Below are 72,089 nucleotides of genomic sequence, written 5' to 3'. Positions count from 1 at the left end.
TTTGCGATCACGCGAAAGTCTACGTAACTACTTACCTATTAACTCGAATGTTTACTTAAACCTCAACTATATATATATATATATATATATATATATATATATATATATATATATATATATATATATATATATATATATATATATGACACAATAGATGTATAAATAAATAACTGAATTAAAAATAATAATTAATGCATAAAAATGTAAAAGAAAAATAATAATAACAAATCCAGTCTCCATCACTCTTCAATACTCAACATCCCCTCCCCCACCTTAGCCCCTGCCCACCCTTACATCTTCAGCCCCTTTTCCTCCCCTACCCAACCTACCAGTCATAATAAAATCCAACAAATTCACCCCAAGAATAATTTTTAAATTCATTTTAAAATGAGGTACATGTTCTGCCGCTGTAATGTTCAACCATGACGCAAATCAAAAACAATATTATCACTTTGCCTAGTTCCATAATTATGCAGGTCACTCTTAATTTGGTATAAATCTTAAAACATCAGGGGTTAAACCATTCTCACACTGAGACACAAATACTGCAGCTTGGTAATTTCTTATCTGACTGACATTAAGGAGCTTCAGGGACCTAAAACAAACACAGGTGTCATCTACATCCTGGACATACAGGATTTTCTGGGATTTATTGGATTTTATTATAAGGTGCCTAATTGTCAGTTGAAGGAAACTTTTGTTTCGGTTAACAAACACAGCACCTATCTTGTACAAACCTAGCAAAATCCCAAAACATAGAGCAGGTTCACCTGGTGAAATATAACTTCAATAAAATAGGTGCGATAAATATAACTATATAATAAATATAATAATAATTAAATATGTATATATATATATATATATATATATATATATATATATATATATATATATATATATATATATATATATATAATAGTATATACATATATACATGTTTGGAGAGGGGGAACTCCCCCCCCTATGCTTTGGTCACTCAGTAAAAAATACAAGTAGGTAAAATCGAGAAGTGAACCGCCATGATTTTTCTGATGCCACTAAAATTCTTTGTTTGGCTAAATAAAGATCACGAAAATACTGACATGTGATCTACAGAAGTTCAAACTTGGTCAGTACACATAGCAGTTTTACCAACTCCTGCTGTGAGTTCACATATGGGGCCACAATTTTCCATTTGGTTAAAAAAAGAGCATTAAAATAGCGACATGATATGTATCAAAATCTGAATCTTGGTCAGTAAATGCAGGGGTTTTACATATTGTATTCGAAACGGACAATATAATAATTATTGAAAAAAAAAAACAGTAGGTAAAAATGACCAACGAGTTAGTAAAATCCCTTACCCCTCCCCCGAATATCTTGGCTAGTAACAATCCTGTGCATAACGGCCTGGATTCAAAGGACCTGCTATAACCTCTTCACCTATCTTGTTAGCTTATTTATGTCATCAGTTTTTTTTTGTGTTCATTTGCTGGACCCAGAGGTCCTCCCTTTTCCCAGTCGACATGCCTTTTAAACTTATGTGTTTTTGTTTATTAACCCAGCTTCCATTAACAACAATGAAACTGCAACAATGATATTAAAAGAAACTGCAGCTATCATAGCAGAACCACTTAGGAGAATTTTCCAGATATCACTTACCTCTAGAGAGCTTCCAGTAGACTGGAAGATAGCAAACATTACACCGGTTTTCAAGAAAGGTAATCGTTCCAAGCCTGAAAACTATTGGCCAATTAGCCTGACCTCAGTCGTCGTCAAAATACTTGAGAGCATTGTCAATGATTCAATCCTTAAGCATTTGACAACCAACAAGATCTTGTCCCCCAAGCAGCATGGCTTCCAGTCAGGGAAATCAATTGAAACAAACCTCTTGGAATCATACAAGGAAATCACAGACTTAATTGAACACAGACATCCAGTTGACCTGCTCCTGCTGGACTTTGCTAAGGCCTTTGACAAGGTTCCTCACAGTCGACTGCACTCCAAAATATCTGCTATTGGCATCAATCAGGCTGTTGTAGACTGGCTGATGAATTTTCTTACAAAGCGCAAGCAGAAAGTTCGCCTATTTGCTACAGATGGCAAACCAATATACTCTGACGAGGCTGAAGTAATGAGCAGAGTACCACAGGGAACTGTACTGAGTCCAACTCTATTTCTGATTTACATCAATGACATATTTAACCATATTGACAATGACATGCACCTGTTCGCTGATGATGCCAAACTCTTTGGTACTGCATGCCCTAAGAGTATCCAGCGCGACATAGATGAGCTACAAGTTTGGACCCATGACTGGCTTCTCCAATTTAATGCAGGAAAATGCTGTGTATTACACCTTGGACCCAATAACCCAATGGCAAACTACACGATCTACAACCCCACCACCAAAGTAAGAGAGCAACTAAAGAACAGAGCAGAAGAAAGGGATCTAGGTGTCATTATTGATGATAAACTTAAATTTCATAGCCATGTCTAGCATGTTGTTTCCCGTGCAAGCTCCAGTCTTGGACTACTAAGATGAACCATCAACAGCAGACTGGCATCTATATTTATAAAATTATACAAGGCTCTCGTCAGACCTTATCTCAATTTTGGCATGTGTCTTGCCGGTCCTTATTATCAACAAGATGTGAGGCTCATCGAAAATGTACAGAGACGAGCAACAAAATGCATAAAAAGTCGAGCATCAACCTCATATGAGGACCACCTCAAGTACCTCGAACTACCCACTCTGGTTTACCGACTCTTGCGCAGCAATATGATGCTTACTTACAAGCTACAGAACGAAAAGTCAGCAATATTTGGCAGCAATCTCAGTACCAGCCAGCACAACACAAGAGGACACTCCAAGAAGCTACCAAAATAATAATAATAATTTATTTATCACCCACTTTACAAAAACAGAGGTTAAGTGGAGTAAAATACAAAAGATAAACAGGAAAAGTAATACAAGAAACAAATTTAATCACATACAGAAAAAAGACGGATAAGGCAATGAAAAAATCCTAGCCTATAAGTCGCTTCAATAGCTAGATTGGCAGATAATTTTTCGAAAGCACCAGTAATATCTGTCGCACAATACTTTTTAACCAGTTTTGTATTCCGGTAAGAACAAGGTAGATATAAAAGAAATTTGCAGTACCGGTAATAATTTATACGAATACGTTTTAGATCACCAGTCAACAGAAGTGGCCTAATACCAGAACAGAAGAGTACAGAATGATCGCAAAAATTTGAGTAAAGCCGAGTTAGCGCTCTTCTCTTATAGTGTCCATGATTTGCTACAATCTTAGAGTAACTGAGCCTCAGCTTATCACTAATATCTTTGACAGCACGAGACCAGAGAGCATTCATAGAATTGCAAACTGTTTTACCAAGCCAATGAAACGATTTAACACGAAGAATACTAAAACCACCGCAGTGTAGTGAATTTGAACAATTATTACCATTGAAAACAAGAAACTCGCACTTGTCAATATTTAGGTACAGGCCGATATCGCGGAAAGCAGAAGTAACTGACTTCACTGAACGGACAAGACCAGACTCAGTTTGACTAATCAGAAGAAGGTCATCCACATAAGCCAGATATGAGATATCAGATGGTCCTAGTAGGCATGTAGTCGATATTTTTGATAGTACATTTTCAATACAAACATTAAAAATATACGGCGAAAGAACTCCCCCTTGTCTTACACCACAACAAACAGGGATATGACCAAAATAAGAATTATCTAATAACTTAAGGCGAAGGTAAGAATGGGAGTACCAAAAACGAAGCACGTGAATTACCAACGGATTTACTCCTCTCTGGCATAATGCTGTCCATGCTTGAGTATGACAAACACTATCAAATGCTTTAGACAGTGGATATCAAGTTAGACTAAGTCAAGCTCCAATCTAAAACTCGCCAAACATTCTTTTCGAGAAGAGTGTTAAATCATTGGAATAAACTGAAAGATTCAACTGTCAGTGCTCCCTCCATCCAGTCCTTCAAAAACCAACTTGACAAAGAGTAGGAGAAAAAGCAGTGGAGGTTCGACTGGCAGTCATCAACTCAAGAGCACTACAGGTCTGGAAGACCTTAAAGCTCTCAGATGGATTAAGGTAATTAAGGTAAGGTAATGATTGTCCCTTATAAAATAAATACCATTAGGACATGCAATAAGATAGAAGGAATGAAAACAAATAATCACAAGTAAATAAACATAACCGCATTTGGAAAAACTACCAGCTGAAAAAGATATTTTGTTAGGATGATTTCATATTGAAGCTGCTGCATTGCAGGATAATAGCTAAAATTTGGGGAAGTATCTGACTGAACATCATTGGTCCCCCTAATCTACAAGTGTTAATTAATAATGTACACCACATGTAAAGTTGAAGGGCTAGGTATTTGGAGAACGAAGTACTTTTTGGATTATGGAAGATTGGAAAGATAGAGAATCATCCTAGTGGTCTGCTTTTTTTTATTTTATGTCAGTCCAAATTGGAGTTATATAATCTAAATGAGGTAAAGAAAGAAGGCATTTATAAAGTGCAAGACAATTATGAATATTAAGTTTCCTAGAACATCTTTTTAGAAACAGAAAGAAAAATTGGTATATTTTACAACATAAAAAAAATGTTTGCCAAACTTCAAACGAGTATCAAAACAGATACCCAAATCTTGGACACTGTCTCCTTTGAATATTCCTTTATACCAGAAAAAAAAACAAAAAAAAACAAGACAAATCAGACAATGGAACCTGTTCATTGTGAAGTACAATCCATTTGGACAAATTCACAAGCAGAGAGTTTTGGTTCCACCCATTGGATGAAGACATTTAGGTTATTTTGCAAAGGAACTGAATCACAAACATTTGGCATAGGCTAGTAAACTTGTGCATTATCAGCAATGGATTTCATATTATATTTTTAATTGAAGAAGACAGGTCACTAATAAAAAGGCAAAACAGTATGGGCCCTAAGCTGAGAGACCTCATTCAAAATGTCAACTGGAAGACAGAAATTTTGACCAACTGCAGCTTCTGGGGTTTTACCAGATCAGCTGATTACTGCACAATGTAATAAGCAATAATTAAAACAGCTCAGGGCCTGTATTATAAAAAAAAACATTGTTCCAGTAATTAAAAAATGGGCAACTAAATCAAATGTCATCAATACAGTCATCAGAAATAAGCTGACAAGAGAGCTGAAGAGTCTATTGCAGCTCTTTTAAATCCAAGTTGCCATGCACAAGCTTTTAGAGCATTTTTTAAATAAAAATGCTCTCATTTCTTAAATTTAAATGAGAAAATAATTGCTGCTTCTATGCTTATTTTTCAGGAATTATTAAAAAAATTGTACAATAATGAAAGAAGTGAAGATAAAGGTAGCCCCCTAAGTTTGGTAACTCATAAAAAAAAGGGAACACAGACAGGGTATAGGAAATGAAATAAAAACAGAAGAGAAGAAAAAGCAAGACTACCCAACTAACTCATATACACACACATATAAAAAAAGAAACAATATAAAAACAAACTACATAGGCAAAGATTGCCATTCATGTTCTAGCATAATCAGCTATATTTTATAATTTGTAATGGCTGATTCAATAGACACAGATGGGCAAATTGTCCTATATTGCAGAAACAATACCAGCATAACTTGTTTGGATCTTCTTGTTTATATGTTTTTCTAGCAGTGAATGAGTAGATTTCAAGTCATTACCTATGGGTAAACCAAGGTAAGTAATAGATTGTGAAGGCATAACATCATGATTTCCCAGTCTTATTGATGGGGTATGCTTATAATTTTTCCAATAGAATAGCAACACTTCACTTTTACTTAAATTAAAATCTAGACTGATATTATTATATGATTTTTGTAACAGGGCAAAATTTTTCTCCAAGCATGACAACATTGTGGTAATGTTTATGATGTCATCTGCAAAACCAATTAATGATACATCTTTACCTTTATAAATACAAAATTGTTTAACTACTACTTGGGCCCTGATTACATTATTATTAAACAAACCAGGAGAAGTGAGAGACCCTTGTTTCACCCCTTTATGTACATATATTGGTTTTGCAGTGACCCTATTCTTAAGCTTTAGTCTAACATTTAGGTGGTCACACAAATTACTTAGCACTTGGATAACACATGTAATAACACTACTACTATACAGTTCTAAAAGGATTTGTAGCAAACTGTGGTGAATGGGTGTTTAACTTCTGTGGCTAGTGCAATAGCTTGGAGAGTACCCCAGGGTTCAATACTGGTCCTCTTCATGCCTAATTTTTATACACCAGATTAAGTATTATTTGTCAAAGGCTGGTATAATCCTATTTACAGACAATACTCTTTTAACTTGTAGCTGCCCCATCAGTTGATCAACTTTTGGACAAAACAATAAAGGCAATGACCAAGTTTATTGAATCAGCAGATTTCAATCTTTTTACACTAAATTATACTGAAATTAATTGCATTTTATTTTTATGGATAGGCTATCTAGTCCTGAAGCTAATTTACAATTGATAACAAACAGAAATCAAAATAAAAAGAGTAAAGGTAACAAAATATTTGGGTTTTATGATTGATGAAAATCTATCATGGAAAACACATTCAAATATTATAGCTTGAAAGTTGTCTGGATCTCTAGGTGTGCTTTACTGAGAAGCCATATCCAAGAAAATTCTTCAATTGTTTTATTTTTGTATTTTCTACCCATGCATTTCTTATGGTTGCCTGTATGGGCTACTAATTTTGTGTCCTGTTATAGAAAAATCCTAAATAAAGCTGTTAAGCTCTTGTCACATAAAACTTTGTTTACTCATAATATTAATGAACTTTACACCAAGAATCAAATTTGATATTTCAAAAACAAGAGATTACCAAGTTAGTATTTTCACATATATATTTATCAATAATATTCTTCCCTCTTCTTTTAAAATTTTTTCTCCATTAATAATGATCTCCATGGCCATGATACATGTAGGAAATCAAATTTTGCATACCCATTTAGAAATATCCAAGTTATCTGACATCCTTCAAGGCTGCAGTTAGGAGATTTTTCATTGCAAAAATATATTTGTATGTAGAATCCTACTATGTAGAGTAGAAAAGACTGCCACCTCCTACCAACAAACCCTTTGAGGTTTTCTTACCATGAGTTACACTGATTTGTGTATACATTTTTAAAATAAAATTTATCTTATCTTAGACTAACCAAAATGTTCAAATCAAATGTCCTTTTGACACTGTACTTACCTAAGGTCAAACTTTCCTTACTATCATGTGCATCAAGCAGAATATTTGCTAGGCTAGTACATTTAGGGCATGTATGCAGCTTAGTATAGGCCTAGGCTGAAAACCTAGGTTTCAGATTTTCTTAACATGTTTGCTTGTGTGGTTACACTCTTCTTTGGTAAAATTCTAGTCAATTGACTTCTTGCTATCTTGGAAAGGGTTTAGGTTAGGAAAATGAAACTTTCAGGGATGGGTCTACAGGCTAAATTATGTCCCGGGAAGGTATTTTGAAGTACCCACCTCCACTACTTCTCCCTCTAGAGGGTCCTGAAATTTGCCTACATGACAGGTCTATACCTATTGAAATTTTGACAAAACAACATTTTACCTTAATTTTCAGGTACTAGTTGCTTTTTCTCTGCCTTTAGTTCTGAAAATGCAATTCCTGTTATTTGAGTAGAATCTTGAGCCATATCAATGTTTTTTTTTCAAAATTTAGGAAATGTATTTACATATCTTTAAAACCTTATAAAATGGAATTGAGCAAAGTTATGAAGCTGAAAACAATTTTGTTGTACATCAATTAAGCAGAAGATCTATTTTGCAAGGTTTCACTTTTATAACGCACATATTTTTAAAGGTCATCAAAGGTCAGGGCCTCTAGGGGGAGATGGAGTGGAGGTAGTTGCTTCAAAATACCTTCCCGGGACATACTTTAGTCTGTAGATTAATCCCTGAAAGTTTCATTTTCCTAACCTAAACCCTTTCTGAGATAGCAAGAAGTCAATTAACTAGAATTTTACCTCTTCTTTTTTAAAGCCTGTTGAAATCACAACGCCATACATCAGTTAAACTAGCCTAGTTAAACAATGCTAGGAAAATAGCCTAGATGAGATGACAAAAACCTCACAGAGTTAAACTGTTTCAACAAGTTCAAAAATACACGAAAAAATAATCTCTTATAGTATATCAACTGGTCCTAGTCCCTCAACTAATAGTGTAGCCTGCGAAATTCACCTCTCTATTATTTACTGCAGATGTTCAATTCCTCGTGTGAATTTATTTAAAATCGGGAACCAATCACCCAACAGCGTTGCCATAAAAAAACCCTACCCTTGGAAAAATAACTAAGTTTGGAAATTTTGAAAATGCCTTATTGCATCGAAATGCAGAGAGTAGAACAAAATCCTTGCTTCCTCACTGTATTTTCCCGTTTTGATACCCTTACCTTTCACCCCGATCACTGAAAACTGGTTACCGATGATCAAATTGAAATATTTGCTTTTTCTTTTTATTTTATTTTTGTCCGTGTCAATTGAAAACCTCAGTTTTGTCCCATCCTTCACAAATTTTGATGAGCATCGGTCTTATGGCTTCTTCAATAAAAAAATAGGTACTTTCTAATGATGCGAAACGAACCCATGAAGTAAAATTATGTTAATCCTAATGAAATGTGCAACAATATGAAGAAAATATAATACTTTAGTTTATATTATAACGTAATTTTGGCTACATATTTACACATTAGAGGGGTGTAGAGATTAATTAACCTAAATTGTCCTAGCATTATCGCCACCTCCTTAATGTGCAATCATATAGCTGAAGTTATACTAGTTCAATTGCATTCTGTCATTTGTTGTTTGTCTTTAAGGCTATGAAACTGGTTTATCGTACATTATCCTTAGTAAATTATCCTTGGCATACTTTTGTCCCCAGACGTCTAATAAGGGCTACGGGGGTTATGTTAAATCTAAGGGTATTCTATTGTTTTGGAACCTTTCATCTATGCTACACAAAAAGGCTATCAAAAACTTTTCATCGAACAGTTTTTGAGACTAACAGGAACGTGGAAGGAAAGCATGTAGCCATCTGATCTTTTGGGTCAAATAAATGGGACACCAGAAATTTTAATTTTCGTTCAAATGAGCTCTCTTCCGATGCTCTAAGACAGTTGGCTGGATACGATCAACCACGCAAGAAATTAACACGCACCCATGGTTTTTTCTTCTGGGTAAATAACACAAAATTCAATACTTTTGCGAATAGGTGTTTGAAACCTCTACAACTCGTTTTTCCAATACGCCAAATCTCATGGTTGGACTTCAATCAAAATTTTTCTACTTTTAGTGGTTGTTTTCTCCTTCTTCGGAAAATCAGGCACATTTTCGCTGTTTTTTTTTAGCCTTTTATTGGTAAAACGACGCTTAATGGATCCTATATATTTGGAGTCAACATACTAAGCCGATTATATATATAGATTGATATTTACATTCTATTTCTAGAGTTTCGGTTACTATTTAGCCGTTTTGATTTACTCTTACAATTGGTTATCACAAACTGTTTGATATATTGGCAAAAAAACTGAAAGAATAGGACGTTATCTGGGCTTACTAAATGTTTCAATGAGCAATAAGAGAATTTGAAAAATTATTGGAGTTTCGATTAGATATTAGAACTAATGATTAAAACCATTAAGCAATTCCCAGATTAGATACCCCCAATTACTCCCAACCGACTTCAATCATCAAACTACATCCAATTCAATCCATCCAGTTATATTTCAAATACTATTATAAAAAGCACTAAAGCCTATTTTCTTTTCCAATGATTTATTGTATCATTTAGAAATACCTACCTTCATATTTTTCAATGACTCCATTTCTCTTTTAGTTGCAGATGTAGAGGGTGTATTCATATCCACCATTCAATCTACTTTTAAAGGTTTTAACAGAAGAAAATCTAATTTAGAACTGATAGATTATAGAGGAAGTACACCATAAATATGAAGACAAAAATTCGACCCGAGCAATCTGATATAAACAGATGGTGGGAAATCGGTAATTCCAAAGGCTGTATATTCCCTTAAATGCTAATCTGAAACATATTAGAAACTATATTGAATCAGTATTTTGCATTTTTTTATTAGTTAGCTTCTTATATGATTTATTCGATTGAATCATAAACCTACAAGCCATATCGTGAAAAATCACTAGTTTAAAAAAAAAATCACTATAAATCACTAGCTAGAAGAAAATCAATAGGCAACATAAAAATCACTAAAATAGTGATAAGCCACTAGAACTGGCAACCCTGCCCTGTGGGTGTCACCGTTGCCCCTCAAGCAAAATTAATGGTCCTACATAGGGTCTTTAAAAAGTACTACCTTCCAAATAATTTGTCGCGTGTTGCTGAACACGTCTTATTTCAGGACCATAGGCTTCTCTTTGACTTATCATACAAGCCAAAATTAGTATTTTATTTCTCTGTTGCTAGTTCTTCTCAATGTAATTCTGATATGACAGAAGAGGCCAATTTATATCAGATGCAACTACAAGCAAAATTGTCTTATCTTTGGATGTTTCGACGCCCCATGATTGTTTAGTGTGGTAGCACCTCGTTCGGACTATCTATTTTCTAGAAAAATTGTTTGAAAAACTCAAAGCAGTAAAAACATTTGAGATGTGAAGTTCTTTCGAAATACATATGCACAATTTTATCGGTAATCCTTACCAAAGCTACTTTTGCTCTCTAAACCAAAACCTAGAAAAAAATTTAACCATGCATCATTTTGATAGTTTTCTCTTTTTCTGTTGAAACTACACTAAAAAGCTATTTTTATTTGTTCGCTTATTGTTTTATTTTAGGCACTTTTTTTTTCCAGAAAATCAGTCCAAGCTACCATTTCACGTTTCACTTATTTCTAAATATGGGACTAAATTGGGAAGGATTACGCTCAAGTGTCAACCAAAAATTTTAGTAAGAGAATTTTTAGCTATTACTGATAATAACTAGCAGGGTATTAATTTCCTAAATGATTTATTCCCATTCGCAGTTGAAAGGTTAAATAGTGGGGAATTATGTATACCGTAGAATTTATAAATTGGAAGTCACAAATGACTTCATTTGCAGACGAGGGCTGGGGGAATTGTAAAAAAGGTCTAATTCAGTAAAGTTTTAGTCGATTTTACATATAAGTATATAGCATGGATTGAGGGCGATAATTTGGTTTGTTTTCAATTGAAACTTCGCTTCGCTTTAAACTCTTTGCTCTCACCATAAGACAGGGTTCATTTTAACAATTGTCATCATAAACTTCAACAATCCAAGCAAATACACTTGATTCTTGTGAGAGACTTGCAAGAGAGCTACAAAGCATCGTGGCCAAGAGCTACCTAAATGGTTTTGCCATTCTTTCTAAATCAAACTATGCATCTTAGCCTTGAAATCCCATAGTTAATGGGTATTAAGTTACACTACCTCCTTCATAGCTTCTTTGAGGAGAAGTCTTCCTCTTTTCATTTTCTTATCAATAATTAATTTATACCTAATATTTTTTTCATTTTGGTTGACGCGCATTAAGTGCGAAAATCAACCATCCAAAAGTCAAAATGTGTTATGCAATAAACTTCGTGACTCTAGTAAAGTTGTGCGCTTATTGCTTTTGTATCTCGAAAACTGGTCAAAATTTGTTTATAACATGCTAAAACCACAAATATCCTAAGAATTGTAGAACATAGGTGCAATCTGATTGAATCAATCGGTTGGGCGTGCCTGCTTTTAAAAGGGTCAATTTATCAGCAGTTTTACTGGTGATGATGGACACAGTATATGTGTCTGAAATATTCAGTTAAAATTTTATATTTTTTCACTGTCGATTAAAAGGTTCCTTCTCTATTTTTAACTGTTATATTTTGGGTCCATTTACAAATTATTTTTGACGAACATGTCACATAACGCCTTTCGTATTTCGCCATTCGAGCGAATTATGCTTCTGAAGGTACTTACGTATCATACTGACTCCTGATCTGTTGCAGAACTGGTTTCTCTGTGCGCACTCAGAGATAATCAGCCTGGCCTGTGTGAGAAAAACTACTATACAGGTATATTTTATTTAAATATTTAATATACAGAGTGTGTTAGGTTAGGTATTTAATATAATGCGTTCTGGGTGGCCTGCTTCCCATAAATATCAGTTGTAGTTTCCATATTTTTGTTATTAAAGTATTTTATTTCATCATATTCTGGTATATTCCAGTATGATTGAGCAAACTTTACTTTTTGATTGTGGTCGGTATAATACTTAATACCCTTCTTGAAATATTAACTTAAATTTTAAAAGCAATAGAAAGATTTATTACAATTTTACCCTTAGTTCCTACATTTTGAGATTGCAGAAAGGCACAATTATAATGACACATTTATTGTGCGGAAAAAAAAATGCCCAAACTTACTTAAAAATTCAGAAGACATGCAACAAAAAATTGCGATCACTTTTACCTTCCATATCTTACAGAAGATGAGTTTAAATCCACTTGTCTCTGTTGAACGTCTATTGCTATTATACAGAAAAAAAATTTGGAATAATATACAAGCAAGTGGGCTATTTGTTTAGTTCCTGAGGACGTTTTCTCGAAAGCGTTGGAAAATTTTAGTGCGTGTCGATTTTCTTTTGCAATAACAAACCTTCTGGAACATGAGGATGTTTAAAAAAGGAGAATATACCTGATTCTGGCTAGTTTTTTTCTGTTTTCTAAACTATTCAATTATAAAACAGAATAACTCTGGATTCGCAACCAAAGTTGACCGTAGAACTTTGTAAATCTAGAGTTTATTCTTCTTTTAACTGCATGGCTAAGGCAGCGTTTCATAAATTTTGCAAAAATAGACTTTTCTGAAATCCCCAGTTGCAATCCATTAAAAAGTTCTCATTGTTTTTTTTTGTAGTAGCCCAGTGGTCCTCAAACTTTTTAAGACACTGTATCCCTTTTTACCCACCATACATTTTAGGTACCCCTTCCCATTTATCTGTACTAAGTAAACTATAGCTAAAATATAAAACAATTTCCTAGTCGTAGAGTTAAACGGTTGTTTATTTTTTGTTAGTCGGCCACGTACCCCATAAAAATTGTTGCGTACCCCCAAAGGTTACCCATACCATAGTTTGAGAACCACTATAGTAGCCTATTTTTAATCCTCATTATCTCAATTTTTTCCTCACTGCCTTCTTTTTTATAACTTTTCTTGTAATATTAATCATTTTTTCCGGAAAATCTAAAAAAAAAATGGATCAACAAGAACTCTTTCTTCCCAAAAAAAAGATTTATCAAAGCAAAGAACAGCGTAGTCATGGCAAGTAGACTCACATCCGGCAATTAGGCAAAACCTTAATTAAGTTATGTCAAAATATTTTTCAAACCAGTGTAACAAAATTAAAAATGAAAATATTAAGCTTTAAACTTAAGAAACTAGATGTATTGAAGTTTGAAATGCCATCCTTAACTTAAGTATACTTGACTTAACGATATAGCCCCCAACCCCCCATATAATTTCTAATAAAAAGAAACAGACTTCTCTAGTCAGGTTAATACCACAAAGAAAATTTAAAACTTTTTTCTAATCAATTTTTTAAGTAGCTCTAGCACTGATGCTTCTATCCAACCAGGAAAACGCATTTGTTAGTAGACTTATGAGCCTTTTCGTAGCTGGAAATCTGGATTTGGTGAAAAAAGCAATATACACTAGTGTAACTCTTACTAAACTGTCAATTCATCAGTGATGCGTGTTCAATTCATCAGTGATGCGTAAATAATTCTTATACATTATGATTGCCAGTAAACAAAGCTCATATAATAAGAAGAATCTCAGTCGCCAAATTATCTTCAAAGCCTTGTGGACAAGCTCAGTCATAAATCTTTGAAAACCCTTTTTTATGGATCTCCAATTGCCTTCGAATGGCTCATAGAAATTCATAGACTTTTTGAATACCCTTATTCCGTGACTATCTACCTTAATTCTGCCTCGGGATGGATGGATGATAGACTATCTATCAAGAAGTTAAATGATATGGCAAGGGTGATTTTAATGCTATATATTGGTTGGAAAAGTGTAATACATATTTTGAGCTACCCATTTCTAAGAGCAAAGGGTGTCAAATCTTTTGCCAGATAAATCTTGTAGATCAGTCTTTTAGCTATTTCTAAGCTTAAATTCCGTATATTTTTCTTTTTTTATTTATTATTATTATTTTTTTCCATAATTATTAAATAAACATTTGGGGGGGGGGTAAAACCTCAAAATCCCCCGGGATAAGGTCTTGCATATAATAAGGTAAAAATAGTCGAGCTTTGAAGTTTATATATATATATATATATATATATATATATATATATATATATATATATATATATATATATATATATATATATATATATATATATATATATATATATTTATATATATATATATACATGTATATATATATATATATATATATATATATATATATATATATATATATATATATATATATATATATATATATATATATATATATATATATATATATATACAATAAAATAACTGTTGGAAATAATGGGGAAGGGGTGTAGGCTTTTGTATATTTTCCTGAGAAAACCCTTCTGCAAACAAAAAGTGAACGAAAATTCAATGCCTGCTGTGTATTTTAAGTCATAGTTCACTTAATTTTGCAAATCCAATTAGAGAGTTTTTGGTGTCAGATTTATTAGAGACATTGTTTACGATTTCGTTTCAGAGAGGTTCAACATATTTCAAAGTAATAACACTATGGTTCAACTTTGGACAAAGTCTTAAAATGTACGTACCTAGCCGTTATTCCATAGTTCTTTATGCTAAAAAAGCAGATAAACCCAGGGGACTAGTTTGCTATGGGGCACGGGGCAACTGCCCCTCCTGGACCTTTGTACCCTCTAATCACAGTTTTCCCCCATTCCCAGCTGAAATTTAGTTCCTTAAAAAATCTTGTCAAAACTAAGGTATGCCTGCATAATTCAAGCATCAACAGAAACTAATCAGTTTTCTTAAGTATATGTTTAAATTTATAGTATTATTAAAGACCTTTATAGGCCTTTTATAATACTATATGGCGTCTTTATTGTTCCAAATAGCTCATTTTTCCGTTTTTAATGCCATTTAGCTTTATTTGGGAAAATTGGCTCCAACTGGCTCCAATATATTTCCTGATTTTTGAAATTTTTGTAATGAAATATTGTAGTTACTTTTCCGCCGAAGCATCTTCTTTGAAGAGGGGCATAACCAAAGTAATACTTCGGTGTGGGGTTTCTAATAAAATCATGGCGTTCTAAAGGATGGGAAAAATTTATTTACAAGGTCAGACGTATCTTCAAAATACATAATCTCATATGTCAAATAAGGGGTGGTCTTGCTCAGACATCTACACCAGGTACTACATTCACTACTTGGTAGACCTATATCGTCATTAAATTCAGTTCCATTTCTAAACTACCTTACTGTAGTTATACCATTGTCTTTGAAGCAACCAGATTAAATGTTTAAGGCCCTTTATTCATTCACTATCCACTTGTTGAGCATGACTGCTGGAAATAATTCAAACAAAATCCATGAATACCCGTTTCTTGGGGTATTGTTCCACTTGCAATTACTTCGCCAGAATCTGTTTTGAATCTTAGCTCAAAAGGCTTTGAAGTAGCTAAAAAGAAAAGAAAAAAAAATGGGTAATTATTAAACTGTATGACCATACTTTCGTTAATACTTAATCAAAATCACATAGCGAACCATAGCACAGCAATAGAAAATATCGCACCCCCTCTTGTGTAGTACTTTAACCTCTAATGTCCACAGTAACGGAACGCTTTTCAACCACCCCCCAAGAACTCTTAGCAAAATTATCAACATTTTCTAATTCGGCAATTAAAGACAAAAACTTGGAGAAAACTCTAGCATCAATAGACAGCTACCGGACACTGGACAAAATGCTCAACACATCGATAAAAAGGAGGTATTGTGCAGCTCGACTGAGGATCTTGAAAACAATTTGTGTATTCGATACACAAACATAAATCTTTGTCTAAAGTCCTATAAACATGCATTGTTATCCAGACATCAAAGTCCAGGTATAGGCACTATCTATCAATTATATTTTTTTTTCTTATATGACCAGCCTTTGTGTAAAGTGAGAATGGTTTTCAACTGAAGTCTATATTTACAGATATATGAATAGGGATTAAAGCCAGATATGTTTCCAGTTTTCACTAGGAAGCCTTGTGTTCAGAACATGTTAGGTTTTTTTTTTTTACCGTAATTGCTTGGAAATATCTCACAACCCAATAGGTAAAAGAGCTATGGAGAAAGTAAACTTAGAGGCCTTTTACTTTTTTACACTATCGTATCCCTTTGTCACGTCGTTTACTAACTATACCTTAGAACCAACCGGAGTCATAGCACAAAACAGTCAAAATCCTGTCTGGAATATGGTCACGTTGAAAATGAGTTTATTTATCCTATTACCCAGCATAAAATACGTCGTCATGCCCTGGACAAAAAGGCAAATCTAGTATTTATATTGTCTTAAAGTGGAGGGAATATATTGCTTTTCGGCTTACCATCAGTACAGTCTTTTGTTCAAAGATATAAATAAGAGAAAATATGTGGGTATTATCGCCATATAGTAGGACAACATGGTTTTAATTTGTATATTCATTGAATATACTCACATCAAAGTCTTACCATTCAGGCATATTCCCAAGTGATGTTTCCAGTGTCAGTCATTTGATCAGCTTGCTAAAGACTGTACCATTATGCGATAGTAGTAGTATGCAATGGTCCAAATGTGAACAGTCGAGAAAGTTTCTACACTTCTCAAACAGTGAAGAGCACTTTGTGCCCTGAGCCTAATATTAGTCACCCAAGGTTTAGTCTACAATCACCAGTAGTCCAACGAGCAATGCAGAAGGCTTATCCTCAGAGCAAAAAAAATGAATGAACTGTCTATATTCTGCCGCAATGTTTATGGCCATATTGCTGTTAAACTAGATTACATCACGAACTTTTGCCTCGCATACAATATTGTTTGCGTCCTAGAACACTTGTCAACCCCCAATAACTTTGGGTTTCTATTAATTGGTTACTAATAAATCCATGCACATTCATAAGGCTAAGCGCTCTTGGGGCAGGGGTCACCCTAATGGCAGACTTGCGATATTCATAGACGAGAGCATAGAATGTCGTAAAATGGAATCGTGCAAGTTCTATCTAGCTGAATCCTGGCTCCAATGCTTTCACATAAGTCGATGTTTACCTACCAACTAATATCAATACGGACCGTAGTGAAAAACGGTATGCCAAGGCTTGTGGTTGACTTGGAAGACTGCTGCACAGACTGAGGAACTCACGCCTTTCAGTCTACGATGATTTTTAGTGTGACCCCAATTCGTAAGGAAAGTTGAAAGATGTTCTTATGGCATATATCCCGAGTGAATGTTCTCTATGTATTAGAGATCAGAACTTCTCGTTCACTCTGAATTCAGGAAGCATAAGTAATATTAATCACGTCTTTTCTAACTTCACTATTCCCTCACCTATACTTCTGGATTCAGAGCATACGGCAAAGTGACCATCTTGGTTTCAAGTTTAGTGTTCCTGTTAGTCACACTGTGAAATAGTCTAACTTACATAGAAAGTCGCGAGTGGAAAAATATTAATCTCAATTTGTTCCAGTAGATGTGTGACGAAATCCTTGGCAAAATATAAGTCACGTTTCAACTTCTTCTCCATGGGTGTGATGACAAGATCGCACTTAATACATACTGAAATACATACATACATACATACATACATACATACATACATACATACATACATACTGTGCTTAATAACAAGGTACAAAGGAAGGGGGACGGAGTGTCCCATATGTAAATCAAGCTAAAAGAAGGTCAAGGATGTGGTATTCTTTGTGGCGTTCTGTCTGGCGGTATTCTGTGTATTCGGCAAGCCTAAGTCTGGCACAATTTTTAATTTCTTATTGTCCTATTACCGTCTCAAGTATGCTGAGCAAAGTTTTAAAAAGATTGGTTCTCAGTGAAGTTATATCGAAATTTGTGATAGGCCAAAGAAATTTTGGATTTCGAAAACATCTGAGTTGCGCTCTCGCCCACAGACTTTTAAACAGTATTCTTGCCAATGCTGAATCAGTTGGGTTGTCTATATATATACGTAGTGTTGATATTTCTGCTGCATAATATTCAGTCACCCTATCTGCCGTCTTTCAGACCCTGCTAAATGCTGGTGTGAATACCCATATAGTAGCTGTGGTATCCTATTATATCCCAATAGCTATATAAGAATGGAACTATGACTTGACAGACTTAATACCAGTTAAACCTGATAGAGGACTTTGACAAGGTTCGGTTTTAAGTTCGACAAGGTTTGACATCTAAGGTTACAAAACAGATTTTTGGTGGGCTAAGCTTTGATCTATGTGATTTGAGTCTAATAAGTTATGCTGATTATTTACTTATGTTGAGGTTCTCTTTCAGTACATTGTAGGATAATTTAGATAAGCTCGTATCTGGATACAGCGATATTGGTCTACAAGATAATGGTCGGAAAATCGATTTTCTGGTTATCAACCTGACGAAATAGGATTCGTTAGCACCAACTATATCAATAGATTGTGCTACAGTCACCCTGTCTGCCGTGTTCCGGTCCCTGCTAGACACTTGTGTGAATACCCATATGGTAGCTATATTATCATATCGCTATTCCAATAGCTATATGAGAGTGAAACTTGAACTTGGCAGAGTTAGCACCAGTTAAACTTGATAGAGTCTTCGACAAGGTTCGTTTATAAGTCCGATATTATTTAACACTTTGACATCTAAGGTTACAAAACAAACTTCTGGTGGGTTAAGCCTTGATCTTTGTGTTTTTAGTTTAATAATCTATGCTGATAATTTACTTATGTTGAGGTTTTCTTTAAGTGTTTTGCACGATAATTTAGATAAGCTTGTATCTGGCTTTTGCACTATTGGTCAACAAATAATGGTCAGAAAACCGAATTTCTGGTTTTCAACCCGACGAAACGGAATTCGTTAGCACCAACTGTATTAGTAGACTGTGCTACTATTACACAGTCTTCTTCGCTTAATTATTTAGGTCTTTGATCTGGTCGAGACAAGAAAACAACTAGAACTCTTTACCTTGACACCCTTGTGTCAAAACTGCAAATGAGTTATGGCAAACTTGCCCCGCTGAAGCACTCGTAAAGAGTAAACTTTGACGATTGTAAAATCGTTAAATTTTACCGAGGCTATAAGAGCAGTCCTCCCTATGGGAATGATTTATGGAAACAGAGAGATTAAAGGTCAGACCTGCTTTATATAAGTTGTTGAAGTTTTTGACTCGTATTCTGCTCTTTGAGAGAAATACATTTCTCTTGCAGAAGTATCGAATTCCAGACCACCGTTAAGTTGTGACAGAACTGCATAAGCAATGCTAGAAAAGGTGTGCATGAGTACCTTTACGATTCCCTGCCGTTACACGTTATCTACGAGGTATGATTGTATAATCAAGAGATGACTTCTAAGATAAAGGAAGATTAGGAGGTGGCCATGTTTCAGAGCCATTGTTAAGCACTGTCACTACTGGGGATTGCAATGTCCTACCCTTACTTCAAAGAATTAGTTTTGTAGGACTATATCTGGGACAATCAGGAGGAAGTGGGGGAAAGTGTATATTGTCTAATCGTTGTTTCTTGAAGTAGTGTTTTTTATGCGACTCTTTTGTTGTTCTTTTTTTTTCTCTTTTTGTACTCCGCCATATTTTTGTATTATTTGTGTGCTAAAAATCTATATCTGTTTTGCATTTGGTATGATTTCATAAAATAACGTTTGGCAGTCTTTGAAGTACTGAAGCACTTTCTCCTCGCAGTCATTGCAAGTGTCCACTACATCCTAGGAAATAAACACAAATAGAGGCTAGGGCCATATCCAGGATTGTTTTTCGGGGAAGGGGGTTAAAACAATTTCAGTGGGGGGGGGAGGGGGTTCACAAAAAGAACTTTGAAAAAGGCAGCAAAATGTGTCTATACTCATTTTTCGCGTTTTTACGAGTCTGAAAAACATTCTGGTGGGGGGGGGGTCAAACCCTCTACCCCCCTGGATGTGGAATTCCTAGAGGGTAGACATCATATATAGGTAAATCTCCTGCTTTATATCTTGTCGGAAAAAGAGCATCCCAACAATTTAAAAAAGTAAATTTGTCTAACAGTCCCGTAGCTCACACCCCATAAATTTTACATCTTTAAATATTATAAAAAAAAGAAAATATTTTTTCTTATACCCCCCTAGTTTGGAAAAAGATTGACCAAAGTGGCTAAATTACTCGCTTATAGTAGATATATACTAATGGAATTAATTTATTCGAGTAGAGTGGGAAGAAGGTTTGGGAGGAGGGTGAAAGAAAATTTAAAAAGGTAGTTTAATAATGGGATAAATAATTGGAATTAATGACACTTTTTTTACTCTGGAAAGAATGATCTGTACTCTCTCCGCTCCTTTAAGGTATCCGATTTCAATGCCACTTTGTACTGTCAATACCTAAGGATCTTTACAACAAAAACATCTGTTGTTAGTGAATACGACAAACCATGGATCTCTCCAGCTATTAAATCACTAATAAAAGAGAGGTCTCGCCTCTACTCCTCTGGTGATGTTATCAATGGCAAGAAATTGCGAAATCAAATAGTCTCTTTGGTAAAGAAAGCTAAAGCTTGCTATGGTCGTGAAATCATGCCCTACTAATTACCTACTTCAGACCCCAAAAAGTGGCAAAACACTGTGAAAAAAGTGGCCAGCTTTTGACTGCAGTGTAAAGATCAGCAATGATGATGGGTTCTTGATCAGTGCAGAAGAAGTGAGCGAATTATTCACCAATATCTGCACTACCTATCCACCTATTATGGCTGATGATAAGTCCACCATACTTGAAAAATGTGAGCCTGAGAACAACATAATAGTCAGTGAGTTCGACGTTTACACGGAATTACGGAAGATCAAACCGAATACATCTTCATACCCTGGTGAATTACCTGCCAAATTTCTACGTGAATATGCAGCCTTCATAGCATTACCACTGTCCAGTATCATAAACGAGTGTTTTGCTTCCGGCTATTTCCGATCACAGTGGAAACGGGCCTATATTAGAATTATTCCAAAAATGTGCGCCCCTAGTGCATGCGACGATCTCCGCCCAATCTCATTTACACCTTGTTTGGCAAAAGTAACTGAGGCCTTCATATTCAAGTTTCTTCTGAAACAAATTCATGGGCGTATTGATAAATTCCTGTACGGTGGGCTCCCCAAATGTGGTACTAAAATCTGCCTAGTACGGATGTTCGACTGTGTTCTCCAATGGCTCGAAAAAGGTAGCTGTTTCGTCGACATTTGCGCAGTGGATTTCAGAAAGGCATTTGACCTAATCCGCCACCTGACTACAGGCATGAATCTCCAGGAAATGGGTGCCAAACGACACACCCTTGGCCTTGTGCTTGACTTCTTAACTGGCCGAAAACAGAAAGTCTTTGCACTACAAGAAAACGATTTGGATTCATCATGGTCAGATATTTCTTGTGGGGCCCCACAAGGCACAAAATTAGCTGGAATAATTTTCCTGGCTGTAATTAATTCCCTACTTAATCATCACGACGACCGTTATAAGTTTATAGATGATCTGTCCATAGTACTTGCTTACCTGGTCGAAAACACTATCATAACAAAGCAGTTTTCAGACCAGTTATTTGATCAACTAAAGACCGAATGCTCTAGTCCTTTCGGGCTAAATAGGCATTTAGAGGAATTTCCTTATTTCACCACTATCTGTTACAAAAATACATATATTTGTACGGAGATTTAGCCTTCAAATAAACCTCCTTATTATTTAATTTTATACCACAAAGGTGGTGACTCAATAGAAAAGAAAAATTATATATATATATATATATATATATATATATATATATATATATATATATATATATATATATATATATATATATATATATATACACTAGTATACATATAGATATACATATAAATCATTATATCTTATTATATGTAAATTATATTATATAACTTACTGCACACTGTTTGCGGTGTTGAAGAAGCTCCGTTGGTGTTTGATACGCTAAAAGCTGTTCCACAAATCCTGTCTGCATACTGAGCAGCTGTATTTCCCGTTGTTCCTGTTGCGGGTGTAAATGCTCCAGGAATCTGTACATAATCAGTTGTACACACATAGGGTATCGCACCATTTGTTGTTGTAGTATAGAGACCAGAATTTGGATTATATCCAAGTGATATTGAAAAGGCTGGGTCTGTGTCACAAACGGAGTAGCATATCCCACAGTAGCCCTAAATAAATATCAAATAAATTTTTGTATGAAGAAAATACCCATCATATTTTGAAAACGTTACTTTTAAGTAAAGAGTGACAGTTTCCCGAGGATATAAGTCTTATACATAATATATGACTATAAACTTTTAAAAATTATTTCTTAAGTCGTATTTGCTTCCATTAAAAAACAGCAAAAAAGCAGCATGATTATAAGTTTGTTTAATATATTTTCAACTTCACGATATAGGTGATTATAAATTGAATCATTAATTCTATTTTGTTCCATTTATTTTCATTAAGTTCATATACAAACCTAAATTAAATGGATGTATTTTTTAACAAAGATCGTTGAAAGGAATTTAAACATAACCCCGATGTTTTTGCTTCATACCCACTGATTTTTTTTTTAATGAGAAAAATATGTAACGCAATATGAAAAGCAATATTTTAATCAAATAAAAAGGATAAAAAAAATATTTCACATATCTAAACAGCACGCCTCTAGTAGAATATGCCAAAATTATCTTTTACCTAAAATAATTCTTAAAAAATTGTATGGCTTTAAAAATCAGGAGCCTCTTCTTCGAAAATTGCCGTGGGCTCAACTAAAACCATATTAATAATATACTAAGTTTGAGTTCTATTTTCTCTTCTAAAACATAATTTTAAACATCCTTTATAATAGAGAAAATATTTCATAATTTCCTTAAAATACGTAATAGAGTAAATTTGTTGTTCTATCCAAAGATCTAATTCTTGCCAAACAGTGTTGCCAAGCATTCTTGCCAAGCTATCCGAAGATCTAATTCTTGCCAAGCAGTGTGTTACAGTGATTAAAACAGGGAAGCCAACTGACTATGTTTATTCTTCTGTATAAATGAATAAAAATAATTAAAATAAGTGTAAAAAATTAAAAGTATAGAAATTGAATAGAGTATAATTAAAAAATACGTTGTCCTACCAATAGACATCCTTAACCGGTTGCACTAATTACTTTGAAAATTACTGCACAATAACCAAATGCCTCTCCCTTTTGAGAGGGAGATCAAAATATTATTTTCTAAGAATCATTATTAGGAAGAAAATATCAACAGTTTGTTGTAACATCTGGTAAAAGAGCACATTATTCGTACAGCCTACTGATTGAAATACGGTCAGTCAGCCGTGTACCCAGAGCAATCCGTACGTAATTTCTCTGGAAAACATCTAGCGAATCTTTATCCACTTTTCGGAGCACCCTTGTTTCACAGCCACACTTGAACACTGTTGTCATTGTAGCTTCCAATATTCTAATTTTGGTTTGCAGACTTTTCTTTCTATTCTTCCAAATTTTTTTTGAACACTCTGAGCCTTGGTAATTTCACTTTTAACATCTTCACTGCTCCCACCGTCTTTACTAATAATACTACCAAGGTAACTGAAGCTCCCAACCTGATCAATTTTTTCGTTACCCAACGTATCCTTTTCATCTTCACTAATTCCTTGCCTTAGTGGCTTAGACTTCTTAACATCGATTTTAAAACCTATTCTAGCATCTTGAACTCGCAAAACCTCTAAAAACTCATTCATTTTTCTCACACTTTCATCTAGGGTGCTTACATCATTAGTGTAATCAAGGTCCTGGAGAGTTTTTCCTCCCCATTTGACTCCATGGTCTTTCATTTGCTTTCTTCTGCTCCTTAAGACAAAGTCCATCCATATAAATGGGGATAGGGCACAACCCTGCTTAACTCCTGACTTAATACAAAACCCGGTGCTAACCCCATTCCTACCTTAACCGCAACATTTTTATTCTCGTACATAGCACTAAGTGCTTCAATGTGAAATTTCTAGGGGGCGTTTCCCCCTATTTTCTAAAATAACGCAAATTTTCTCAGGCTCGTAACTTTTGATGGGTATAACTAAACTTGACGAAACTTATATATTTAAAATCAGCATTAAAATGCGATTCTTTTGATGTAGGTATTGGTATCAAAATTCCATTTTTTAGAGTTTTGGTTACTATTGAGCCGGGTCGCTCCTTACTACAGTTCGTTACCACGAACTGTTTGATTTGTATGGTATCAAACAGTTCGTGGTAACGAACTGTAGTAAGGAGTGACCCGGCTCAATAGTAACCAAAACTCTAAAAAACGGTAAAAATTTTGATACCAATAGTCACATCAAAAGAATCACATTTTAACGCTGATTTTAAATATATTAAATAAAAAGAACTAGTTTTTTCAACTGAAAGTAAGGAGCGAAATTAAAACTTAAAACGAACAGAAATTACTCCGTATATGAAATGGGTTGTCCCCTCCTCAACGCCTCGCTCTTTACGCTAAATTTTTTAATTGTTTTAAAAAGTAGAATTGTGGCAAACAGTTAAACTTTAGCGTAAAGAGCGAGGGATTGCGGAGGGGACAACCCATTTCATATACGGAGTAATTTCTGTTCGTTTTAAGTTTTAATGTCGCTCCTTACTTTCAGTTGAAAAAACTAGTTTTTTTTTATTTAATTTCTGAACGTTTTTGAATTAATACATGTTTGATTTTGGCTCTCCGCACATAAACTATTAAAATGAAATTTGCATATTAATTCTTTTTTTTGGCTAAATGGCTTTCTCTTAGTTTTGATCAGACGATTTTGAGAAATAAGGGGTGGAGAAGGAGGCCTAGCTGCCCTCCAATTTTTTGGTCACTTAAAAAGGCAACTAGATACCTTTAATTTTTAACGAACGTTTTTGTTAGTAAAAAATATACATAATTTAAGAATTAACTTACGTAACAAACTTTTATATTCTTATATTTTTATTATGTATATGAGGGGGTTTGTCCCCTCGTTAATACCTCGCTCTTTAAACTAAATCTTAAGTTTTGTCCTAATTTTTTAAGAATGACCCCTGATTTAGAAAGGCCGTAGAATAAATAGTTGAAATTACTAAAAAACACTTTAGCATAAGGAGCGAGGTATTTATCACATCCTAAATACCTCGCTCTTTATACTCAAGTATTTTTAGAACCCTCATATTCGTAATAATCTCTGTTCGTTTTATGTTTTAATGCTACTCCTTACTTTCAATAGAAAAAACTAAGTCAATAAAGTCAAACTTTAGCCTAAAGAGCGAGGCGTTGCGGAGGGGACAACCCCTTTTATATACGAAATGATTTCTGTTCGTTTTATATGGCTCCTTACTTGCAGATAAAAAAGACTTGTTTTTTTTTTGTTTAATACCATACAAGGATAAGACCTTTGCTAAAGCACTTCGATCAACAATGTCGAACGCTTGCTCATAATCTATAATACTGAGGACCAAAGGTGTTTGACAAAGGAACTTCTCAATCAAGAGTGAAGATTTGGTCGACACATCCTCTACGTTTTCTAAAACTGCACTCTTAAAACTTCTGAAAACTTTGTCTACAGCATCTCACAGTCTAAAATGAACAATCATTGCAAACAAACAAACAATAGTTACTAATATAAATGCGTAAATAAATTTAACTTACTTTCAGTTAAAAAAAACTTTTCAGCAATTTTTTTTTAATTTAGTAAAAACATCGCACAATATTACTTTGACTGCTCTTTTTTGTATTGACTCAAGCTGGTCACTTAGGTAAATAGTGTTATTGACGTGTGGGCCCTATACGGGACATGCATACTCTAAAACTGGTCGGATGTAAGTGAGATAGATTATCCTTAGAAGTGCCACTGAGAAACCAAATATAATTCCTTTTAGTAAAGCACCTAATTTGCAGTAGGCCTTATACTTTAACCGTTAGAGAAACGGGCAGTAACCATACTCTTGTTTGTAGTGAAGACACCATTAAGTAGAAGTGCATAGATCCTACCCCATGAAAACGACCACGATCTAACAACCAATCCTTAATCCAGTAATCACTTGTATTTGAATTCTGCCCTCCCAATTATTATAATAAAAAAAGCCGAACTGATTTTGCAGAACTTTGTAGCCACTTAAATAAGAGAATGATAATTCTAAGTAAGAGAATTGGTTACCGTTAGGGAAACGAGCAGAAGCCATAACGTTAGGGAAACGAGCATGGTTACCGTTAGGGAAACGGAAACGAGCAGAAGCCATATTCTTGTTTGTAGTGAAGACACCATTCTTCACTTATAATAAAAAAAAAAGCCGAACTGATTTTGCAGAACTTTGTAGCCATTTAAATAAGAGAATGATAATTCTAAGTAAGAGAATTGGTTACCGTTAGGGAAACGAGTAGAAGCCATATTCTTGTTTGTAGTGAAGACACCATTCTTCACTTATAATAAAAAAAAAGCCGAACTGATTTTGCAGATTATTGTACCCACTTCAGTAAGAGAATGATAATTCTAAGTAAGAGAATTGGTTATCTAAGAAAGGGAATGACGCTTTTACCGTTAGGAAAACGAGCAGAAGCAATATTCTTGTTTGTAGTGAAGACACCATTCATTAGAAGTACACCTCTATTCATTCGGAAAGAATTGGGCAAAAAACTTTTAGGAACGTTTTTTAATTAATTTTGTTCGTTTTTTGATTTAAAAAAGTATCAAGCTTAAAAAAATTCTCATTTTAAAATAAGATCTTTTTTCAACATTAATATTTCTTCAAAGCATCAAAACTAGTATCAAAGGAGCAATAGCAAAATATCAAGGTAAAGAAAGGATCAAAGTAAAGAAAGGATCAAAGTAAACAAAGTATCAAAGTAACAATAAGCAACTTGCACAAATTACAGCCCTTGCATCGTAAATTGAAGTTACCACATAAATCACTAAATCTAAGTGTCAAAATAAACAAAGTATGAAAGTAACATTAATTAAGCCCCGTAACTAATAGCCATTTCTCGGTGGCGAGGGGGTTCAATACGGAAGCATATTTATTTGGTCTTTGAGCTACTTTGAACCAAATGGCTTTCTCCAAATTTTGACTGAATGCCCTTTGGGAAAGTGGGGCGTCGGCTAGCTGGCGAGTGATCACTTTTGACTATTAAAAAAGAGCTAGAAGTTTTAATATCCAATCGAATGAGCCCCATCCACAGTTAATGAGACCACCACTTCCACAAAACCTTAAATACTAATAATAGGCAACTTGCATAAGTTACAATCCTTGCCTTAGGGCTAGGGAAGATTTCTCAACCCCCCTAAGTTGCAATAATTTTAATTTTGGACTATTTTGAACAAAATGGCCATTCAAAATTTGGATAAGATGCATTTGGAGAAAAAGGCACAAGGGGGACAGGTCTAGTTACTTTTTGATCACTGTTTTTGATTTTTGAAAAGGGAACTAGAAATTTCAATTTCCAATCAAATGAGCCCGCTCCGAGGCTTATACGAGCATCTATTCCATAAGAACCATATATGCCACCAGAGGATAACTTACAACGCCTACCCCCAAGCCCCGGGGGTTTACGCTGACACCTGAGTTTTTCTTATCCGATCTTTGACCTAGTTTTGACAAATGGTCTTCTCAAAATTAATATCAGATGGATTTGGTGAAAAAAGGGCGTGTAGAGGCTAGTTGCCCTCGGGTACCTTTTGACTCTTAAAAAATGAACTAGAACTTTCAATTTCCAATCAAATGAGCCCTCTCAGATGTTGCCCTCTTGTCTCTTTTGACTCTCAAAAACTGCACTAGAACTTTCGATTTCCATTCAAATAACCCCTCTCTGAAGTTTATACGAGCATCCCTTCCATAAGAACCATACATGCCCCAGGGCATAATGTACAACACCTAACCCCAGGCCCTGGGGGTCGTATTGACAAAAGAATTTTTCTTATCTGACCTTTGAACTATTCAAAACAAAATAGAAATTTCAAAAATTTATGGATGAATTTGGGGAAAAAAGGACATGAGGGGGAGAGCTAGTTGCCATCAGATCTCTTTTGACTCTTAAAAAGTAAACTAAAACTTTCAGTTTCCAATCAAATGAGCCGTCTCTGAAGTTATACGAGCATCCATTTCCTAAGAACCGTATACGCCCCCAGGACATAACTTAAAACGCCTGATTCTGTGCTCTGGGAGGGGATGTGTTGTCACCGGAGCTTTTGTTATCTAATTTTGAACTATTTTTAAAAAATGGCTATCTCAAAATTTGTATCGGATGGGACTGGTGAAAAAGGACTTGGAAGGTGGCTAGTTGCCCTCGATTTTCTTTTGATTCTCAAGAACTGAACTAGAACTTTCAATTTCTAATCAAATGAGCCCTGTCTGAAGTTTTTACGAGCGCCCCTTCCATAAGGACCATATATGCCCCCAGGGCATGACTTACAGTGCCTGCCCTCAGGTCCTGGGGGATTGCGTCGACCCTAAGGGTTTTGTTATATGATCTTTGAAGTATAATTGACAAAATGGCTATCTCATAGTTCTTGTCAGATGGGTTTGAGGAAAAAAGGCCGTGGAGGGGGGCGGAGGCTAGTTGCCCTTGGATCAATTTTGACTCTTAAAACAGGACACTAGAGCTTCCGATTTCCAATCGAATGAGCCCCCATCAAAGTTTAAGTGAGAACCCTTTCCATTTGAAGTGCCTCAGGGGAAAAAAGAACAATAAAACGTTGGAGTTGTATGGCCTTTACTTTAGGCAACAATATAGCGTTGCCTCTAAAATGGCAAATGAAAACAAGGTATAGAATAGCACTATTAAAAAACAGCAAATAAAATTGGGGCCTTACTTGTTCCATTCTAAAGCAAATCGCGTAATCCTGGTTGGCAAGATGGCGACTATTCGAGGGTGTGACCGTATCGTAGTTAAAAGATCGGATAGTTCCAGAAGCTGAAGTATAGTATTGTAGACATCCGCTTGGGGCTGAAAATTTGGACAGTATTAGACAAATTTCTTTAGTGTAAATTGTTATTCAAAAATAAAACATTATGCAGAGTATCATTGCCAATGTCTACCAAAGTAAAATATCATGATCAGTGTCATTGCCGAATCAAAATGGGTAAAAAAAAAACAAAAAAACACTAGCTTGTTTGTCGATATCAGGTCACAAGCTTTTTAGCTCTCCTGCCCGGGTTATCACTCAACTGAAATTAGTAAGTCCATGACAGGCCTCTGAGATAGCCGCCACCAGCAATGGTTAAAAGTTACTAAATATGTATCGTTCGCATCCCTCACGGTTTTATCCCCTGTAACATAATCCCCACGGCGTATCTCATGTTTTCAAAATTTTGCAGGAGAGTAAAAAGTAGGTTTTTGAATATGATGGGAAAAATTTTCTATTTAACGAAAGAGAGGAAAAATATTTTAAACGGTTAGTAGGCTCCTGAATTGGAGGCATTTTTGTTGCTTTGTTATGATACATAATAAGAACAGCCGGGAGGTCCTTTTTTCATAGGCAGATTGGATAAAAATGATAACACCTTGGTTCGTTCTCTATTAGGTTTTAGCTAATAAAAAGCCAAAGGTTTTTCCCTGCGTGAAGGCAAAAAGAGACATTATAAATGAAAAGGTTTGACTTCACAAAACTTTGTAATGTAAGCTTTTGCAGATTTTTGTAGATTTTTAGTCTTCTAGGACAGGACACATACCCATCCAGATATAATCTCCGCGGGCACCAGTTCTTTGTTAATTGGCCCTTATGAAAACATTATCGAAAATAAGGCATTTAATTCACACTTTCAACTTTGAGCCCTCCGATTCTGACATTCGTTTTTTCCTCTGTTCATATTAACACAGAGACTACACTATGATGTTAAATTCAGGGAATTGATCCTGAAATTCCTGAATCTCATTTTCCTGAATATCTGAAATTCAAATTCCTGAATATCCTGAATTTCTAAACCTCCCTAGATTTTGCTTCTAAGAATGTTATTCTTTTGAAAAAAGGGAGTCCATAAAAAGAGCGTAATTTTGTGGGCAAGGTAACCCTCTAGGCTTAAAGAAATTACGTTAGACAGGGACTGAAGAGAATTCCTTTTTCTACCATGTTCTAAGGTAACATTTTTGTTTTCACATATTTTTGTTAATTTTTGAACTTTAAAAAAGACTGTTTTCTGACTTTTCATGTTTCATAAATGAAAACGCTCTTTAATTCAAGCTGTACGTTTTTATTGTAATAACATAAACAAAAAAGAAAAAAAACAATAAAAAAATTACTGATAGACAGATTAATACATAGCCTACTGATATTCATTCCTTAAATCCCAGTTATTCTGGTTTTTTTAATACTATAAAAGGGAAAATCTTTGAAATGTGTTTTGCTTTCAGTAAAACGCATATTACGTAATGGTCCTTAGAAGGTTTAGGGAGGCTTTGCCTTACTCTTAAGTGTGGTAATTTGTATTGTTTTTATTTTATTGATTTAATTTCTTGATTATTTAATGCAATTTATGTTCATTTTGGGTTTTGTCTATTTATTGATAGCAATTTATGTATGTTAAACGTATGAATTTGTTAATTGACTTTATTTCTGCTCGTGTATACACATCTCTTGTGTATAAATACTTTTCCTTAAATTCATTTCTACTTGTTTTTATTGACATTTTTTTCTATTGGTCAACAAAAATAACATTTGTAAAGCTTTTTTTTTCAACTTATCCCCTTAAGAATCAAGATTTTTGCTTACTATTTATACTCTCGACAAGATCATAAAACAAATTTTAATTTTAGTTGCAATATGGAACTTTAGGTGGATGAGCGTGGGGATGTTATTGAAACAAATGGAATAAAAATCTGCACAATCTTTGTGCTTCCATGGATCTGAAGATATTTTGAGCCCCAAAATGTTAAGACTTTGGCTATAGGCAACTATTAATTGACCATTGTGTAACATATTGTACTTAACACTTGCTTTTGTAAGAGAATTTAATTTTTAGCTCATTTATTAAAATGTGTTATGATTTGTTGTGTGTTTACGGCCAGAAAATTTTAAATAATCAAAGGAAAAAAAAATAATTTTTCATGCTTACAATTAATGCAGTGATAATTTATTCAAACAATTTTAGTCCTTGATGCGCTGCCCTTGGTCCCCTTAGTCAAAATTTGAAATATACTCGATTTGATCTTCAGTTGTGTTCCTTAACTTAAGCTGTTAATTATCCCTAGCCACACCTGTCACCATACATAGCCATACATAGATGTCGCAGGTACTCTGTTTTGACAACGGAGATGGACAGAGTGTCTTATAATTTAGTTCAATATATCACACATAATTCCCTGAAAGTTTCAACTGAGTGTCCTTATTTATTCCTGAGATTTCGCACGCCATTTTGACCATTAGAAGCGCTTAGTGTCTTTGATTATAAACTGGAAGTTTCAACTTCATTTCCTTAGCTGTTCCTGAAATACTACAGAAATACCTTTTGACAACATGGCTGCACAGAGCGTCTTTTGATTTAGAACAAACCCCCAGCATTCCCTAAAATTTTTAACTGAATACACTTAACCGTTCCAAGCTTGTTGCAGATATTCCATTTTGAAAAGAAAGACGTACGCAGTGTTTTTTTTTATTTTTTTTAGCATACCCTGTTTTCCAATCCAATGAGCCCCAACCGAAGTTTCTGCGACTAATCCTTCCAGATGACGTGGCCTGGCGAAAAACCGATAACAAAGTAAGCCGCATCGCCCTTTACTTAGGCACGGCTATTACACTACCTATCATTCGTCATATTAGCGCTAGAGTAAATTGTCATATTGCACCAAAGAATGGCACCAAGACTGGCCATTTTGATGACCTTTTCACCCTTGTATTCTTCCATCTATATTATTGACTTCTTTTTTCTTAGCACAACACTTACCTGTGAGCATTGAATTACACGGAATTTGTGATATTTTTATATTCCAATATCTTTGTCCTGAAGTTACCAGTGGCTGACCTGCTGGCCCATCATTAGCACCCAAAGTAAAACTCAGAGTGAACGAATTTTGTCCAGTCGTCATGTCCAGGTACACTGCGAAAAAGTTAAAATAAACTTACATGAATACTTTAGCAATAACAATTTGTTTACAGCAGTAACAAGTTACTTAAATCACTTAATTACTTTAATTAAAATGTCGTGCAAAAATACCCAAATTATATATTTTCGATATGTTTTTCCGGTTCTGGATTTTGTCACAGAAGATTCAAGTTACGGGCACACGGCTGAAACAAGAATGACGCATGGTTAAATACATGTAAAATTTATAATTTGGGCTACATGTTTGTAAATTAAGGGTGGGTGGTTGGGGGTAAAGTATAGTGGAGCTCAGTCAAAATGTGTTAACTACGATTATTCTGCATATTCTGAAGATACCTGCTAATCTGCTAATACCTGTACTCCTTCACCCAAGTACTGCATCACAAGTATACTGTGAAGTTCCACAAGAATCTGTTTTGGGGCCACTTTTATTTCTAGTATATGTTGATATGCTAAGATTTTACCTTCCTGGTGTAGTTCTTACTACATTTGCAGACGACACAGCAAAAACAATTGCAGAGCCAAAACTTTTAGATCTCGTAGTTTGCGCAAATCGTGTCCTGCAGTACTTAAATGTATTTACTAGTCTGAGTTCTTTAAGCGTTAATTATATGATTTTTAGCCGTACTGGTGTTGTTATAAATTCTTTGAAAAGTATTACTTTGGTGATGCAATAATTAATCAAGTTTTTGAAACAAAGTATTTGGGATTTTTTTGTTGACTGTAATTTGAATTGGAAAAACAAAATGAAATTATGTCGTACAAGGCAGCAAGGGGCTTAGGTTTACTTCGTCGTTTTCGTATTTTTCCCCAGTTTCTGTTTTAAAGATTATTCATGGCGCGATTATTCAACCTTATATTGCATATGGGTGTGCCCTTTGGGCAAGCAATTTTTATGCTAACAATAGAAGAATCCAGACAATTCAGAATAAAGCAGTTCGTCTTCTGGGAAAATGGTCTAATTTTAGTGATACACATATTTGTTATTCCCGTTTTAAAATTCTTAATTTTTGTCAGTTACGGGATCACCAGTTATTAGCACTGGTATACAATTTTTCAATGGTGTTTCACCAGCTTGTTCTGTGGATATTTTTTCAACTAATTCTGATTATCATTCTTATCATACTAGAAATGTCGGTAAGCTAGTATCTGAGATAAGAAAAACAGTGAGATCAGCTCATGTGTTTCGCCATGTGAGTGCAAGCCTCTGGAATAGCCTCCCAGACTGTATTAGGGACTCTGAATCAGTTTCTTTATTTAAAACATAAGTCAAAAAGTTCCAACTTGGTCGTGATGGAGGGTGAGAGTGGTTTTCTTGCAAGGGCTTAGTTGTTTTTATGGCACTTGGTACCTACTTAGTGACATGAACGCAAATTCTGCGTCGGTCGGTCTGTCTGTCCCGCTTTTGCTTAGTTTAGGCACTTAGGTAAGCTAGGACGATGAAATTTGGCAGGCGTATCAGGAACCAGACGAGAATAAATTAGAAATTGTTATTTTTCCCGATTAGATCATCTCGGGCGGAGTGGGGGGGAGGACAGTAAATCGGAAAAACTAGAAAAAATGAGGTATTTTTAACTTACGAACGGATGATCGTATTTTAATGAAGTTTGATTTTTGGAAGGATATCGTGTCTCAGAGCTCTTATTTTAAATCTCGACCGGATCCGGTGACATTGAGGGGAGTTTGAGGGGGAACCTAAAATCTTGGAAAACGCTTAAATTGCAGGGATCGAGATGAAACTTGGTGGGAAAAAGATGCACAAGTCCTAGATACGTGATTGACATAACTGGAACGCATCCTCTCTCTTTGGGGGAGTTGGGGGGGGGGGTAATTCTGAAAACTGGAAAAAATGAGGTATTTTTAACTTACGAAGGAGTGATCGGATCTTAATAAAATCTGATGTTTGGAAGGATATCGCGTCTCAGAGCTGCTATTTTAAATCCTGATCGGATCCAGTGACATTGGGGGAGCTGAGGGGGACCTAAAATCTTGGAAAACGCTTAGAGTGGAAGGATCGGGATGAAACTTGTTGGGAAAAATAAGCACAAGTCTTAGATACGTGATTGACACAACCGGAACGGATCCACTCTCTTTGGGTGAGTTGGGGGGGGGGGGTAATTCTGAAAACTAGAAAAGATGAGGTATTTTTAACTTTCGAAGGAGTGATTGGATCTTAATGACATTTTATATATAGAAGGATCTCGTACCTCAGATACCTTATTTTAAATCCCGACTGGATCGAGTGTCACTGGGGGGAGAAGAAACCAGAAATCTTGGAAAACACTTAAAGCGGAGAGATCAGGATGAAACTTGGAGGGAAGAATAAGCACAAGTCCAAGATACGTGACTGACATAACCTGACCAGATCCGCTCTCTGTGATGGATTGTTTTTTTTTTTGGGGGGGGGGAATAACTCGAAAAAATTAGATAAAATAAGGTATTTATAACTTACGAACGGGTGATCAGATCTTAAAGAAATATGACATTTAGAAGGATCTTGTGCTTTAAGACTCTCATTTTGAATCCTGGCCAGATATTGTGACATTGGGGGGAGTTGGAGGGGGAAATCAGAATTCTTGGAAAAGTAAAAATCGAGGTATCTTACGAATGGGAGATCAGATCTTAATGAAACTTGATATATAGAAGAATCTTATGCCTCAGATGCTCCATTTTCAATTCAAATCGGATCCGAGGACATAGAGGACTGGAGGGGGGAAATAGAAATCTTGAAAACCGGAAATCTTGGAAAACACTTATAGTGGAGAGATCGGGATGAAACTTGATGGGAAGAAAAAGCACAAGTTATCGATACGTGACTGACACAATTGGAACGGATCCATTCTCTTTGGGGGAGCTGGGGATTGTTAATTTGGAAAAATTAGAATAATTGAAGTAATTTAACTTACGAACAGGTGACCAGAACTTAATTAAATTTGATATTTAGAAGTAAATCATGTTTCAGAGCTCTTATTTCAAATCCTGACCAGATCTGTTAAAATTGGGGGGAGTTGCAGGGGGAAACTGGAAATCTTGGAAAACGCTTAGAGTGGAGAGATCGGGATAAAAATCGGTGGGTAGAATAATCAAATGTTTTAGATATGTGATTGACATAACCGGACTGGATCTACTCTCTTTAGGGGAGTTAGGGGATGGGGTTCAGTGCTTTGGCGAGTTTGGTGCTTCTGGACGTGCTAGGACGATGAAAATTGGTAGGCGTGTTAGGGACCTGCACAAATTGACTTGATAAAGTCACTTTCCCCAACTCGACCATCTGGGAGGGGGGGGAGGCTGAAGGGAGAGTAAAAATTAGAAAAATTGAGGTAATTTTCAACTTACAAGTGGGAGATCGGATCTAAATGAATTTTGATATTTAGAAGGACCTCGTGACTTGGAGCTCTTATTTTAATACACGACCGATATTAAGCCTATCATTTTCCTTTTAAATCAATCTATTGATTCTTAGAATTTTGCTAGAGCTCATACCCTATGAGGTCTTGGCTCTTGGCTCTTCCGGCCTCGTGACAAGTGCCATATGAGCTCGTAGCTCCTGTTTCTCTCTCTCTTTCTTCTTTTTATTATTTTCTTCGTTTTTCTTTGATATTCATTTATATGTTATTGATAATGTCAATTAATTAAATAGTAGTGGCTATGTTTGTTAATTGGTTTTGTTGTTGCGAAATTAATAAAGCTTTTCTCTCTCTATCAAATTAAAATTCTAAAAGTTAATTAAAAAAGCCCCGTTTGAAAAGTTATTGTCTAAACCAAGAAATCCCTTGAGGGTTGTACGCATGGGGGAAATGCAGATTATTATCTGATTTGATCCTAGATAACAAATATTCATAATTATTAATCCAGACATTGTCTATTATGCAGGGGGGGATACATTCGTACCATTCATTGTGTTATTCTTTTCTTGGATACCGGAAGGCACAAGTTCCTTTGAATCCTGAAACTTACAATAATCTAACCCCTACATTACATACAGGGAGACCCTAATGAACCATGCATTTTATTATTTTGTTTTTTTAAGGTACTATAAATAGAAAACTACTATCCTAACTTTAGATGCCTTTAGGTTATATATATATATATATATATATATATATATATATATATATATATATATATATATATATATATATATATATATATATATATTAATAATCAAAATGCCACATTGCATAAAGGAAGATGCACCTGTTTTAGGGGTACCTGAATAAGCAAGATACTACCCTGACTTTGGACTCATTTGGGTCCTTGAATAATTTAACCACTAACCCAATTTAAGATAAAACAGAGCACCAACCTAGGTTCCGGAGGTCTGATTTTAGTAAGAGCCATAGTATGACTGGAGAGATTGGGGACCCGGACACAGTTTTTTCTTCTAATCCAAAGCTCTAGTTTCGACTTCATCGTAAAATGCGTATCCATAAAATGCTTAGTACTTTCCAAATTTATTTTCTAATTTTTACTAAAAAAAAAAAAAAGAAAAAAAATCTTCTTTTTTAAATCCTCCAAAAGAGCCCCTCCCCACGGGTCTGGTTTGAACGGCTCTATTGTTGGTTCAAACTTCATACCAAACCATTAGGTTCTTACTTCCTTTTTTAACCATCCATATAAGTAGAAAAAGGACTTCAGCTACATAAAATGACAATAAAAGCATTAAAATGACACCCAATTCACCGTAGTCCATATGAGGTAAGATTTTGGTCAAAGACTAATCCTCCGTCGACTCTTTCTGTGCCTCCCAAATTTTGCGGGCAAGGAAGTTTAAAAACCGCATCGCTTGCACTGATGTCTGGCTGACCTTAAATCTCTGGAAATTCAAATTTTCCCATGAGAGAAACCTTGAAATAACATGATTGACACTTCGTATCTGAGTAAAGTAAAATATCTCTGCGCTATGCTAGTCCAGCGCAAACTTCACAAAAATAAAATTGTTTGCAATCGCTGAGATCAGATCATAGGGCTTGGTATCTTTCATTTCATCGTAATGAAGCGATTCAGCACTCCAAACACCAATCTCCAAATCTCCAAATAAAGAAGTTCACTGTCACTGTTTTCGACAATTTCTAGAGACCGTCCAGCTTTCTCTTTTGTCGTCCTCTTCACTTTTGATTTTCTCGTTTTTCTCCATTTCCACTTTTTCAGGTATGTCAGTAACTATTCAGGTGTGGAAATGGTTGCAGGCCTGTCGCCCCAAAACAGTGGAGAAATCTTGGAAAAAATTGAACATGTTCATAAGTGACTATTGGTCTTCCTTCGATTTGAGTGGCCTCGGAAAATCTTAGAGACTTTTGTTCACTTGGACGCTTTGGTTTTTGTAAAACAATATTTATGAAAGTCACAAAACGTCGTTGAATTTTAATCGAAAGCTAAAAAGCCGAAAAAAAGAAGAAAACTTTCATCAAATCAAATAACGTTTAAATATCGACTATTTAAAAGCCTTTTAATTAGTAGATTTAAACCTAATTTCCATTAAACTCGATATACTTCAATTAAAACCTCGATTTAAGAAGCTTAAATATTCAAATACTTGACTTACTATGTTGGTTAGTATTCAAGCCACAAATAGCTGGAACATTGTTGGAAGCCCCAGAAACGGTGAAAGTGTCTGTTGTACATTGTGTTGCCAGAATTGTGTTTGTTGAACTTTGTACTTCAGGCTGAGCTATTCCAAATGCCAAGAAATCCAACCTGTGAGATGGAAATTATAAACAGTAAGGATGAAACAGCATTCTCTTTCCAATTTCGATTTCCTCTGATTCCAATTTCCAGTACCTCCCTTTCCAAACTCCTTTTCCAATATAGAAATTAAGAATTTATTTGAAATGATGGATTTTTTATAGAATACTACTAAAATGAATACCAAGCGAATATTTTACCAAATGCTCAATAACTGTCCTCTCCTCAGCGAAATATAAGAGAAAACGAAAACAAAACGTTAAATAAAAAAAAAATCTGTTTATGTTTAAGAAAACTTTTCTGTAAAAAGAAATAAAGAAATTAATAAATCTTTAGCTTGATCATTTTGTAAAAGGTCAGCTAAGTCTTGCCAAACACGAATTTTATAAAACGGGGTTATTTTTAATTACTAAAATGATATTAAGGCTTAGAAACCAAGAGGATTGTTCAATATAAGAGCCCCCCCCCCCTATTTTCAGCTCCAATAACTTCCCTTCTTTACGTTAAGTTTCATATCATGAGAATAACAAACGTTGTTTATGAGTAATTGCAAATTTTTATTTACTAATTGAATTTAAAATTAAAGATATGGTAAAAGACTTATGATGTAACCAAATTCTCATTGTGTTTGAGCATTCATTTTTAGAGCATTGGGGCACAAGGCTAAGACTTTAGCCTAGACAGCGGGATTTAAGGGGAGGGGTATCCCCCACATATATGGAAGAGTTTATTTTTGTTTTAAATTTGAATGTAGCTCTTTATTTTTATTTGAAAAATTACTTTCATTAGTTTCTGAGCGCTTTTAATGCCATACCCACGATTACTTTAAGCACAAGGAGGCCTACCATCCCTTAAACCCACCTCTTTACATTAAAGCTTAACTCTGGTAGAACAATGCTTCGATTAAAAAGCTCATTTACAGTTTTTTTTCTAATAGGGATTAGGATAGGGATAGGGATCCCGCAAAAAAGGAAATTTATATCATCCTAAACACCCACGCTACACACTTTAATGTTATGTTCATCCATGTAAATTTCTTCCTAAAAACAAAGGTAGTTAGAGGGGGTAATGTTTATGTTAACGGATAACTCAGATACATAAGAGTCAAACTTACCTCTATAAGCTGAATTGTATTCTGAATCCAAATTTAACATTCATTTGTGTTGGAAAAAAAATTTCCCCCCACTCCTATATATATCCATCCAGGGCATATTGCAATTCTGGGTATATATTTGCAAATTTAGAGGGGGTGGGGGTAAAGTTCATTTCTGACGCAAATGAATCTTAAATTTGAATTCAGGATACAATTCTGACTAGAGAAGGAAGTTTGAACCTTACCACCCCCCCCCTTTCCCCCACCCCTATATATACCAATTCAGGGCATATTCTAGTTCTGAGTATATATTTCCAAATTTGGAGGAGGTGGGGATAAAGTTCATTTCTGACGCAAATGAATCTTAAATTTGAATTCAAAATACAATTCTGACTATAGAAGGAAGTTTGAACTTTACCAACCCCCCCCCCCCTGATATGCAAATATATACACTGAATTGATATATATATATATATATATATATATATATATATATATATATATATATATATATATATATATATATATATATATATATATATATATATATATATATATATATATATATATATAAAGTTCATTTCCAATGCAAATGGATGTTAAATTTGGATCCAAGATGCAATTCTGACTACAGGAGGTGGTTTGTTTCTTTGCTATCTGAATAATCCACTAACATAAACATTACCCATCAGAGGTTTAAATCTGTACCCATCTGGACGTCCATTCAGTTCATCTGATTCACCTGTCGTACAGACCTTCAAAATCTAGACTAAATTGCTTTAATGAGGCTCTTTCAATATTAACCGAATGACTGGTTGGATACAATTTTAGCACTTTTTTTTTAGCCTTTGCTGCCCGCCTCTATGGTTTGATATGCTGGTCAATGAGCTGCAAGAATGCTTAGTGTTGAAAAATATATCCCGAACGAGTGAGCCTGGGAGGCTTACCATGAATTTATTGTCAAAGTCCTTACACGGTCTTGCTGATGAGTGGCAGTTCTTGTCATAATAAAAGATAAAGCACTTGACATATAGAAATCACAGCCATGGCCATCGTCATACAAATTTTTATGTTGATTCGAGATATCACAGAGTCAAACTAAAACCTAAGACATTAAAATATCCAACTATCTGTAAGAAAAATAAAATATAAAAAATATATGAAGTAAGAAAAAGTATGATATTTGGACGAGTAGGCATAAGCCTACTCGTCCAAATGTTTCTTCAAAAAGCGATGTTTTTTTTTAAGTACAAATGTTTGAATTTTTACGGGCGAAATGCGTTATAGAATGAAATTATTAGTTTCGCTTATTTACTTCGACGGTTTTATGTTGCAACACTAAGAAAATTGAGGCACTGGCCGAAGAACTTCATTATTTTGAAACAAACAAAAGGAAAACTCTAGGAAATTGCGGTCATCAGACATGAATAGACTTAGGAAATACCCAAAGGGCAAAATATGCTTGATTTTGATGTACGTGGCACTTGAATCACACATTCTACATTTAGAATAAAGCATTGGTATATCACTTTGCTACTTACCTTACTTGACAAATGTCCGAGGAGCATTTGTTCACGGTAAGTGAGCACTGTCGAGACCCCGAGACATTTGCTGGATACCCTGGATTTTGAAAATATGTGCAGTTCTTATTCGTAGATGATCCACACGTCTGAGTAGCAACTGAAAATACAATGCATTTAGAACATCCTGTGAAAAAAAGTCAATGAAATATATATCATCAATTTAAAATTAGCTAAAATGGTAGATATTTGGCAGGAACACAAGTAAGAACATATTTTAAAGGAAATAGACAATGCATAGGATCATATTATGGGAAACTAAGGAAATATATTGCTGCTACTACTAACAATTCACTGCAGCACCAAGTGCCCTGAGATCCAAATAAATATGAACATTCTTCCTCCACTTCAATCCAAATGATTATCAGAAAAATTTTAAGAGTCTTAAGACTCCTTTAGGGGGAGGTCACACAAGAACTATCTCCTTTTCCCCCTCAAGACTCCGCAACCGTTGTATTATGGTTGCATAGTCCCTAAAAGAGTCTTAAGATTCTTTTAGTGGAGGTTACACAAGAACTATCTCCTTTTCCCCCTCAAGAATATGCAACCTTTGTATTATGGTTGCATAGGCCCTAAAAGAGTCTTAAGACTCTTTTAGAGGTAGGTTACACAAGAACTTTTCCCCGTCAAGACTATGCAACCTTTGTATTATGGTTGCATAGTCCCTAGAAGAGTCTTAAGACTCCTTTAGGGGGAGGTTACAATAGTATCTCCTTTTCCCCTTCAAGACTATACAACCTTTGTATTATGGTTGCATAGTCCCTAAAAGAGTCTTAAGACTTTTTAGGGGGAGGTTATAATAGAACTATCTCCTTTTCCCCCTCAGAACTATGCAACCTTTGTATTATGGCTGCATAGTCCCTAAAAGAGTCTTAAGACTCTTTTAGGGGGAGGTTACACAAGAACTATCTCCTTTTCCCCTTCAAGACTATGCAACCTTTGTATTATGGTTGCATAGTCCCTAAAAGAGTCTTAAGGCTCTTTTAAGGGGAGGTTACAATAGAACTATCTCCTTTTCTCCCTCAAGACTATGAAACCTTTGTATTATGGTTACATAGTAAGAATCTTTTAGGGGGAGGTTACAATAGAACTATCTCCTTCTCTCCCTCAAGACTATGCCACCCGTTCAAAAACATTGATTCCTTGACTTTTCAGGAGCTTTAAGTTGGTTTTTCCCAGTCCTTTAGCATCAACTTGACCAGAATTTGAGTTTCCTTGCTTGTATTGCGTTTATCTGACACACAGTTACGAATGGGACTGCAAGAGAAACATAAATTTTTTTTGGACGAAAAATTGAAGGCTACTTTGTATAGTGCCCGAATACAATGCCAGTGCAATGTTACTTCGAATACAGTTAACCAAGAAAGAGCTAGGTATTGACTCGTAGAGCGAATGCTTTTCATAATTTCGTCATGATAACAACATTATCGAATACCTTATGACAACAAAGTGTGACTTTAGCGTCATTTCTTGAGTGTATTAATTAAAAAAAAAGTTTTTTTTAAACTGAAAGTAAGGAGCAACATTAAAACTTAAAACGAACAGAAATTACTTCGTATATGAAGGGACAGCTTCCTCATCAACGCCCCGCTCTTTACGCTAAAGTTTGACTCTTTCTCTCAACTCTACTTTTTAAAACAGTGAAAAGCTTTAGCGTAAAGAGCAGGGCGTTGATGAGGAAGCAGCCCCTTTCATATACGAAGTAATTTCTGTTCGTTTTAAGTTTTAATGTTGCTTCTTACTTTCAGTTAAAAAAATTGTTTTTTTATTTAATTTTTGAACTGTTTTGAATCAATGCATTTTTTGATTTTGGCTCTCCGCGGAAGAATAATTAAAACGAAATTTCCATTTTTATTTTTTTTTGGCTAAATGGCTTTCTCATAGTTTTGATCGAATGATTTTGAGAAAAAAATGAACGGGAGAGAAAGCCTAGTTGCCCTCCGATTTTTTGGTTTACTTAAAAAGGCAACAAGAGCTTTTAATTTTTTACGAATGTTTTTATTAGTAAAAGATATACATAACTTATAAATTAGCTTACGTGACGAAATTTTGTATTCTCATGTATTTATTACATATATGAGGGGGTTCACCCCCTCGTCAGTACCTCGCTCTTTACACTAAAGCTTAAATTTTGTCCCAATTCATTAAGAATGACCCCTGAATCACAAAAGCCGTAGAATAAATAGTTGAAATTACTAAAAATACTTTAGCGTAAAAAGCGAGGTATTAGGAGGAGGTGACAACCTCATATGCGTAATAATTTCTGTTCGTTTTAAGTTTTAATGCTGCTCCTTACTTCCAGTTGAAAAAACGTTTTCATATTTATTTTATCATTGTTTTTTTTTAATAATGCTAGAAAATCATGAGCTTTGTTCATGAAAATTTTCTTCCCCCATGACGAATTCCTCGATGGAAAGTTCCCCAACATATCCCCTTCTCAACCCCTCCCCCAACCAAAAAATCCCCCTGAAAACGCCTGTACACTTCCAAATAACCATTACTATATGTAAGCACTGGTCAAAGTTTGTAACTCGTAGCCCCTCCCACGGGGACAGTGGGGGAGTAAGTCATCCCCAAAGACATAGTTATAAGGTTTTTCGACTACGCTGAACAAAATTACTACCTCAGAATTTTTATCAGTTGACATTGGGAAAATAATTAGCGTGGGAGGGGGCCTAAGTTCCCTCCAAATTTTTTGGTCACTTAAAAAGGGCACTAGAACTTTTCATTTCCGTTAGAATGAGCCCTCTCGAAAAATTCTAGGACCACTGGGTCGATACGATCACCCATGGAAAAAAAACAACAAACAAACAAACAAATAAACAAGCATCCGTGATCTGCCTTCTGACAAAAAATACAAAATTCCACATTGTGTAGATGGGAGCTTGAAACTTCTACAGTAGGGTTCTCTGATACGCTGAATCTGATGGTGTGATTTTCGTTAAGATTCTATGACTTTTAGGGGGTATTTCTCCCTATTTCCTAAAATAAGGCAAATTTTCTCAGGCTAATAACTTTTGATGGGTAGGACTAAACTTGATGAAACTTATATATTTAGAATCAGCGTTAAAATACAATTCTATTGATGTAGCTATTGGTATCAAAATTCCGTTTTTTATAGTTCTGGTTACTATTGAGCTTGGTCGCTCCTTACTACAGTTCTTTACCACGAATTGTTATATTATCACTACAGTACCGTTGCAATCTTTTCTTAAAACATTTTTTTTTACGGCCGAAATATTTGGCAGCAAAATAAATAATTTTTTTGCTGCCTGTAAAACTTTGGGTTCCTACAACTCTCAAATATTCTTCAAGTTCTTTCTTACTGTTGTGTATTCCTTGACTAGAGACTACGTTCTATTAAAATTGAATCCTGACCAGAGAAAAAGCTATTTCTAATTTTGGAGCTGAGGTCCAAATTCATCAATCCTCCCTGCTCCCCACTCATACATTTTAAAGCTTGGTAATTATAATATTTGATCAGAGACTATTACGAGAAACAACTTTTGAGCTTCTAATCGGCACTAGTTTAAAAAAATTATCTTAGCTCTTGATAATTAGCTTTTGGTGAGTTGAGTCGAACAGGTCTTGATTTAGCTGAAGGTTGACTTACATGACTGTTGAGTTGAAGAGGGTTTGAGTTAAATGGGGATAAGCAAAACGAGAGTGGAGTTGTATGGGGATTGATTTAAACAGGATTACAGTTGAATGAGGGTTGAGTTGTACGAGGGTTCAGTTAAATGGGGTTTTGTTCAATGAGGTTGAGTTCCGCGGGGGTTGAGTTGAACGGGATTTTATTTAAGCGGAAGTTGATCTATACAGGGTTGGGCTAAACGGGGCTCAGTTGAAAGAGGGTTCGGTTAAATGGTTCATTTACATGGGACTCAGCTAAAATAGGTGGGCTACAGTTACACAAACTGTAGTGTCACGGGTATCCATCAGTGGTGGGGTGGGGGTGCATTGTCAAGATGACAAGTACTATATTGAAAAGGAGCGCTAAAATAAGGAATCTAGTTGTGTCATTTTTATATTATGTTAGTTTGTAACCCAGTTAGTTTGTAACCGTGTAACCTAGAGCTATATAGGGGGTAGGGGCGGGAATGCATTTTCACAACACGACTTAACCTTACAAAAGCATGAAATTCGCGATCTAAAAATGTCTCTTCTTTTATTGGCATGTTTTCTCATTGAGAGTGGCTATTTATCAAGAGAAATTGCTCTTTATATGAGAAACGGCTGCCCTTTCCTCAACCCTCGCTCTTAACGCTGAAGTTGGTCTTTTTGACCTAATTCTTTAAGACCGACTACTCAGGAACGAGAGCGGTTAAATTGGAACCAAAAGTGTTGTTAAAGCATAATAAATCTTTAGCATAAATAGGAGAGGGGCTGATGAGGATCCATTCCCCCTTATATATGGGGTAGTATCTATTGATTTTAAGTTTTAATTTCACCCTTGATATTCATTTGAACATTTTTTTTAATTGATTTTTTGTTTCTTAACTATCTGAGATAGAATGTGATTTGCCGTCCTCATTAGCCCCTCATTGCTTGTAGTTAAATTATATAAATATATCAATACTTGTAAATTTAATAGTAGCGTCCTTCATTGATAGCATAAAAATTTGCCTGGGGGTTAAAACAGTTTCTCTGGAACTTGTTTTCTTTAATTTTAGGAGAACATACTAAAGTGGTCGAACACAATTGGAAATGAAAATGAACGGAAGAAGATTAGCTAGGATGAATTTGAAACTGAGCACAGTTCGCAAATAAAAAAACCTAGATGCTGAAGTATTTCTCCTGGTTGTTAATGGGTTAAATTTTCTCCGGCTCGTAACTCCGTTTGGTGACTTCAAGCTTAGCGAATTTCATGTCTTTGAAATTACATAAAAATCGACTTTTTTAATACGTTAATTAAAAAAAACTTTCAGAAAAAGAAGTTTTTTTAAGAAAATTAAATGTCATATTAAACTTGAGATCAAAAGAAATAAAAACCTACAATAACTCAAACTCAAAACGACCAGAAATCATTATTAAAGAATAAATGAAAACCAAAACGAACAGATATTAAATAAACAATCATAGCAAAGAAAATATATACAACAGGTACTAGTATCAATAAAAGAATTAACATTAAAACAAGTAAAGCTTAGATTAAAAATGCAAATAAAGCTTGAAACTAAAGCAAGAAGTATAAATGGAACCACAACCGAACCAAAGTTAAATAAACAATCATATCAAACAGACATACAATAGGTACTAATATAAATGAATAAGTAAATCATAAAACGAGTGAAACTTATATTGAATACGCAGATCAAGCTTGAAACGAACAAAAAAAAAATATATAAATAAGAATTTGGGGTTTTGCCTCCTTCTGTCACTGTAAAAGTCTAAAACCTTTTTGGTCATTGGCGACATACCGAAAACTACATGTGTCTTGATAAGTCTTGGAAAGTACGAATAAAATCGAATGAATATTTAATATATAATGGTATTAATTGTTGAAAGAGTGTCAGTTCAATATTTCATTTCATGGTAATTTTTATTTTTATTTTCAATACTTTAATAACTGGAAAAGAAAATATTTGTGATATAATTCGTTTTCAGTGAAGCACTAACGATACACCAGACCTTAGACTTTGATAGTTAGGAAAGAGAGGAGTATCCAAACTTTTTTTTTAGTGAAACTATATTTTTCTGGAACAGACTTGGAAAGAATTGATAAAATTAAAGAGAATATTTGATATTAAATGATTTTAATTGATGAAAGCTCACCAGTTCAAGATTTTGTTTCACTCAGGACCGGATGTGAAGCTTTGACACCTTTAGGCCCGAGCGTTTTTGCCGCACTGTTTTACAAGATTTTCGAGGGAAACATTTTTAGGGGATAGAAAAATCCGCAAGATCTAGTGGGCCTATTGGTGCATCCTGGCTTTGTTTCACTGCAATTTTGAATTTTTCTTCAAAGTTGTAACAAGTGCAAAAGAATATATTTGTAACATAATCCGTTTTACTATGGCACAAAAAACACAGCAGGCCTTATGCTTTTACCCTTTGGGAAGCGGGCAGTAGCCAAACTCTTGTTTGTAGTGATGAATATATGTTTCTTCAACAGTTTTGAAAAGAGCTAATAACATTAAACTGAATTCCCATGATTTTTGGAATAAAATATCGTTAATAAGTTGTATTTTATTTGTTTTTTCCTTTTTTTCTGGGGGGTTAGGCCATGGAGGGCCAGGGGAGAGTTACCATAATTTTTAGAATAATGAACTTTAATACGGTCTTTTATTGGGGGGGGGGCAAGCAGGGAGTAGCAGGGGTCAGTTTCCTTAAGTTTTGGAATAAAACATAGGTAATAAGTGTTTTGAGTGGGGGTGGAAGTCGGGCTTTTTAACTATTTTGAAACTATTTAAAAAATCCTCACATAAGAACATTACGTACCACAAGGGTATAACATACAACACTTCTTTCCTGGCTGTGGGGAGTGTTTTGACCCAGGAGTTTTTGTTATCTGATGTTTTGACGTATTTTACCAACATGGTAATAAAAAAAATTCGATAGGGTAGAAAGGGCAAGGAGATAGTTGCCATCTGGTCCCTTTTGGCTCTAAACAAGGAAACTACAAATTTCAATTTCCAGTAAAATGAGCTCCATCCAAAATTTATACGACTATTCCTTCCATAAAAACCATATATGCCCCTGGAGCATAATTTACAACACTTCCCACCATGTTTTTGGGGTGTCGTGTAAACCCGTAGTTTTTATTATATGATTTTTGGTCTATAAATAATTTTTAAGACCACACTGCTTTTCCATTTACGAAAAATTTTTAAAAAAAAACTACTTAGTCGAAATTAAACCCGTTTTTCTTTTCTCAATTTTTCATGATTTTTGGTTTATTTTGGCGAAATGAATATAAAAATTCGATCAGGCACAATTGGTGGAAAAAAGGGTTGATAGGGAGGGGGATAGTTGCCGTTGGATCTCTTTTGACTCTCAAAAAGGGAACTAGAACTTTCAATTTCTAGTCACTTGAGTCCTCTCCGAAGTTTACATCATCCATAAAAACCTTATATGCCCCCTGGGCATAAGTTACCACCCTTGCCCCGGCTCAATCGAGTATGCTGACTTCTAAGTCTGATCTGACCATTGGACTATTTCAATGAAAATGGCTATCTCAAATTGATCGGATGCATTTGAGGAAAAGAGGGTGCCATTGGTCTCCCTTTTGACTCTTAAAAAGGGAACTATAGCTTTCAATTTCCAGTAGGATGAGCCCCCTCCGAATTTCTTACGACCATTCCTTCCATAAAAACCTTATATGCCCCTGGGACATAATTTATAATTCTTGCCCCCTGGGTTTCTGGGTGTTGTGGAAACCCCGGAGTTTCTATGATATGAACTGTGGTCTATTTTGGACAAAATGAATATCTAAAAAAACTCGATCGGACGCATTTGGGGAAAAGTGGATTGGTGGGGGGCAGGTTAGTTGCCATTGGATCACTTTTGACTCTCAAAAAGTGGAGTAGAGCTATCAATTTCTTGTCATTTGAGTCGCCGCCGGAGTTTACCTCTTCCATAAGACCCTCGTATGCCCCCGGGGCGTAACTTACAACCCTTCCTCTGAGCTCTGGATGTAAAAATCAGAATAACCCCAAAGGTTTTTTTCTCAGTTGAAAAGAAAGTTTGGAATAACAGGAAAATAAGTCTTTGAACCAAGAATAGAATATTGGAAACTACAGTGATAGCAGTCAAGTATGGTTTTGATACGAGGGTGCTTGAGAAGATGAAGGAGGATTTGCTGGTGGTTTTTCAGAGGAATTGTGTGCGGATAGTTTTGGGTACCTGTTTGACTTGTCTTTTGTCAAAAATTTGTCTTTTGGGCGATAATAAGAGAAATATTAAGATCGCTGAGACAAATTTCGTCAACGAAGGATGACAGATAGCAAAAGATTGTCTTTCTCGGCCATCTATCTAGGGTGAAACAAAAGTACATTTCGTCCAAGAATGGAGTGAAAAGAGGTCGTAATGAAGTATTTAAAGAAAATTAGAACTTCTTGGGAAGGATTAAATAGGCAAGCTTTGAATAAATTTGGATGGAGGAGAAACGTACAAATTTCTTAATTAGAAATCATTTATGGTTTCATGTAATAGAAAATAAAAATGATAGGTAAGTATATTCATCAATACATCTTAAATAGCACGTAATGATTCTTACGGAAGAGAGTCGGGTTCTTAACCTTGTCCAAATCTTGTCAATTTTGATTTTTTTTTCCCCTATAATTGAATGCAATCCTCATATAATTGACTAACTTTCATGTTGTTTTGTAGATCTCCATCCAGCCAAAGAAATAAGTTCGTATCTTCAACTGAGAAAATTCACCAAGGAATTGAGAGACTGTTTTATTTATCTTTTAAATAAAAAAAAACAAGTTTTTTTTAACTGGAAATAAGGAGCGACATTAAAACTTAAAACGCAAAGAAATTACTTCGTATATGAAAGAGGCTGCTACCTCATCAACGCCACGTTCTTTACGCTAAAGTTTGACTCTTTCTCTCAATTCTTCTTTTTAAAACAGTCACTGGATTTCACAAGATTAGTCAATTAATAGGTTACTATTATACACAGTATAATAGGTAATTATTATACTGTTACAAAGTTATGGAGCGCTATTATGTTGTTGCAGTATAAAGTAAAGTATATATATATATAAACACACATATATACAACATTCCATTCTATACAGTTTTAGTTACTATTAAATAAAAAAAACAAGTTTTTTTTAACTGAAAGTAAGGAGCGACATTAAAACTTAAAACGCACAGAAATTACTTCGTATATGAAAGAGGCTGCTTCCTCATCAACCCCCTCATTTACGCTAAAGTTTGACTCTTTCTCTCAATTCTTCTTTTTAAAACAGTAAAAAACTTTAGCGTAAAGAGCGGGGCGTTGATGAGGAAGCAGCCTCTTTCATATACGATGTAATTTCTGTGCGTTTTAAGTTTTAATGTCGCTCCTTACTTTCAGTTAAAAAAACTTGTTTTTATTTAATTTCTGAACGTTTTTGAATCAATGAATGTTTTGATTTTGGCTCTCCGCAGAGGAATAATCAAAACGAAATTTGCATATTGTTTTTTTTTTTTGCTAAATAGCTTTCTCGTAATTTTGATCGAATGATTTTGAGAAAAAAAGAGCGGTTGACGAAGCCTAGTTGCCCTTCGATTTTTTGGTTAATTAAAAAAGCAACTAGAACTTTTAATTTTTTACGAATATTTTTATTGGTAAAAGATTTAAGGAACTTACAAATTAGCTTACGTAAAGAACTTTTGTATTCTCATGTTTTTATTACATATATGAGGGGATTCACCCCATCGTCAGTACCTCGCTCTTTACATTAAAGCTTAAATTTTATCCCAACTCATTAAGAATGACCCCTGAATCACAAAAGCCGTAGAATAAATAGTTGAAATTACTAAAAATACTTTAGCGTAAAGAGCGAGGTATTAGAAGGAGGTGAGCCCCTCATATGGGTAATAATTTCTGTTTGTTTTAAGTTTTATTGTTGTTCCTTACTTCCAGCTGAAAAAGCTTTTTCACATTTATTTTTTAATTGTTTTTTTTTAAATAATGCTGGTAAATCCTGCTCTCCCTTCATGGAAATTTTCTTCTCCCATGACAAATTCTCGATGGAAAGTTCCCCCAGCATATCCCTCTCTTCTCAACCCCTCCCCCAACCAAAAAAAATCCTCCTGAAAACGCCTGTATACTTCCCAATAACCATTACTATATGTAAGCACAGGTCAAAGTTTGTAACTCTTTGGCCCTCCCACGGGAACTGTGGGGGAGTAATTCGTCCCCAAAGACATAGTTATAAGGTTTTTCGCCTACACTGAATAAAATGGCTATCTCAGAATTTTGATCCGTTGACTTTGGGAAAATAATTAGCGTGGGAGGGGGCCTAGGTGCCCTCCAGTTTTTCTGGTCACTTAAAAAGGGCAATAGAACTTTTCATTTTCGTTAGAATGAGCCCTCTTGCAACACTTTAGGACAACTGGGTCGATACGATCACCCCTGGGAAAAAAAACAAACATAAAAAAAAAAAAAAAAACAAATAAACACGCATCCGCGATCTGCCTTGTGGCAAAAAATGCAAAATTCCACATTTTTGTAGATAGGAACTCCAAACTTCTACAGTAGGGTTCTCTGATACGTTGAATCTGATGGTGTGATTTTCGTTAAGATTCCATGACTTTTAGGGGGTGTTTCCCCCTATTTTCTAAATTAACACAAATTTTCTCAGGCTCGCAACTTTTGATGGGTAATATTAAACTTGATGAAACTTATATATTTAAAACCAGCATTAAAATGCGATTCTTTTGATGTAGCTATTGGTATCAAAATTCCATTTTTTAGAGTTTTGGTTACTATTGAGCCGGGTCGCTCCTTACTACAGTTCGCTACCACGAACTGTTTGATTCAAGCAAATCTGTGTGAATTCTACTCGTGAAAAAGATAGTGAAAAGGAAAAAAATTCTATGGCTCTGCACACGCTTAAATATTAGCTACGTTTTTCAAAAAATATATATATAATATATGGTAATATAAAAATATATGGTAATATATGGTAATATATTTGTATACATATATACCATATTACCCACATATGCCATATATAACATATTACCTTATGTTACATATATGGTAATACATAAATATATGGTAAAACAATATAAAAATATACATAAATATGGTTTGTATTCCACTTACTAACGCAGCAGACGCCAAAACCACTTGCACAGTAGCCACTTGCTGTTCCACCCGCTGTGGCACACTCGGCTGCTGTTAGACAGGTGCCGTTGTAAAAGTTGTTGGCAGTACACATTTCATTCACAAAACGCACAACGCTGAATATTGACAGGACTACAAAAAAAAATGTCGTTGGTTAGTTTAGTATTGTTTTCTGTTGTCATAGGGCAACCGATAAGACTCATTCTTCTGATTCATAATTAATCTACTAAATAATTCTTCTAGCAGCTCGTTGTAACAAAAAATGGCCTAAGACCAGAAGGTGGAGTCATGTCATTTTCTGGCAAAATGACAAAATGACCACTCATCGAAGAAGATAGCTTAGGACAGTGGGTTTAACCCACTGTTCCCAGTGCATTCAAGTGAGGTATTTTTCACTGCTGCTATGGGCAGCAGACACATGGCAGAAAACATGGCAGAAATACATGGCAGAAATACATGGGCAGAAAAAAAGTTCTTTTGAGCAGGAATTTTTAACAACCTTGAAGAAAACATCAAACTGAACCAAACAAAACCTGTTGATCGTATAAGTCATTAACGTAAATATCGTGCAGATTAATCAATGCTAAAACCGCAAACGCAAGCAAGCACTGCATTAGCTACATCTTAAATCATTTGGAACTAAAAAAAAGGTAATTGATTGACATGCAAAGTTTGGATGGAACTTCAATGACTATAAGCTAAACATCCCTGAACTCCATTGAATATCTTAATGAACTATAGAACGTACGATGTTTAGATCAGGGGGAGAGGATGTACTTCCAGGTAAAACAACATGTACAGGGAAACTTTCCCCTTGTATCCATTCAATCTAATTGTTAATAGTATTCAATACTGTTAAAGAGAGTGTTCTGAAAATTTGGCAAAACTAGAAGTCCTTTTTCAATGCATCCTTTAAAAGCCCAATTCACAAACATGTAAGTCATTACGGAGAAAAACGAAGATGAATCTTCTCTCACCCGCTGATGTAAGCAACAGTCGGTGAAACTTTTTATTGCTTAAATAACAGTAAAATTGCTTGTTATCCCGGTAAGGAGTGAGTGATAGGCTCTAAATTTGTAAAACGAATATGTGTGAACGAGGCTTGCCACCATTAGCCACCACTTGTCACCAGTATCACTATCACTGCTATAAAATACATCCCAGTTTCTTTCCTGTAAACTTTTTTTTTATGCTATAGAACAAACTCTTCGACGCTAATATTGGTTTTAATTAAGTGCAAATGATGCTCTGGTCTTTGTTAGGTTTATGGGGTTGGCAGAACCGCTCTTATTTGCGATGAAATATGTCTGCTCTAAGTTTTAAATTCTTAATTATTTTCGTTAAAGGTGTCATTCGTAGTATTTTCTGTGCGATTTAGGTTTGACCTCAGCTTTCAAATTTTAGTCATTTTAGTTTTTTACTTGGCTTACTTTTATTATGTGTGAATCCCAAAGACACGTGTAGTGTATCTATTTTACCGAAGTTTAATTTTAATTTTATCTTAATGAACAAGTTATTGAGGGGGCTGTATCACCCCTATAAGAAAATCTTTTCGAGTTTCATGTAAAAAAACTCATTTTTTGGTTAAAATTCTAATGGAGAAACATATTCCCTATTGACTTTATTTCGAAAAACTGAGGAGAAGGAGCGGCAATTGGGGGTAGATTCTAGAAGAATACTTTTTTTTTATCTTCAATTAAAAAACCGAAAAAACCTATATCACAAGACATCATGGTGCCACTGTTGAGGAGGACAGCGTCAAGATAACGCCATCAATACTTCATCATGTTGCAATTAAGTTGTATGAATTTACGTTAGAAATCTTTTTTTTCAGATCTCAGACCTACAAGTATGTCACTTAGTACGACTCCGTGTTCCCCTCATACACACACAGGTTTAGGTTTAAACGTCCGTTTTACTACGACGTTTAAAGTTACAAAAAGAAAGGAAAAGATGCAATAAGTAGCAAGCGATAAATAAAGGTTTTTACATAAAAACATGGACAGAGAGAGAAAGAGAAGACAGAGAGGAGAGAGAGAGAGAGAAAGAAGACACTTCATACGCACGTACGTTTTTCCGAAATAATTTATATAAATAGTTTTGTTTCAAATCTATATCCAATAAAAAATATCGAAATACTCACATTTTTTCTTTCTCGCATCTTGATTATGCACAGTGGAATTAGTAAAATTAAAATTTCCAGAAACTCCTCCTTTCTCAGTTCTATTATATGCCAATCTTGCATTTATGGCACTATTTGTAATCATTCCTATCTGTTCGCTGTCATTGTCTGCTAATAAAATGCCACAGTGGCCATGGGTGGCAATAAAAATAAGAATGACTAGATTTAAAATGTGGAGCATCATCCGTATTGACATTTTTTGAAGCTCGTTGATTTTTTGCAGTCTTTATTTAGTCTTTACGTGACACTAAGGTTTATAATGAAAGCATGAAGTTGGATAAATAAATATTTTTTCAACGCTAGGTACAATTTCACTAAGTAAGGACAAAATAATTTGAGAATATATGATTGTCCTAGCTATTTGAACAAGTAGATCATTGAGGTATACTGAACATATGTCATCGTTTGTGACAACGCGCTTCATCAGTACTGACTGAACAATTGGTACACAAACAATCTAAAAAAAAAAAACTATGTTATATCAACAATTTTCGACATAATTTAAACAATTTGATAAATTTAAATGGCTATTTATTTTTATAAAATTGGCTTTAAACTGGCTAGAAAAAATGAAAAACATTTTTTTAGAGGGTGCTTCCTTTCCGTAAATAAGCAAAATGAAAACACAGAAATATATAATATCAAGTTCAACTTATTGAGCAACGAAAGTAAATAATATAATGAAATAATATGATATAATGTGTGTGTGTGTGTGTGTGTGTGTGTGTGTGTGTGTGTGTGTGTGTGTGTGTGTGTGTGTGTGTGTGTGTGTGTGTGTGTGTGTGTGTGTGTGTGTGTGTGTGTGTGTGTGTGTGTGTGTGTGTGTGTGTGTGTGTGTGTGTGTGTGTGTGTGTGTGTGTGTGTGTGTGTGTGTGTGTGTGTGTGTGTGTGTGTGTGTGTGTGTGTGTGTGTGTGTGTGTGTGTGTGTGTGTGTGTGTGTGTGTGTGTGTGTGTGTGTGTGTGTGTGTGTGTGTGTGTGTGTGTGTGTGTGTGTGTGTGTGTGTGTGTGTGTGTGTGTGTGTGTGTGTGTGTGTGTGTGTGTGTGTGTGTGTGTGTGTGTGTGTGTGTGTGTGTGTGTGTGTGTGTGTGTGTGTGTGTGTGTGTGTGTGTGTGTGTGTGTGTGTGTGTGTGTGTGTGTGTGTGTGTGTGTGTGTGTGTGTGTGTGTGTGTGTGTGTGTGTGTGTGTGTGTGTGTGTGTGTGTGTGTGTGTGTGTGTGTGTGTGTGTGTGTGTGTGTGTGTGTGTGTGTGTGTGTGTGTGTGTGTGTGTGTGTGTGTGTGTGTGTGTGTGTGTGTGTGTGTGTGTGTGTGTGTGTGTGTGTGTGTGTGTGTGTGTGTGTGTGTGTGTGTGTGTGTGTGTGTGTGTGTGTGTGTGTGTGTGTGTGTGTGTGTGTGTGTGTGTGTGTGTGTGTGTGTGTGTGTGTGTGTGTGTGTGTGTGTGTGTGTGTGTGTGTGTGTGTGTGTGTGTGTGTGTGTGTGTGTGTGTGTGTGTGTGTGTGTGTGTGTGTGTGTGTGTGTGTGTGTGTGTGTGTGTGTGTGTGTGTGTGTGTGTGTGTGTGTGTGTGTGTGTGTGTGTGTGTGTGTGTGTGTGTGTGTGTGTGTGTGTGTGTGTGTGTGTGTGTGTGTGTGTGTGTGTGTGTGTGTGTGTGTGTGTGTGTGTGTGTGTGTGTGTGTGTGTGTGTGTGTGTGTGTGTGTGTGTGTGTGTGTGTGTGTGTGTGTGTGTGTGTGTGTGTGTGTGTGTGTGTGTGTGTGTGTGTGTGTGTGTGTGTGTGTGTGTGTGTGTGTGTGTGTGTGTGTGTGTGTGTGTGTGTGTGTGTGTGTGTGTGTGTGTGTGTGTGTGTGTGTGTGTGTGTGTGTGTGTGTGTGTGTGTGTGTGTGTGTGTGTGTGTGTGTGTGTGTGTGTGTGTGTGTGTGTGTGTGTGTGTGTGTGTGTGTGTGTGTGTGTGTGTGTGTGTGTGTGTGTGTGTGTGTGTGTGTGTGTGTGTGTGTGTGTGTGTGTGTGTGTGTGTGTGTGTGTGTGTGTGTGTGTGTGTGTGTGTGTGTGTGTGTGTGTGTGTGTGTGTGTGTGTGTGTGTGTGTGTGTGTGTGTGTGTGTGTGTGTGTGTGTGTGTGTGTGTGTGTGTGTGTGTGTGTGTGTGTGTGTGTGTGTGTGTGTGTGTGTGTGTGTGTGTGTGTGTGTGTGTGTGTGTGTGTGTGTGTGTGTGTGTGTGTGTGTGTGTGTGTGTGTGTGTGTGTGTGTGTGTGTGTGTGTGTGTGTGTGTGTGTGTGTGTGTGTGTGTGTGTGTGTGTGTGTGTGTGTGTGTGTGTGTGTGTGTGTGTGTGTGTGTGTGTGTGTGTGTGTGTGTGTGTGTGTGTGTGTGTGTGTGTGTGTGTGTGTGTGTGTGTGTGTGTGTGTGTGTGTGTGTGTGTGTGTGTGTGTGTGTGTGTGTGTGTGTGTGTGTGTGTGTGTGTGTGTGTGTGTGTGTGTGTGTGTGTGTGTGTGTGTGTGTGTGTGTGTGTGTGTGTGTGTGTGTGTGTGTGTGTGTGTGTGTATTTATATATATATTATGACATGCCACCATTACAATGTGAGTAAAAAAAACAAAAAAAAAACTGAAATGTGTGGATGATAGACATCAGTTTAGTTATACAGGAATATTTTCTACGCCAACAATTGAAATTGAAATTCAATTGGTTAGAAATGCTGCCTTAATATTTATAGTTTTAATGGAAATATGTAACATGTTAAACTTTTAGAGCCAGAACAGCAGTAAAAATGAATAAAAAAACTGAATATTTTAGATTCACATCTAGATACCTTTAATAACAAAAAAAAACGAATCAGACATGAAGATAATAGAACATACAGCACATAGAATAAAAAAAATAAAAAAAATTGAAAATATAAATAGAAAATATAAGTGAAAATAGAAATAGAGAAAACAGAAATAAGAATTAGAGAAAATAGAAATATAAGAGATAGAAAATAAGAAAAATAGAAATAGAAGAAATAGAAGATAGAAAAAATAATACAAAATGATAAAAAATTTTGCTAAAGGAAATATGAAAATATAATTTTTTTAAATTTTAGTTATGATAAATATCTCTAAGCCCACTTTAAGAAAAGTCTCATTTATTTTTTTTTTATTCTTTCTTTTTTCGTTTGCTCATGTTAACCATGCCGTCATATTAGCAATTTGATTTAGTAGTGGCGAAATTGACAGGCTTTCCACTGAGGCTTCTATGAATTCTAAAAATCACGAAAAGTGATGGAAAGTGAATAAACTATTTGATCTTCTTCTACAGGTATCATAACGAGCAAATCGTTTCTGAGAGTAATCTTTTATCATATGAAAACAATGTTCAAGAAAGTTCTACTAAAACTGCGTTGAATGTTAAATTCGCATTTGATGAACTTGAGCGTTTTCCCGAGATTTACAGGTCGATTTCAAAAGTATTTTCTGCGCTAAAAGTATCCAATGAAGCTGCCGCTTTACCCGGCTCACAGTCTGCTTTATTTGCAGAAAATTTTGCTATAGAATAGGAATTAGAGAAAACTGGAGAATCTACTGTTTAAGAGATATCTCGTCAAGTTTCTGTAAAGTGTGGCGCGAAAGTGTAATCTTTTCTTAAAGACTCTGAGGAAACTCTAATTAATGAGTTGTTCGATTCTGTGTCACTGGAGTTCAATCCCATCTTTGATGGTGTGGAAAGAGAGCTGAAAGCGTGTGGAATGCAAACCCATAATCTGGAGAATCGAATTGAAAAAACCGATGTCAAGCTTGACGATATGAATCAATAAAATATCTTGGACAGTCTTCTTTTCAACGGCCTGAAAGAAAAGCCAGGAGTTGACCTTAAAACGACTTTTCTCAATGTCTTATCGACACAGATGGGTGTTACTGGTATGTCTCCTGGCAAAATATCAAGTGTTTTCCGGTTTGGAATGAGTGAGCCCCATACTGCTATTGATAAAGTTACTCCAGTACTAGTGCAGTTTGCTAGCAAAGAAGTTGCTCGAAAAGTTTTCTCATAGAAGTCTAGACTATCTGGCTCAGGCATCTTTGTGTCGGAATCCTTTACAAAGGGACTTTTGATTAGCTAAATTCCAGGAGGGATCAGTTCAATGTCAAATATGTATGGAATGACCGCAGCAACATACGAGTGAAGTTGCCACGTTGCCTGGTGAACCGTCTGCGCAGAAAATAAGATAACCTGGTGAATGCATTTGAAATAGTGTTTGTAATGTTTTTCGTTGTTTTTTTCTTTCCCTTGTATTACTTTTGTTGCCTTTTTTCTTACTACTTAACTATATTTGTTATTTTCACTGTTATTCTTAAAAATTGTTGATTCTCAGCCTTTTATTTTTTTTTCTTACTTTTTATCTTTCCGCTTAAAGAGATTTGTTTGGTTTTCATATTTATTTACTCTTACTGGTTCTATACTTGATTATTTAATGAGGCGACCTTTTCGTCCAGAAGAGATTCTGCCAATAGCAACAGATCTTGAACCGCGTTGAACCATGTTAGACTCCAACAGTTAAGAAAAAGTTCTTATTTTCAAAGTCTGCGGTTTAAACCCGGGGAAGCTGATTCGTTGCATTTATGTGTCTGGATTTGCTACCTTACTACTTGTTATGAGGCTGTGCAACAATTTATCTGTGATTCTCAAGAAAAAATTAGTTTAATTGGTATATGTGAAAGTTTTTTGAGTTAGGAAAATTCTCTCGTTATTTTCTTTTCTAGATTATAATTTAGAGATTAAAAACTGGACATCACTTCATAGAGCGATGCGATCAAACACATAGGTGTGTTTGATTTCAAATTCGTTGTCTTACCAAGTAAGAATTTGTATTGATGTTTGAATAGAGGGTAAGTTTGAAAACTTTAGTCTGGGACTAGATTTGGGAAGTAGGAAATTATTGGTTAGTGTTGTGTATAGGCCACCGAGTGCTAGCTGAGAAGAATTTGAGTGTGGGTTTGATCAACTTGCACGTGCGGCGTCTCGGAGAGGTCTAGATTTTATTTTTATGGGTGATTTCAACTTTGATCTGCTTTCATTGAATGGAGTGAATCTTGATTATTTTAATTTGATGGCTGCCCATGATCTCTTCCCCCTTGTGAATATTCTAACACGTATTACGAGTCATTCAGCCGCTCTCATAGATAGTATTTTTTTTTTGTTGATTCTAAGTATCTGGACCGTCGTCATGCTAATGTTGTTCTATACCCTTATTTGGACCATTTCCCAGTTGTCGCTACGATACCTTGTGGCTGAATAAAAAGAAATTAATTAAAAAAAGTGAAAACTCGGTCTTTAAGGAAGGAGAATTTACAGAGGTTTGGTGAAGAGTTAAGCAGCTATGATTTCTAATTGAATTTTAGATATGACTGATGACGCTTCTGGTGCATTTGATCGCATTGTGGGGATCGTGCATCCACTATATGATAGGACTTGCCCAGTGAAATGTTTGAAACAGCTTCAGAATGAGCCCAGGAAGCCCTGGATAACTATGGAAATTCTTGAACCGTCAGATTTAAGAATTCAATTGTATGTGGATTATTTAAATAGCGAGTGTGCCAAAAAAACTGGAAGACTTCGCAATAATACGCCATAAAGTGAACTCGATGAGAAGAAAAGCTAATAAGGAATACTTTGCGAATCAACTGAGTTTAAATAATGATAATACTACAGTAACTTGGAAGGTTGTTAATGATCTATTTGGGAAGAAGAAAGTAGCTCAACCTAATTCGCTACCGATTCAAGGAGAAACTGGTAGTGATGAAATGATTATTATTAGTACATTTGCTGAGTTCTTTTCAGGCATTGGCCAAAATGTACAGACAGAAGGGCTGATAAATTCTAAAATGATTTCTATGATTATGAATTTGTGGATGATTGAGGAACTGGAAGTCAAATAGAGTTTCAGCCGTGTACTGAAGACTAAATACTCAGGGTTTTGAAAACAATCAAATCTAATTCAGCAGGGACAGATGACATTAATCTTAAAACTTTTAAGTCAGTGATTTGTTATTTACTACCATGCATCGTCCACATAATCAATCTTTCCCTCCAAACCAGCGAATTTCCTGGTGCACAAAAAAGAGCAAAAGTCAACTCTCTTCACAAAGGCGGTTCTAAGCTAAATGTTGAACATTATAGACCCATATCAATCCTACCTCTTTTTTCAAAATTATTTGCAAAATTGTGCATAAAAGGCTTTATGATCATCTTACAAAAACGGGGATGTTAAGTGAAACCTACTTCGGCTTTAGGAAAGGTCACTTGATATCGGATGCCATGCATTCCCTCTGTGATTCTTTAAATAAATACATTAAACGTGATGAAACACCTTTGACTATTTCTATTGATTTTAGAAAAGTGTTTGATGCAGTAGAATGAAAAATTTTATTCAAATGTCTACCTTTGTATTTTCTGGTAACTATCTGAAGTGGTTTGATAGTTTTGTGAGTGGTAGATCTCTTCAAGTTGTATTAAATGATGTTTTTTCCTCTCCTTTTCAAACGAAGTGTGGTGTGCCCCAGGGGTCCATCTTGGGACCACTTCTCTACCTTGTGTATGTTGATTCAATTCGCTTCTACTTATCTGAGTGTTTTACTAAAACGTTTGCGAATGATACTGTTTTAACTGTGTCTAGTCAATCCCTCATTATTTGTCGTTGAAAGTAAATAGAGTTTTAAGTTTTTTTTTTACAAGTTTGAGCATTTTGTCAGTGAATGTTAAAAAAAACTAATTTTATGATATTCAGGAGAGTTGGTAAGCAGACAAGAGTTTATGGAGAGATATTTTTAAATCGTAGGGCTTATCACAGGTGCATGAAGTGCATTATTTGGGTTTCCAGCTTGATTGTAATTTGTCTTGGAGGCCCCATAGTGATCTCGTTGCAGCAAAAATTGCTAGAGGTTTGGGAATTTTGCGCCGATTAAAGCATGTTTTACCATTATTAGTTCTTCTATTGCTGTCCCATACTATTACTTCGCCTTATATTTCTTATGGTTGTGTTCTTTGGTCTAAGAATTTGTATTCAAATTTAAGAAGGGTGCATATTCAAGAATATTTGAACAGACAAGAGATGTTAAACAAGGAAGTGCCCTGTCACGTCGGCTATTCGGAATATTCGTAAACGAAATCGTAGAATTCTTGGAGAAAAGATGGGCCCCAACCGTTAAGCTCGGCAACAGAACGATTTCGGCTCTGCTGTTCGCCGACGACATGGCATTAGTAGCGAAAACAGCTCGTCAACTACAAATTTTAATTGACCTGATGGCAGAATACCTTGAATCGAAGAAACTACGTCTCAACCTCGGGAAGACGGAGATAATGATCTTCAATAAAGGAGGAAGAAGGAATTTAGTCGAGAACAAGAAATTTCGGCTCAAAGGACAAGATATTAAGGTAGTGGAAAAGGCGAAATATCTGGGATTTACCCTGACACCTAACTGCAGTTAGAAGGAACATGTGCGCGAAATGTCAAAGCGAGGGAAAGCAGCAGTGGGTGCAATATTACGTAATGACCTAGTGAAAAAGTCGAAGTCATTAAAAATGTTTAAGCAAATATTTGATTCGAAAATTAAACCGGTAATCCATTACGGAGTTGAGCTATGGGGCCTAGAGGCCGAGGAGAAGCTAGAATCAGTCCAGTTTAGATACTACAAAAGACTCTTTGGGCTGCACCAGACAACACATAACCAGCTAATCAAAGGAGATTCGGCATCTTCTCACTGAAATTGCACCGGCTTTATCAAGTATTTAAGTTTTGGCTGATATTAACCCAACTTCCTGAGGAACGATTGGTTAAACAAGCTTATAATGATTTGCTTCGAAATAATAGGAAAACTACTTGGACTCAACAAATCAAGAAATCTCTCGACACACTAGGCTTATCTTATTTCTGGATGGAAGGAAACGGGCCCGGAAACACACAATGCCTTCCAGAAATTATGCAGAGATTGAAAGACCAAGAGATACAAGAGTGGGGTTGTTTAGTACGTTCGTCGGAAACACTGAAGTAATATAGTAAAGTAAAAGAAATTTTTGGGGAAGAATATTATTTTAAGGTAAATTTACCTTTTAGATATTTAAAATCATGGATCCAGTTGAGGGGAAATTGCCTTCCAGTACACAGGGGACAGAAATTAAAAAAAATAAGGGTACAAATGGTAAGTGTGGGTATTGCGGAAAAGAGGATAATAATTTAGCCCATTTCCTCATGGAGTGCCAGGAGCTTGAAAGTCTTAGGGATGAAATTTAGGGGAACCATCGGTTGGTGCTGCTTTCTGATATCCTGAGGTCTTTGATGCCTGGAACCATATGCAAAATGGCACGATATTTGGAAAAGGCGGGAGAGGCTCAGTCGAGCCCGAGTGAATGAAAATAAGTATCCTTTTATATTGAGTGTGTGTTCTGTGCAGTGTTGTATTATTAAATCATGTTGTGTATGGCCGTAGGGCTCAAATAAACTTTCTTTCTTTCTATTCTTCAAAATGAAGCAGGACGTCTTTTTGGTAATTATGAAGAAAGCGTGAACGATACCGTTTCGTGTTTTAAGAAATTGCGAGTGGTTAATATTGGTCAGATTCGCAATTTTCAAGCTGCCGTTTTTGCTTATCGATGTTGGAATTATTTATGTCCTACAATTTTTACTGATTTTTTTCACGTAAATCGCTCGCTCCCCAGGCATGCGATTAAGGAGATACATAATTTTGTTGTTGTGTACCGAGACACCACACGTGCAGGTTCCGGAATTAGTTATTTATCTCCGGCTATTTGGAATGATATCCCAGCTGGCATTTTGGGGGCTGAGCACATTGGGCTATTTAAAGTAAAGCTTAAAAAACATTTATTGGGGGAGGGTAGTTGATTTTGGTATTTTTTGTTAGTTGAGTGTTTTCGTACCTTGTTTTTTTTTTAGTTTTCTATAGGTGATTTTTATTATTGGTTGAGAATTAGAGGATGGCAGCCGTCCATCATCATTAGGGCTTTTTGAGCCTTCGATTGATTGCGGACATAAAAGAGCAGGTTGAATCCAAAACTACTGCTAGCTTTTCCCGGTGTAACCAGGCATCAATTTTTGTGTTCCAGAGCAGGAAACATATATGCCCTGAGTATTTTCATGATTATTTTTCCATGAATCAGGACTACCATAAATATGATACAAGAAATTCACAACTTTTAAGCCATGAACAAAGAAAAATAGTTCGATCATCATATGTGGTTCGTAATCTGGGGCCTTCTGTTTGGAATAGTTTGCTGGCTGGCATCAGGGAGTCTGTCACTTTATATGGGTTTAAAAATAAATTGAAAATATTTTATTTAAGTAATAGGTTTTGAAGGGCAGAAGGTTTTTGGTGTCTTTTTTTTGCAGTTTATTGATGTGGGGCGGGGGCTGAATACCGGTAAATGATATTTAATATGATTATTTTGTTGCATTTTGTTCATGTGTATGTGTTGTTATTTTTTATATATAAGATAGGCTAGGTGGTTAATCATGAGATGTTATGTTTAGATCTTTATTTATAAGATGTAAATCATAATATGAAATTGCAGCACAAGTCCTTAGGACTTTCTTTTTGCTGCAATAATTTATTAGTGTTGTTATTTTTTTATTTATGTTTGTATTGTGGATAAAATAAAACTTACCCACCTACCTACCTACCTTCCGAGGGTGGTTTTGTGTATAGGCTACATAGTTTATTTTGTAGTTACTAGTAAATTTAATAAATTTGTCTAAAAATTTGTTTAGAATATCCTACTTGAAATCGTTCAATCGTCTTGTTGGACTTGTATATCCTTAAGACTTCAGTTTAGTTGGTAGTTTGCACAGCATGATATTGAATTTGTTTGAAGCTGTTGAAGTTTGAAGGAGTTGTTTAGACCTTCCGCAAAATGATATTTAACAATGTTGTATACCTTAACATGAGACTTTCTTCGGGTTTTTATTTCTTTTTTTTCAACTTTTACATCCATTTCCTGTAGTTTTAGCTGTTTACTTAAGTTTGATTTAATTTTTTTTTATATATGAAAAATACAGCAAACCACAATTTTGACACCAGTGAATATGAAATCAATCGAAAGTGATGAAAAAACCTAAATCTCTTGGTTATATTTACCAAGGTGATATTCAAAGAAAGTTCGTTTTTCAACTGAAAGTAAGATGTAACATTGAAACTTAAAATTAATGGAAACAATTCCGTATATGAGAGAGGGGATCAGGCCCTTACTAAGTTCTTAGTGCTTTAGAATTTGTTTATATATTAATTCCACAGCCCTTGTGTCTCGTCAGTCGTTCTTAAGGAATTGGAGCGAAAAGTCAAATTTTAGCATAAAGAGCATGGGATTGAGGAGAGGGTGACCTCCCACCCCAGAAGTAATTTCTAATTGATTGGTAGTTTTCTGCTTTTTAATGTTTTTGATTAAGTGCTAAAACGTTAGATTATATTCTAATTAAGACAATTTTAAATTTTAGTATCTAGTCAACATGATGGATTAACAGTAGTTTGTTGAAAAAGTCATTATTAATAATTTTACTACAGAATTTTAGGTGGACAGAAAGGGGTGTTATTGTTTGTATGGATGGAACTTCTTCATGGCATTTGATAAACTGCGCAGCTGAAACCATCATGATCTCTTCAATAGGGATATCTCATGTTTAAATACGGTACTCTTTTCCATAAACAGGAGAAGAGATACATTACATTTTCAAAACGTTAAAAATCAAACTCCTGAGAGCACTTCTCAACCTCCCCCAAGCAATTTTCTGATGATTCCCATGATTTTCCACCTCACCGTGTTCACCTCTGCGTCGGTAGGTAGGTAAATATAATATTTTATGCTAAAGAGAAAAAGACTGTGGTATTAGTAGGGGCTCAATTACCCCCTAGGAACAATAATTAAGACATAGACCAAAAGCTTTTTTGGGAATGAAGAGAAATTATACATCAGTTTCTACCCCTCTGCCCTCCTTCCACAAAATACATTTTAAATGTATCTGAACTTACATATTACTGTGTAGAATGTTATGAAATCTGTAGCTTTAAACTAAATGTCAGAAACATTTTTCTGGAATAAAAAAAAAGGTATTATCCCTCAGTGCCCTCCTTTCGATTTAGTGAGAATGAAGTAAGATGAATGAAGAGAGATGAGAACTTTGATCCCCCCCATCTTATACCTCTTTCAATATTTATTAGAAAAACCATGAAGGATCAGATAATTTGGGCAATGAAAATGTCCAAACCAGTTGAAATGTTCCCTAAATCATTCAGTGATATAATGCCCGTCTTTTATAATAGCTCATGCGCAATTACACATAACCAGAAATAATTTCATGAAAAATCTAGCGAGTCAACTGAGCTAAATCAAACAGTAAGATATATGTCGATGTTAACGATTAATCCTCCAGAGTGTTCAGAAAGCGAGTCAGCGTGGAACACTTTCAAGGTTAATGTTCTCACTGCAGCTACAGAAGTTGTGGGCCTTAAGCAGCGAAAAAGCAAAGAGTTGATCAGCAGCCAAACGTTCCAAGTAATCGAACAGAGACGGCGAGCGAGACCACGAGGAGATATGACACTCTACAGACAGCTCAACACACAGCGCAACTCTATACCTCACAAGGACAAGAAAGACTTCATTGCAGGGAAAGCCGCTGAGCGAGAGCAAGCTGCCCAAGAGAAAGACATAGGGCAACAATCAAGATCTTGCGTGAGCATACTGACCATCATACCATGGCGTGCGTCCACAAGCCTAAAAGAAGCGAAGGGAGAAACCATATACGACCAGTTCCAATGTTTTGGTCTATGGAAGAAACAGTTCGAAATACTGATCAACTGAGATCCACCCGATTCCATTGAAACAGGGCTTGTTGCTGCTGCTGCAGAGACTACAGCTGCCATCGATTGTAACGAATTTTCTCCTGGGGAGATCAGATCGGCCGTGAAGAAACTTAAGAACAATATAGCAGCCGACACTTGTGGCAACGCTTCTGAGCTACGCACAACAGGTGGCCCTGCAATGATACTCTGGCTGCAGATGGTGTTCTACTTTCATTGCGCTTGTTCCTCTTCTCTAGAACGTATTCGAATTTTTTGTTCATGTAAGTATGCTAATTATGCTTTCGTCAGCCCTGTTACAGGGATAGTAGGCCTAACCGGTTATCCCGGTCGTCATTTGTGTCCCGGTCTTGTGAACATTCGCTTTTGAATTGGTATATGATGAAATAAATTTTTGTGTTTTTCCCCTTTTTTTCTTTTTAGTTTTTTTTTTGTTTTTTACTTTTTTTTAGTGTTTTTAGTTTTTTTTCTTTTTATTTTTTTTGTAGTTTTTACCTTTTTAGTTTTTTTTCTCCTTTATTTTTCAGTTTTTTCCTTTTTTTCTTTTTTAGTTTATTAGCTTCTTTAGTTTTTTTATTAGTTTTTAGTTTTTTTCTTTCTAGTTTTTTGTAGTTTTCACCTATTTTTATTTTTTTTAGTTTTTTTTACTAATGTCCTGATCGTTATTTATATTCCCTGTGTCCCGGTCGTCATTTGTGTCCCGGTGCTTTGTTGATGGTGATAGCAAATCGAACATTCCTTGTGTCCCGGTCGCTTTCTCTTTGAGTGTCCCGGTCATCATTTATATTCCCTATGTCCCGGTCGTCATTTGTGTCCCGACATCCCGGTCTGTAATTTCGTCAGTTGACAAACATGACGTCAGTCGACACAAAAACATGACGTCACTCGACACACAGACACACAGACAACTTATTTTTATATAGATAGATAGATGTCCCGGTGTCCCGGTCGTCGTTTGTGTCCCGATGTCCCGGTCTGTAATTTCGTCAGTTGACACACAAACATGACGTCACTCGACACACACGCACACACACACACACAGACAACTTATTTTTTTATATATTTAGATAGATAGAAGATAAGTTGTTTGTGTGTGTGTGTGTGTGTCGAGTGACGTCATGTTTGTGTGTCGACTGACGTCATGAAGTTAGTTGTCGTCATGTTTGTTATGACGATGACGTCATTAAAGGTAGTCAGTTGTCGTCATGTTTGTTATGACGGTGACGTCATCAAAGGTATTTAAGACATTCGTTCACGGAGAAATCTATTAATGTTTAACTGTAAAATGAGTGATGAACCTACAATGACAACAGCCGAGGAAGATGCTCAAAGAGTCTATGCCAAAAAACTTGCTGCTGATAGAGAAAGTAAGAAAAGAAAGCGTGCTGAGGAAGAGGAACTACCAGAGCAACGCGAAACCAGACTTGCTGCTAAAGGAGAAAGTGAAAAAAGAAGGCGTGCCGAGGAACTACCAGAGAAACGCGAAACCAGACTTGCTGCTAAAAGTGAAAGTGAATAAAGAAGCAACATGACTACCAGAGCAACATGAAACCAGACTCGCTGCTAAAAGCGAAAGTGAAAAAAGAAGGCGTGCCGAGGAACTACCAAAGCAACATGAAACCAGACTCGCTGCTAAAAGAGAAAGAGAAAAAAGAAGGCGTGCCGAGGAATCACAAGAACACCAAGAAATCAGGCTTGCTGCTGATAGAGAAAGTAAGAAAAGAAAGCGTCCTGAGGAATCAGAGCAACCTGAAAGTTATCGCCTGGCATTCAGGTACAGCCCAGTCGATGATTATAGCTTGAGTAGATGTGTTCAAATCGGGACTATGTCTAAAATTTGTCTCTATTGCAAGGCCTTGAAATTCAATGGTGAAACAATAGGAATGTGTTGCGCCTCAGGAAAAGTTAAACTTCCTCTATTGGCTGCACCACCAGAGCCATTGAAGACTTTGCTTACTGAAACTACGTCAGAATCTAAGCGTGTTTTCAGGTTTTCCACCACACGTGCTAAAACTAAAAATAGGCGTACCAATAATACTGTTAAGAAATATCAACCCACCAAAGCTTTGCAATGGCACGCGACTTACCGTAAAAAAAAAACAATGGAAAACGTAATAGAGGCCACAATTTTGACAGGGCATTTTGAAGGTGAGGCTGTTCTTATTCCTCGCATTCCCATGATTCCAACAGATCTGCCTTTTCAGTTCAAAAGATTGCAATTCCCAATTCGATTAGCATTTACAATCACCATCAACAAAGCTCAAGGTCAATCATTAGAAAAATGATTGTTTTTCCCATGGACAATTGTACGTTGCATGTTCGAGGGTCGATAAACCTGACAACCTATTTATATGCAGTGACAATTGGACAGCGAAGAATGTTGTATATTCGCAAGTTTTACGCAGTTAATTTGTATTGTATCTATCTATCTATCTATCTATATAAAAACGAGTTGTGTGTATGCATGTTTGTTTGTTTGTTTGTAAAAAGAGCGTTTGCATATGACGTCATTATAAGTACATAAGGCTTTGTATATGCACAGACAATTGGAAAGCCAAGAATGTTGTATATTCGCAAGTTTTACGTAGTTCAAAACGCATATATAAATCTATCTATATTCATAGGTGGTACACAGGGACACAACTACAATGAAGCGTAACTAATATGGCGCGTAACGACTTACGCGCGCGGGGGGGCTTGGGGGGTGCGAAGCGCCCCCATCAACTAGGTGTTGGGTTGGCGCGAAGCGACAACTTAGGGATTCGTGGAGTTCCTTTCTCATAGTTCGGCTCCTATCTCTCTGGTAGAGCACAGAGTGTGAGTCTGGGCGGGGTGACTTCATATTCCCTACCTGTCCGGAGAGGTGTCCCTCAAGGCTCTGTTCTTGGTCCAATACTTTTTCTCTTTTATATTAATGATTTGGTTACGGACCTGGGTCTATCACTGCACCCAGTACTTTTTGCTGAAGATAGCAACTTTTTCATCACCGGTCCTAATTTACCATCCGTCGTCACTTCTATTCAAACCCTTCTGAATAGAGTACAGGAGTGGTATCTCGTTAACTGCATGACCATTAACAGCAAGAAAAGTTAGGTTGTATTATTTCAAACCCCTTACAAAAGTGGAGCTCAGCAAGCACTTGGCCTAAAATATTCTAGCAATCTCCTCCCGCAGGTCGAAGTTGCCAAGTTTCTTGGTGTCCACATAGACTCCTCCCTATCATTTGCAACACATGTGTCCTACATCAGAGCCATAATCTTGCCACAGGTAAGTATGATTAATCGTATGAATTATTTTCTTCCTCCCGATATCGCTGTCACCCTTTATTACTCTTTTATTCACCTGTATATCTCATACCGCGGATCTGTTTGGGGCAACACTTATCCTTCAGTTACCAAAAAATTAAAGTCTGCCCAAAACCGTGCCGTGAAAGCAGTTTTTCAGCTGCCCCGACTATATCCCACTCAGGAGTTGTACTCTGATTTTGGTATTATCCCTTTTGAATAAAATAATTAAAAAATTAAATTTATCCCTTGCATACTCCGCTTACCATAAAAATATTCCTCCCCAATTATTGTCTTATTTCAATAGTAATAATTCTGAAGGCCTCTCTCTCCGTTCATCCAACCGTTCCTTCATTGTCCCTAAGTGCATCTCTAGTTCTGCCCAGCGATCACCCATTTATAAATCTATACTTCAATGGAATATATTACCTTCCAGTGTCGAGCTATCCACAAGTTTTCACACGCTGTATAACAATGTACTAAAATTTTGATATTATATTTTTCTAAATTTTTATTCAATTTGCTTTAATAACCCATGTTCTCTCTTTTCCTTTTTTTCTGTCTTCTTATTTTCAATTTTTGTTGTTATGGTCCTCAACAAGTTCGCTTCCAGGATCTTTATTATTATTGGTGTTATGTTTTTTTTTATTTGAATAAATTTAATTGAATAGGCTATAATCTGGTAATATCAAAAAAAAATTCATAGGAAAGGGAGCCAGAAAGTGTGAGCATGTTTTTATAAGTCATTATTTATCAACAGTATGAAAACTATATCAAATTAATTTATCAAATCTAAATTTTAAATTTGAAACAAAAAATCGCCGTATTGCTTAAGCCAATCATCTGCAATCTTATCCAAACAATATGTTCAGCAATATCAGTGAATTTTTTTCGCTCTGGTATGAACTTTATTTTGTGTTATATATTTTTTGTCTTACATATGTAATGAACATTTTGGCCCTAGATTTAGTCATGATTTAAAGATAGAAAAATAATTTTATTCAAACATTAGGCTTAACAATATCAGTCAAAAACCGAAAACGATTCTTTTCTACTTTTTCGCTCTGGTATAAATATTATTTTGTGTTATACATTTTTTTGTGTTACATGTGTTGTAAAAATTTTTGGTTCTGAATTTTGGCCATAATTTAATGATTGAAAAAACCCATCATCTACGATTTTATCCAAATAGGAAATTCAACAATAACAGTAAAAAAAAATGTTATTTTTTTTTTAAAAACAGTTTTTCAATTTTCTTGTTCCGTATCAGCTTTATTTTGAGGTCTAAACGTAACTCAAGACTTACTACAAAATGTACTGCAGCTGAGTTAAAGCCAACGAAAATCACATAGAAAGGAAAAAAAATTCACGAAGTGCAAAAAATAATTCTATTCCATATCCATAGCTCTGCGAAGATGAACTATCTTATTTTTAAATCTAAGTAGATAAAGTGAAAATTTAACCATCAAATTAACCATGATTAATGGCATAAAAGAGTTTACTCAAGCGAGAATTTTTAACCAATTTGAAGGATAAATTGCTATTATCAACAAGTTTCAGCCAGAATTTCTCCTTTATTCGGGGTAATTTTAAGGTTTTGCGGTTTTAAAACTTGCCTGAAAATTTTCAAACCTTTGTAAGCTTTTTACAGGAAGAGTTCTGATACCCTTAAATGGTATGTCAAACATTTCGTGGTAACGAACTGTAGTAAGGAGCGACCCGGCTCAATAGTAACCAAAACTCTAAAAACTTGAATTTTGATATCAATAGCTACATCAAAAGAATCTCATTTTAATGCTGATTTTAAATATATAAGTTTCATCAAGTTTAGTCTTACCCATCAAACGTTACGAGCCTGAGAAAATTTGCCTTATTTAAGAAAATAGGGGGAAACACCCCCTAAAAGTCGTAGAATCTTAATGAGAATGACACCATCAGATTATCAGAGAAACCTTCAGCGTATCAGAGAAACCTACTGTAGAAGTTTCGAGCTTTTATCAACAAAAATGTGGGATTTTGTATTTTTTTTTGCCTGAAGACAAATCACGGGTGCGTGTTTATTTGTTTTTTTTTGTTTTTTTTTCTTTTTCCCAGGGGTCATCGTATCGACCAAGTGGTCCTAGGATGTCGCAAGAGGTCTCATTCTAACGGAAATGAAAAGTTCTAGTGCCATTTTTGAGTGACCAAAAAAATTTGAGGGTATCTAGGCCCCCTCCCACGCTCATTTTTTTCCAAAGTCAATTAATCAAAATTTTGAGATAGCCATTTTGTTCAGCATAGTCAAAAACCATAATAACTATGTCTTTGGGGATGAATTACTCCCCCACAATCCCTGGGGGAGGTTTTGACCAGTGTTTACATATAGTAATGGTTATTGGGAAGTGTACAGACGTTTTCAGGGGGATTTTATTTTGTTTGGGGGTGGGGCTGAGGGGAGGGGGCTTTGTTGGAGGATCTTTCCTTGGAGGAATCTGTCCAGGGGGAAGAAAAAATCAATGAAAAGGGCGCAGGATTTTCTAGCATTACTATAAGAAAACAATGAAAAATAAACATGAAAACGTTTTTTCAAATGAAAGGAAGGAGTAGCATTGAAACTTAAAATGAACAGAGATTATTACGCATATGAGGGGTTCTAAAAATACTTTAGCATAAAGAGCGAGGTATTTAGGAGGAGATAAATACCTCGCTCTTTATGCTAAAGTATTTTTAGTAATTTCAACTATTTATTCTACGGCCTTTCTGATTCAGGGGTCATTCTTAAAGAATTGGGACAAAACTTGCGATTTAGTGAAGAGCGAGGTATTAACGAGGGTACAAACCCCCTCGTATACATAAAAAAAATATAAGATTATGAAAATTTGTTACGTAAGTTAATTCTAAAGTTACGTATATTTTTTACTAATAAAAACATTCGTTAAAAATTGAAAGTTCTAGTTGCATTTTTAAGTAACCAAAAAATCGGAGGGCAACTAGACCTCCTTCTCCACCCCTTATTTCTCAAAATCGTCTGATCGAAACTAAGAGAAAGCCATTTAGCCAAAAAAAGAATTAATATACAAATTTCAGTTTAATAATTTATGTGCGGAGAGCCAAAACCAAACATGCATTAATTCAAAAACGTTCAGAAATTAAATAAAAAAAAACTAATTTTTTTAGCTGAAAGTAAGGAGCGACATTAAAACTTAAAACGAACAGAAATTACGCCGTATATGAAATGGGCTGTCCCCTCCGCAATCCCTCGCTCTTTACACTAAAGTTTGACACTTCGTCACAATTCTATTTTAAAACAATTAAAAGCTTTAGCGTAAAGAGCGAGGGATTGCGGAGGGGACAGCCCATTTCATATACGGAGTAATTTCTTT

At 35.5% G+C, this 72,089-nt stretch overlaps 1 protein-coding gene and 1 long non-coding RNA gene across 2 annotated transcripts in view; both read right to left on the bottom strand.

The window, feature by feature from the left end:
* Positions 1-8,328, bottom strand: part of LOC136036988 (uncharacterized) — a 10,233-nt gene extending 1,905 nt beyond the window's left edge. Inside the window, exon 1 of the long non-coding RNA XR_010619842.1 lies at positions 8,251-8,328. This is a non-coding gene — a long non-coding RNA (uncharacterized LOC136036988). The remainder of the gene's footprint in view (positions 1-8,250) is intronic.
* Positions 8,329-15,350: 7,022 nt separating this feature from the next.
* LOC136036987 (uncharacterized) lies at positions 15,351-70,151 on the bottom strand. Its single transcript, XM_065719390.1, has 9 exons — positions 70,034-70,151; positions 53,581-54,076; positions 51,417-51,569; positions 40,610-40,748; positions 37,836-37,987; positions 32,132-32,284; positions 29,065-29,198; positions 22,166-22,439; positions 15,351-15,721 (listed from the first exon to the last, which is right to left on the bottom strand). Exons 2-9 carry the CDS (start codon positions 53,813-53,815, stop codon positions 15,585-15,587), a joined length of 1,377 nt encoding a protein of 458 aa, XP_065575462.1. The 5' UTR covers positions 53,816-54,076; positions 70,034-70,151; the 3' UTR covers positions 15,351-15,584.
* Between the last annotated feature and the right edge of the window lie 1,938 nt (positions 70,152-72,089).

This window comes from Artemia franciscana, chromosome 16, assembly GCF_032884065.1.
Source record: "Artemia franciscana chromosome 16, ASM3288406v1, whole genome shotgun sequence".
Lineage (NCBI taxonomy): Eukaryota > Metazoa > Arthropoda > Branchiopoda > Anostraca > Artemiidae > Artemia > Artemia franciscana.
The sequence above is the reverse complement of the archived record's forward strand: the minus strand, read 5'-3'. Positions and strand labels throughout refer to the sequence as shown.

What these genes read in the sequence shown, in the direction of transcription:
- LOC136036987 (XM_065719390.1), bottom strand. Translation starts at nt 53,815, where the DNA reads ATGTCAATACGGATGATGCTCCACATTTTAAATCTAGTCATTCTTATT. An exon ending in AGATGCGAGAAAGAAAAAAT is followed by an intron (nt 51,570 to 53,580) that starts GTGAGTATTTCG and finishes TTTTTTTTGTAG; the next exon opens with TCCTGTCAATATTCAGCGTT. An exon ending in GTGTAATTCAATGCTCACAG is followed by an intron (nt 29,199 to 32,131) that starts GTAAGTGTTGTG and finishes CCAAATTTTCAG; the next exon opens with CCCCAAGCGGATGTCTACAA.